The sequence below is a fragment of the Heptranchias perlo genome, unplaced genomic scaffold (assembly GCF_035084215.1).
Source record: "Heptranchias perlo isolate sHepPer1 unplaced genomic scaffold, sHepPer1.hap1 HAP1_SCAFFOLD_129, whole genome shotgun sequence".
NCBI lineage: Eukaryota > Metazoa > Chordata > Chondrichthyes > Hexanchiformes > Hexanchidae > Heptranchias > Heptranchias perlo.
Genome location: NW_027138527.1, coordinates 1,178,554 through 1,250,642, shown reverse-complemented (window position 1 = coordinate 1,250,642; position 72,089 = coordinate 1,178,554). Strand labels below are relative to the sequence as shown.

At 42.0% G+C, this 72,089-nt stretch overlaps 2 protein-coding genes across 3 annotated transcripts; both read right to left on the bottom strand.

Moving 5' to 3' along the window:
• Nucleotides 1-42,793: 42,793 nt before the first annotated feature.
• Nucleotides 42,794-47,357, bottom strand: LOC137308335 (NACHT, LRR and PYD domains-containing protein 3-like). Its single transcript, XM_067977134.1, has 5 exons — nt 47,311-47,357; nt 45,981-46,067; nt 45,653-45,823; nt 45,209-45,376; nt 42,794-45,036 (listed from the first exon to the last, which is right to left on the bottom strand). The coding sequence occupies exons 1-5, from the start codon at nt 47,355-47,357 to the stop codon at nt 44,949-44,951; spliced, it is 561 nt and encodes a 186-aa protein (XP_067833235.1). The 3' UTR covers nt 42,794-44,948.
• Nucleotides 45,991-69,113, bottom strand: LOC137308336 (NACHT, LRR and PYD domains-containing protein 12-like). 2 transcript variants are annotated; one of them, XM_067977135.1, is made up of 7 exons: nt 69,015-69,113; nt 57,605-57,700; nt 55,074-55,240; nt 54,586-54,757; nt 54,415-54,480; nt 47,546-49,314; nt 45,991-46,067 (listed from the first exon to the last, which is right to left on the bottom strand). In XM_067977135.1, exons 2-6 carry the CDS (start codon nt 57,666-57,668, stop codon nt 48,464-48,466), a joined length of 1,320 nt encoding a protein of 439 aa, XP_067833236.1. In that variant the 5' UTR covers nt 57,669-57,700; nt 69,015-69,113; the 3' UTR covers nt 45,991-46,067; nt 47,546-48,463. The 2 variants fall into 2 exon arrangements, with proteins under 2 accessions (XP_067833236.1, XP_067833237.1); XM_067977136.1 differs by lacking the exons at nt 54,415-54,480; nt 54,586-54,757 and having other exon boundaries at nt 47,546-49,303.
• Nucleotides 69,114-72,089: the final 2,976 nt, after the last annotated feature.

Here is a 72,089-nt window from a genome sequence, read left to right as displayed (position 1 = left end):
TTACCCTTGTTTGTTGATATGTTCATGATAACAATCAAACTGGGGAATGAATTTACAGTTGATCGTTATTATAGTCATGATAACCAATACACTGGGGAATGAATTTACAGTTGTTTGTTAATATAGTCATGATACCCAATACACTGGGGAAGGAATTTACATTTGTTTGTTAAGATACTCATTATAACCAATGCACTGCGAAATGAATTCGTAATTGATTGTTAAATTGGACATGATAACCAATACACTGGGGAATGAATTTGCAGTTGTTTGTTAATATAGTCATGAAAACTAAAACACTGGGGAATGAATTTACAGTTGTTTGTTAATGCAGTCATGATAACCAATACACTGGGCAATGATTTTTCAGTTGATTGATAAGATAGTCATGATAACTAAAACACCGGGGAATGAAATAACAGATGTTTGTTAACGTAGTCAATGATAACCAATACACTGGGGAATTAATTTAAAGTTGTTTGTTAACATAGTCATGATAACTAAAACACTGGGGAATGAATTTACAGTTGTTTGTTAATGTAGTCATGATGACCAATTCACCGGGGAATGAATTTACAGTTGTTTGTTAATAACTTCATGATAACCAATGCACTGGGGGATGAATTTAATGTAGTTTTTTAAAATAGTCATCATAACCAATGCACTGGGGAATTAATTTAATGTTGTTTTTTTAATATAGTCCTGAGAACCAATACACTGGGGAATGAAATAACAGCTATTTGTTAATATAGTCATGATATCTAATACATGGAAAATGAATTTACAGATGATTGTTAAATTGGACATGATAACCATTGCACTGCGGAATAAATTTACTGTAGTTTGTTAAATTGGACATGATAACTAATAAACTGGGCAATGAATTTACAGCTGATTGTTAAATTGGACATTCTAACCAAAATACTGGACAATGAATTTACAGTTGTTTGTTAATATAGTCATGAGAACCAATACACTGGGGAATGAATTCAGAGTTGAATGTTAAATTGAACATGATTACCAATACATTGGGGAATGAATTTACAGTTCTTTGTTAATATAGTCATGATAAGCAATACAATGTGGAATGAATTTGCAGTTGTTTGTTAAGAGAGCCATGATAAGCAATACAGTGGAGAATGCATTTACAGTGGTTTGGTAATGCAGTCATGATAACCATTACACTGGCGAATGAATTTAAAGTTGTTTGTTGATATAGTATTGATAACCAATAAACTGGGGAAATAATTTGCAGCTGTTTGTTAATATAGTCGTGATAACTAATACACTGGGAATGAATTTACAGTTGATTGTCAAATTGGACGTGACAACCATTGCACTGGGGAATGAATTTACAGTTGTTTTTTTAATATAGTCATGATAACCAATACGCTGGGGAATGAATTTACATTTTATCGTTAATATAGTCATGATAACCAATACACGGGAGAATGAATTTACTGTTGATTTTTAAATTGGACATGATAACCATTACACTGGGGAATTAATCTACAGTTGTTTGTTAAATTGGACATGATAACTAATACACTGGGGAATGAATTTACGTTTGTTTGTCATGAAAACCAATTCACTGGGGAGTGCATATACCGCTGTTTCTTTCGATAGTCATGATAACAAACACACTGGCGAATGAATGTACAGTTGTTTATTGATGTATTCATGATAGCCAATAGACTGGGTGATGCATTCATAGTTGATTGTAGAATTGGATATGATAACCAATCGACTGAGAATGTATTTACAGCTCTTTGTTAAGACAGTGATGATAACTAATACACTGAGGAATGAATTTTCATTTGTTTGTTAATGTAGTCATGCTAACCAATACACTGGGGAATGAATTTACAGTTGGGTTTTAATGTAGTCATGATAACGAATACACTGTGGAATGAATTCACTGTTGATTGTGAAAGTGGACATGATAACTGATACACTGAGGAATGAATTTACTTTTGATTGTTAATATAGTTCTGATAAGCAATACACTGGGGAATGAATTTACAGTTGTTTGTTCATACAATCATGACAACCAATGCACTGGGGAATGGATTAAAGTTGGGTTTTAATGTAATCATGATAACGAATACACTGTGGAATGAATTCACAGTTGATTGTTAAAGCGGACATGATAACCAATACAATGGGAATGAAATTACACTTGATTGTTAAATTGGACATGCTAACCATTACAATGGGGAATGAATTTACAGTTGTTTGTCAATCTTGTCATGATAACCAATCCACTGGTAATGAATTCAAAATTGATTGTTGAATTGGACATGATAACCATACATTGGGGAATGAATTTACAGTTGTTTGTAAATATAGTCATGATAACCAATACACTGGGGAATGAATTTACATTTTATCGATAAGATAGTCATGATAACCAATACACGGGTGAATGAATTTACTGTTGATTTTTAAATTGGACATGATAACCATTACACTGGGGAATGAATATACAGTTGTTTGTTCATATAGTCATGATAACCAACACACTGGGGAATGAATATAAAGTTCTTTGTTAAATTGGACATGATAACCATTAAAATGGGGAATGAATTTACACTTGTTTGTTGATGAAGTCATGATCACCAATACACTGGGGAATAAATTTGCATTTGTTTGTTAATATCGTCATGATAACCAATACAATGTGAATGAATTTACAGTTGTTTGTTAAAATAGTCTTGATAACCAATACACTGGGGAATGGATTTACCGTTGTTTGTTGACATAGTCATGAAGACAAACACACTGGGGGATGAATTTATACTGGATCATTCACATTGTCAAGATAACCAATACACGGTTGAATGAATTTCGAGTTGATTGTTAAATTGAGCATGATAACTATTACACTGGGGAATGAATTTAAATTGTTTGGTAATATCGTCATGATAACGAATGCACTGGGGAATGAATTGAACGTTGTTTTTTAATATAGTCATGATAACCAATACACTGGGGAATGAATTTAATGTTGTTTTTTTAATATAGTCTTGATAACCAATACACTGGGGAATGAATTAACATCTATTTGTTAATATAGTCATAATAACCAATACACTGGGGAATTAATTTTCAGTTGGTTGTTCAAATCGTCATGATATCTAATACACTGGGGAATGAATTTACAGTTGTTTGCTCATATTGTCATGGTATCTAATACATTGGAAAATGAATTTATAGATGATTGTTAAATTGGACCTGATAACCATTGCACTGCGGAATAAATTTACTGTAGTCTGTTAAATTGGACATGATAACTAATAAACTGGGGAATGAATTTACAGTTGTTTGTTAATATAGTCATGATAACCAACACACTGGGGAATGAATTTACAGTTGTTTGTTCATTTTGTCATGATAACCAACACATTGGGGAATGAATTTGCAGTTGTTTGTTAATATAGCCATGATAAGCAATACAGTGGAGAATGTATTTACAGTGATTTGTTGATGCAGTCATGATAACCATTACACTGGCGAATGAATTTAAAGTTGTTTGTTGATATAGTCATGATAACCAATACACAGGGGAATGAATTTGCAGCTGTTTGTTAATATAGTCATGATAACAAATGCACAACGGAATGAATTTACAGATGTTTATTAATATAGTCGTGATAACTCATACACTGGGGAATCAATTTAGAGTTGCTTATTGTTGTACTGATGTTAACCAATAGACTGGGGAATGAATTTTCAATTAATTATTTCGTTGGACATGATAACCAATACACTGGGGAATGAATTTACAGCTGTTTGTTCATAGAGTCATGATAACCAATACACTGGGGAATGGATTTACATTTGTTTTTTAATATCGTCATGATAACCAATACACTGGGGAATGGATTTACCGTTGATTGTTGATAACGTCATGACAACAAACACACTGGGGAATGAATTTACACTTGATCATTAATATGGTCAAGATAACCAATACACGGGTGAATGAATTCCGAGTTGATTGTTAAATTGAGCATGATTACTATTACACCAGGGAATGAATTTACATTTGTTTGTTAATATTGCCATGATAACGAAAGCACTGGGGAATGAATTTACCGTTGTTTGTTGCTGTACTCATGATAACCAAAACACTGGTGATCGAATTTTATATTGTTTGTTAATATAGTCATGATAACCACTGCGGAATTAATTAACACTAGCATGTTAATGATGTCCTGATAACCAATACAGTCGGGAATGAATTTACAGTTGTTTGTTAATATAGTCATTATCACCAGTGCACTGGGGAATGAATTTACAGCTGTTTGTTAATATAGTCATGATAACCAATACAGTGGGGAATAATTTTACAGTTGTGTGTTGATATAGTCGTTAAAATCAATACATGGGTAATGGATTTACAGTTGATTGTTAATATAGTCAAGATTGACAATAACGTGGAGAATGAATTTTCATTTGTTTGTTCATGTAGTCAATGATAACCAATACACTGGGGAATGAATTTACAGTTGTTTGTTCAGATAGTCAATGATAACCAATACATTGGGAATGAATTTACAGTTGTTTGTTCATATAGTCAATGACAACAAACACATTGGGTAATGAATTTACAGTTGATCATCAAAAAAGACATGATAACCAATACAAGGGTGAATGAATTTCGAGTTGATTGTTAAATTGAGCATGATAACTATTACACTGGGGAATGAATTTTCAGTTGTTTGTTGAGAAGATCATGACAACAAACACACTGTTGAATGAATTTACAATTGTTTATTAATATAGTCAGTCATGATAACCAATACACTGGGGAATGAATTTACATTTGTTTGTTAAATTGGACATGATAACCAATACACTGGGGAGTGAATTTAATATTGTTTGTTAATATAGTCATCATAACTAATACACTGCGGAATGAATTTACACTTGCATGTTGAAGAAGGCATGATATGCAATGCACTGGGGAATGAATTCACAGTTGCTTGTTGATATAGTCATGATAACTAAAACACTGGTGAATGAATTTACAGTTGTTTGTTGCTGTACTCATAATAACCAAAACACTGGTGAACGAATTTTATATTGTTTGTTAATATAGTCATGATAACCAATACACTGGGGAATGAATTTACAGCTGTTTGTTGAGATAATCATGATAAACGATACAGTGGGGAAAACATTTACAGTTGTTTGTAGATATAGTCATGATAACTAATACACTTGGAATGAATTTAGATTTGTTTGTTAACATAGTCATGATAACATATACACTGGGTAATAAATTCAGAGTTCATTGTTAAATTGGACATGATAGCTAATAAACTGGGGAATGATTTTACAGCTGTTTGTTCATCCAGTCATGATAACCAATACACTGTGAATGAATTTACAGTTGTTTGTTAACATAGTCATGATAACTAAAACACTGGGGAATGGATTTACAGTTGTTTGTTAATATAGTCATGAAGACAAACACACTGGGGAATGAATTTACACTGGATCAATCACATAGTCAAGATAACCAATACAAGGTTGAATGAATTTCGAGTTGATTGTTAAATTGAGCATGATAACTATTACACTGGGGAATGAATTTAAATTGTTTGGTAATATCGTCATGATAACGAATGCACTGGGGAATGAATTTAACGTTGTTTTTTTGAATATAGTCATGATAACCAATACACTGGGGAATGAATATACATCAATTTGTTAATATAGTCATAATAACCAATACACTGGGGAATGAATTTACAGTTGTTTGTTCATATCGTCATGGTATCTAATACACTGGAAAATGAATTTACAGATGATTGTTAAATTGGACATGATAACCATTGCACTGCGGAATAAATTTACTGTAGTTTGTTAAATTGGACATGATAACGAATAAACTGGGCAATGAATTTACAGCTGATTGTTAAATTGGACATTCTAACCAAAACACTGGGGAATGAATTTACAGTTGTTTATTAATATAGTCATGAGAACCAATACACTGCGGAATGAATTTACAGTTCTTTGTTAATATCGTCATGAAAACCAACACACTGGGGAATGAATTTACAATTGTTTGTTCATTTTGTCATGATAACCAACACACTGCGGAATGAATTTGCAGTTGTTTGTTCATATCGCCATGATAAGCAATACAGTGGTGAATGTATTTACAGTGGTTTGTTGATGCAGTCGTGATAACCATTGCACTGGCGAATGAATTTAACGTTGTTTGTTGATATAATCATGATAACCAATAGACAGGGGAATGAATTTGCAGCTGTTTGTTTATATAGTCATGATAACAAATACACAACGGAATGAATTTACAGTTGTTTGTTAATATAGTCGTGATAACTAATACACTGGGAATGAATTTACAGTTGATTGTTAAATTGCACGTGATAACCATTGCACTGTGGAAAGAATTTACAGTTTGTTGTTAACATAGTCATGATAAAGAATACACTGGGGAATGAATTCACAGTTGTTTGTTAATTTAGTCATGATAACCAATACAATGGAATATGAATTTACAGTTGTTTGTTAATATTGTCATGATAACTAATACACTGTGGAATGAATTCACAATTTTTTGTTGATGAAGTCATGCTAACCAATACACTGGGAATGAATTTACAATCGTTTGTTGATATTGCATGTAACCAATGCACGGTGAATGAATTTGCAGTTGTTTGTTAATATATTCATGATAACTAATACACTGGGGAATCAATTTACATTTGTTTATTGTTGCACTGATGTTAACCAATACACTGGGGAATGAATTTTCAGTTAATTGTTAAATTGGACATGATAACCAATACACTGCCGAATGAATTTACAGCTGTTTGTTCATATCGTCATGATAACCAATACACTGGGGAATGGATTTACCGTTGATTGTTGACAGAGTCATGACAACAAACACACTTGGGAATGAATTTACACTTGATCATTAATATGGTCAAGATAACCAATACACGGGTGAATGAATTCCGAGTTGGTTGCTAAATTGAGCATGATTACTATTACACCAGGGAATGAATTTACATTTGTTTGTTAATATTGTCATGATAACGAAAGCACTGGGGAATGAATTTACCGTTGTTTGTTGCTGTACTCATGATAAACAAAACACTGGTGAACGAATTTTATATTGTTTTTTAATATAGTCATGATAACCAATACACTGCGGAATGAATTTACAGCTGTTTGTTGAGATAGTCATGATAAACGATACAGTGCGAATAAATTTATCGTTGTTTGTAGATATAGTCATGACATACAATACACTGGGGAATGAATTTACAGTTGTTTGTTGATATGGTCATGATAACCAATACACTGGGGAATGAATTTACATTTCTCTGTGAACATAGTCATGATAACCACAAAACTGGGTAATGAATTCATAGTTGATTGTTAAATTGGACTTGATAACCAATACATTTGGGAATGAATTTAAAACTGTTTGTTAATGTAGTCATTATAACGAATATACTGCGGAATTAATTTACACTTGTTTGTTGATGTACTCATGATAACCAATGCACTGGGGAATCAATTTTATATTGTTTGTTCATGTTGTCATGATAACCAATACACTAGGAAATGAATTTACGTTTGCTTTTTAATATAGTCATGATAACTAATATACTGGGAATGAATTTTCAATTGATTGTTAAGTTGGACATGATAACCAATGAAATGTGGAATGAATTTACAGTTGTTTATTAATATAGTCATGATAACCAATACACTTGGAATGAATTTACATTAGTTTGTTAAAATGGTCATGACAACCAATACACTGGGGAATGAAATTTATATTGTTTGTTCATGTTGTCATGATAACCAATACACTAGGAAATGAATTTACGTTTGCTTGTTAATATAGTCATGATAACTAATATACTGGGAATGAATTTTCAATTGATTGTTAAGTTGGACATGATAACCAATGCAATGTGGAATGAATTTACAGTTGTTTATTAATATAGTCATGATAACCAATACACTTGGAATGAATTTACATTAGTTTGTTCAAATAGTCATGACAACCAATACACTGGGTAATGAATTCATAGTTGATTGTTACATTGGACATGATTAACAAAACACTGGGGAATGAATTAACAGTAGTTTGTTGATATAGTCATGATAACCAATACATTGGGAATTTAATTTGCAGCTGTTTGTTAAGATAGTCATGATAACTAATACACTGGGAATGAATTTCCAGTTGATTGTTAAATTGGACGTGATAACCATGACACTGGGGAAAGAATTTACAGTTTGTTATTAATATAGTCATGATAACCAATACACTGGGGAATGAATTTAAAGTTGTTTGTTAAATTGGACGTGATAACCATTACAAAGGGGAATGAATTTACAGTTGTTTGTTCATATAGTCATGATAACCAATACACTGGGGAATGAATTTGAAGTTGTTTGTTAAATTGCACATGATAACCAATACACTGGTGAATTAATTTAAAATTGTTTGTTAATATAGTCATTCGAACTAATACACTGCGGAATTAATTTACACTAGCATGTTGATGAAGTCCTGATAACCAATACACTGGGGAATGAATTTACCGTTGGTTGTTGATATAGTCATGAAAACCAATAAACTTGGTAATGAATTTGCAGTTGTTAGTTCCAATCGTCAATGATAACCAATACACTGTGGAATGAATTTACAGTTGTTTGTTAAAATAGTCATGATAACCAATACACTGGGGGATGAATTTACAGCTGTTTGTTAAAATAGTCATGATAACCAATACACTGGGCAATGAATTTATATTTGTTTGTTAATGTAGTCATGATAACCTATACAATGGGGAATGAATTTAAAGTTGTTTGTTAATGTAGTCATTATTACCAATACACTGGGGAATGAACTTAGAGTTGTTTGTTGATTTAGTCATGATAACAAAACACTCCGAAATGAATTTGCAGTTATTTGTCAATGCAGTCATGATAACCGATACACTGGTAATGAATTCCTCATTGATTGTTAAATTGGACATGATAACCAATGCACTGGGGAATGCATTTACAGTTGTTTGTTGATATAGTCATGATAACCAAAGCACTGGGCAATGAAGTTGCAGTTGTTTGTTCATATAGTCATGTTAACCAATGAACGGGTGAATGAATTTACAGTTGATTGTTAATTTGAGCGTGATTTCAATTACACTGGGAAAAGAATTCACAGTTGTTTGTTGATATTTTCATGATTATCAATACACAGGGGATTGAATTTACAGTTGTTTGTTGAATTGGACATGATAACTAATACACTGGGGAATGAATTTGCAGTTGTTTGTCAATAAAGTCATGATAACCAATACAATGGGGAATGGATTTACAGTTGTTTTTCAATATAGTCATGACAAGCAATACACTGGGGAATTAATTTTTGATTGGGTTTAAATGTAGTCATGATAATGAATACACTGTGGAATGAATTCACATTTGATTGTTGAAGTGGACATGATAACTGATGCACTGGGGAATGAATTTACTTTTGATTGTCAATATTGTCCTCATAACCAATACACTGGGGAATGAATTTACAGTTGTGTGTTAAATTGGACATGATAACCAATACACTGGGGAATGAATTTACGTTCGTTTGTCATGATAACCAATTCACTGGGGACTGCATCAACCGCTGTTTCTTTAGATAGTCATGATAACAAACACACTGGCGAATGAATGTACAGTTGTTTATTGATGTATTCATGACAGCCAATAGACTGGGTGATGCATTCATAGTTGATTGTGGAAATGGATATGATAACCAATCCACTGAGAATGTAATTACAGCTCTTTGTTAAGATAGTGATGATAACCAATACACTGGGGAATGAATTTACAGTTGTTTGTTCATATAGTCAATGAGAACCAATGCACTGAGGAATGAATTTGCAGTTGTTTGTTGATATAGTCATGACAACCAATACACTGGGGAATGGATTAAAGTTGGGTTTTAATGTATTCATGATAACGAATACACTGTGGAATGAATTCACAGTTGATTGTTAAAGTGGACATGATAACAATTACAATGGGAATGAAATTACACTTGATTGTTAAATTGGACATGCTAACCATTACAATGGGGAATGAATTTACAGTTGTTTGTAAACATAGTAATGATAACCAATACACTGGGGAATGAATTTACAGTTGTTTGTCAACCTTGTCATGATAACCAATCCACTGGTAATGAATTCAAAATTGATTGTTGAATTGGACATGATATTCTTACACTGGGGAATGAATTTGCATTTTTTTGTCAATAGAGTCGTGATAACCAATACACTGGCGAATGAATTTACAGTTGATTTTTAAAGTGGACTGAAAACTGTTGCACTGGGGAATGAATTGAGAGGTGTTTCTCAATCTTGTCATGATAACCAATACACTGGTAAAGACATCAAAAATGATTGTTAAATTGGACATGATACCAAATACACCGGGGGAATGAATTTACTGATGTTTGTTAAATTGGACATGATAACTAATACACTGGGGAATGAATTTACGGTTGTTTGCTAATGTAGTCATGATAACCAATTCACTGGGGAGTGCATTTACTGCTGTTTCTTTAGATAATCATGATAACAAACACACTGGGGAATGAATGTACAGTTGTTTATTGACATATTCATGATAGCCAAAAGACTGGGTAATGAATTCATAGTTGATTGTTGAATTGGACATGATAACATATACACTGAGAATGTATTTACAGCTCTTTGTTAAGATAGTGATGATAACTAATACACTGGGGAATGAATTTACATTTGTTTGTTAATGTAGTCATGCTAACCAATACACTGGGGAATGAATTTACAGTTGTGTGTTAAAATAATCATTATAACTATAATGCTGGAGAATGCATTTACAGTTGTTTGTTAATATAGTCATGATAACCAACACACTGGAGAATTAATTTACAGTTATGTTTTAACATAGTCCTGATAACCAATACACTGGGGAATGAATTTACAGTTGATTGTTAAAGTGGACATGAAAACTGTTGCACTGGGGAATGAATTGACAGGTGTTTCTCAATCTTGTCATGATAACCAATACACTGGTAAAGACATAAAAAATGATTGTTAAATTGGACATGATACCAAATACACCGGGGGAATGAATTTACTGTTGTTTGTTAAATTGCACATGATAACTAATACACTGAGGAATGAATTTACGGTTGTTTGTAAATGTAGTCATGATAACCAATTCACTGGGGAGTGCATTTACTGCTGTTTCTTTAGATAGTCATGATAACAAACACACTGGGGAATGAATGTACAGTTGTTTATTGACATATTCATGATAGCCAAAAGACTGGGTAATGAATTCATAGTTGATTGTTGAATTGGACATGATAACATATACACTGAGAATGTATTTACAGCTCTTTGTTAAGATAGTGATGATAACTAATACACTGGGGAATGAATTTACATTTGTTTGTTAATGTAGTCATGCTAACCAATACACTGGGGAATGAATTTACAGTTGTGTGTTAAGATAATCATTATAACTATAATACTGGAGAATGCATTTACAGTTGTTTGTTAGTATAGTCATGATAACCAACACACGGGGGAATTAATTTACAGTTATGTTTTAACATGGTCCTGATAACCAATACACTGGGGAATGAATTTACAGTTGATTGTTAATATAGTCAAGATAAGAGACACGCTGCTGAATGAATTTACAGTGATTTGTCAATATAGTCATGATAACCAATACACTGGGTAAAGAATTTACAGTTGTGTTTTAATGTAGTCATGATAACGAATACACTGTGGAATGAATTCACAGTTGATTGTTAAAGTGGACATGATAACCAATACACTGGGGAATGAATTTACAGTTGTTTGTTCAATTGGACATGATAACTAATTCACTGGGGAAAGAATTTACGTTTGTTTGTCATGATAACCAATACACTGGGGAATGAATTTACAGTTGATTGTTAAAGTGGACATGATAACCAATACACTGGGGAATGAATGTACAGTTGTTTGTTCAATTGGACATGATAACTAATTCACTGGGGAAAGAATTTACGTTTGTTTGTTATGATAACCAATTCACTGGGGAATGCATATACCGCTGTTTCTTTAGATAGTCATGATAACAAACACACTGGCGAATGAATGTACAGTTGTTTATTGATGTATTCATGATAGCCAATAGATTTGGTGATGCATTCATAGTTGATTGTAGAATTGGATATGATAACCAATCCACTGAGAATGTATATACAGCTCTTTGTTAAGATAGTGATGATAACTAATACACTGGGGAATGAATTTTCATTTGTTTGTTAATGTAGTCATGCTAACCAATACATTGGGAATGAATTCACAGTTGGGTTTTAATGCAGTCATGATAACGAATACACTGTGGAATCAATTCACAGTTGATTGTTAAAGTGGACATGATAACTGATACATTGGGGAATGAATTTACTTTTGATTGTTAATATAGTTCTGATAACCAATATACTGGGGAATTAATTTACAGTTGTTTGTTCATATAGTCAATGAGAACCAATACACTGGGGAATGTATTTACAGTTGTTTGTTGATATAATCATGACAACCAATGCACTGGGGAATGGATTAAAGTTGGGTTTTAATGTAGTCATGATAACGAATACACTGTGGAATGAATTCACAGTTGATTGTTAAAGTGGACATGATAACCAATACAATGGGAATGAAATTACACTTGATTGTTAAATTGGACATGCTAACCGCTACAATAGGGAATGAATTTACAGTTGATTGTAAATATAGTCAAGATAACCAATACACTGGGGAATGAATTTACAGTTGTTTGTCAATCTTGTCATGATAACCAATCCACTGGTAATGAATTCAAAATTGATTGTTGAATTGGACAAGGTAACCATACATTGGGGAATGAATTTACAGTTGTTTGTAAATATAGTCATGATAACCAATACACTGGGTAATGAATTTACAGTTGTTTGTTATTATAGTCATGATAACCAATACACTGGGGAATGAATTTACAGCTGTTTGTTAATATAGTCATGATAATTAATACACTGGGGAATGAATTTCCAGTTGTTTGTCAATCTTGTCATGATAACCAATCCACTGGTAATGAATTCAAAATTGATTGTTGAATTGGACATGATAACCATACATTGGTGAATGAATTTACAGTTGTTTGTTATTATAGTCATGATAACCAATACACTGGGGAATGAATTTACAGCTGTTTGTTAATATAATCATGATAACCATTACACTGGGGAATGAATTCACAGCTGTTTGTTATTTTAGTCATGATATCTAATACAATGATGGAAATAATTTACAGTTGATCGTTAATATAGTCATGATAACTAATACACTGGGGAATTCATTTACATTTGTTTGTTGATGTAGTCATGCTAACCAATACACTGGGGAATGAATTTACAGTTGTGTGTTAAGATAATCATTATAACTATAATACTGGAGAATGCATTTACAGTTGTTTGTTAATATAGTCATGCTAACCAACACACGGGGGAATTAATTTACAGTTATGTTTTAACATAGTCCTGATAACCAATACACTGGGGAATGAATTTACAGTTGATTGTTAAAGTGGACATGATAACCGATACACTGGGGAATGAATTTACAGTTGTTTGTTCAATTGGACATGATAACTAATTCACTGGGGAAAGAATTTACGTTTGTTTGTCATGATAACCAATACACTGGGGAATGAATTTACATTTGTTTGTTTATATCGTCATGATAACCAATACACTGTGAATGAATTTACAGTTGTTTGTTAACATAGTCATGATAATCAATACACTAGGGAATGGATTTACCGTTGTTTGTTGACATAGTCATGAAGACAAACACACTGGGGTATTAATTTACACTGGATCATTCACATAGTCAAGATAACCAATACACGGTTGAATGAATTTCGAGTTGATTGTTAAATTGAGCATGATAACTATTACACTGGCGAATGAATTTAAAGTTGTTTGGTAATATCGTCATGATAACCAAAAAACTGGAGAATGAATTAACAGCTATTTGTTAATATGGTCATAATAACCAATACACTGGGGAATGAATTTACAGTTGTTTGTTCATATCGTCATGGTATCTAATACACTGGAAAATGAATTTACAGATGATTGTTAAATTGGACATGATAACCATTGCACTGAGGAATGAATTTACTGTAGTTTGTTAAATTGGACATGATAACTAATAAACTGGGCAATGAATTTACAGCTGATTGTTAAATTGGACATTCTAACCAAAACACTGGGGAATAAATTTACAGTTGTTTGTTAATATAGTCATGATAACCAACACACTGGGGACTGAATTTACAGTTGTGTTGTAACATAGTCCTGATAGCCCATACACTGGGGAATGAATTTACAGTTGATTGTTAATATAGTCAAGATAAGAGACACGCTGCTGAATGAATTTACATTTTTTGTCAATGTAGTCATGCTAACCAATACACTGGGTAATGAATTCACAGTTGTTTGTTGATATCGTCATGATATCCATTACACTGGGGAATAAATTTACAGTTGTTTGTTAATATAGTCATGAAAACCAATAGAGTGGGGAATGAATTTACCTTTGTTTGTTAATATATTCATCATAACCAATACACTGGGTAAAGAATTTACAGTTGTTTGTTGATATAGTCTTGATAACAAACACAGTGGGGAATGAATTTACAGTTGTTTGTTAAAATAGTCATGATAACCAATACGCTAGTAATGATTTCATAGTTAATTGTTCATTTGGACATGATAACCATTTGACTGGGGAACGAATTTACAGCTGTATGTTAATATAGTCTTGATAACCAATACACTGGGGAATGAATCTTCTGTTGTTTGTTAAAAATTCCTGATTACCAATCAGCTGAGGAATGAATTTACAGTTGTTTGTTAAATTGGACATGTTAACCAACACACTGGGGAATGAAATTACAGTTGTTTGTTGATATAGTCATCAAAAGCCGTACACTGGGTAATGAATTTACAGTTAAAGTGGACATGATAACTAATACACTGGGAATTAATTTACATTTGATTGTGAATATAGTCATGATAATCATTGCACTGGGGAATGAATTTACATTTATTTGTTAACAGAGTCATGATAACCAATACACTGGGGAATGAATTTACAGTTGTTTGTTAATATCGTCATGATAACCAATACATGGGAGAATGCATTTACAGTTGTTTGTTAATGTTGTCATGATAACCAATACACTGGCGAATGAATTTCAAGTTGTTTGTTAGCATAGTCATGATAACCAATACACTGGGGAATGAATTTACAGCTCTTTGTTAACATTGTCCTGATAACCAATACACTGGGGAATGAATTTACAGTTGATTGTTAAAGTGGACATGATAACCGATACACTGGGGAATGAATTTACAGTTGTTTGTTCAATTGGACATGATAACTAATTCACTGGGGAAAGAATTTACGTTTGTTTGTCATGATAACCAATACACTGGGGAATGAATTTACAGTTGATTGTTCTGATAACCAATATACTGGGGAATTAATTTACAGTTGTTTGTTCATATAGTCAATGAGAACCAATACACTGGGGAATGTATTTACAGTTGTTTGTTGATATAATCATGACAACCAATGCACTGGGGAATGGATAAAGTTGGGTTTTAATGTAGTCATGATAACGAATACACTGTGGAATGAATTCACAGTTGATTGTTAAAGTGGACATGACAACCAATACAATGGGAATGAAATTACACTTGATTGTTAAATTGGACATGCTAACCGCTACAATGGGGAATGAATTTACAGTTGATTGTAAATATAGTCAAGATAACCAATACACTGGGGAATGAATTTACAGTTGTTTGTCAATCTTGTCATGATAACCAATCCACTGATAATGAATTCAAAATTGATTGTTGAATTGGACAAGGTAACCATACATTGGGGAATGAATTTACAGTTGTTTGTAAATATAGTCATGATAACCAATACACTGGGTAATGAATTTACAGTTGTTTGTTATTATAGTCATGATAACCAATACACTGGGGAATGAATTTACAGCTGTTTGTTAATACAATCATGATAACCATTACACTGGGGAATGAATTCACAACTGTTTGTTATTTTAGTCATGATATCTAATACAATGATGGAGATAATTTACAGTTGATCGTTAATATAGTCATGATAACCAATACACTGGGGAATGAATTTACATTTTATCATTAATATAGTCATGATAACCAATACACGGGCGAATGAATTTACTGTAGATTTTTAAATTGGACATGATAACCATTACACTGGGGAATGAATTTACATTTGTTTGTTCATATAGTCATGATAACCAACACACTGGGGAATAATTATAAAGTTGTTTGTTAAATTGGACATGATAACCATTAAAATGGGGAATGAATTTACAGTTGTTTGTTAATATAGTCATCAAAACCAATACACTGGGGAATGAATTTACACTTGTTTGTTGATGAAGTCATGATCACCAATACACTGGGGAATGAATTTACATTTGTTTGTTTATATCGTCATGATAACCAATACACTGTGAATGAATTTACAGTTGTTTGTTAACATAGTCATGATAATCAATACACTAGGGAATGGATTTACCGTTGTTTGTTGACATAGTCATGAAGACAAACACACTGGGGAATTAATTTACACTGGATCATTCACATAGTCAAGATAACCAATACACGGTTGAATGAATTTCGAGTTGATTGTTAAATTGAGCATGATAACTATTACACTGGCGAATGAATTTAAAGTTGTTTGGTAATATCGTCATGATAACCAAAAAACTGGAGAATGAATTAACAGCTATTTGTTAATATGGTCATAATAACCAATACACTAGGGAATGAATTTACAGTTGTTTGTTCATATCGTCATGGTATCTAATACACTGGAAAATGAATTTACAGATGATTGTGAAATTGGACATGATAACCATTGCACTGAGGAATGAATTTACTGTAGTTTGTTAAATTGGACATGATAACTAATAAACTGGGCAATGAATTTACAGCTGATTGTTAAATTGGACATTCTAACCAAAACACTGGGGAATAAATTTACAGTTGTTTGTTAATATAGTCATGATAACCAACACACTGGGGACTGAATTTACAGTTGTGTTGTAACATAGTCCTGATAGCCCATACACTGGGGAATGAATTGACAGTTGATTGTTAATATAGTCAAGATAAGAGACACGCTGCTGAATGAATTTACATTTTTTTGTCAATGTAGTCATGCTAACCAATACACTGGGTAATGAATTCACAGTTGTTTGTTGATATCGTCATGATATCCATTACACTGGGGAATAAATTTACAGTTGTTTGTTAATATAGTCATGAAAACCAATAGAGTGGGGAATGAATTTACCTTTGTTTGTTAATATATTCATCATAACCAATACACTGGGTAAAGAATTTACAGTTGTTTGTTGATATAGTCTTGATAACAAACACAGTGGGGAATGAATTTACAGTTGTTTGTTAAAATAGTCATGATAACCAATACGCTAGTAATGATTTCATAGTTAATTGTTCATTTGGACATGATAACCATTTGACTGGGGAACGAATTTACAGCTGTTTGTTAATATAGTCTTGATAACCAATACACTGGGGAATGAATCTTCTGTTGTTTGTTAAAAATTCCTGATTACCAATCAGCTGAGGAATGAATTTACAGTTGTTTGTTAAATTGGACATGTTAACCAACACACTGGGGAATGAAATTACAGTTGTTTGTTGATATAGTCATCAAAAGCCGTACACTGGGTAATGAATTTACAGTTAAAGTGGACATGATAACTAATACACTGGGAATTAATTTACATTTGATTGTGAATATAGTCATGATAATCATTGCACTGGGGAATGAATTTACATTTATTTGTTAACAGAGTCATGATAACCAATACACTGGGGAATGAATTTACAGTTGTTTGTTAATATCGTCATGATAACCAATACATGGGAGAATGCATTTACAGTTGTTTGTTAATGTTGTCATGATAACCAATACACTGGCGAATGAATTTCAAGTTGTTTGTTAGCATAGTCATGATAACCAATACACTGGGGAATGAATTTACAGCTCTTTGTTAATATAGTCATGATAACCAATACACCGGGGAATGAATTTACAGTTGTTTGTTAAATTGGACCTGATTACCAATACAATGGGGAGTGAATTTACATTTGATCGTAAATATAGTCATAATGAACATTGCACGGGTGAATCCATTTACAGTTGATTGTTGAATTGGACTTGATAACCATTACACTGGGGAATGAATTTACCGTTGGTTGTTTATACAGTCATGATAACCATTAGACTGGGGAATGAATTTACAGTTGTTTGTTAAGTTGGACATGATAAGCAATACACTGGGGAATGGATTTACACTAGATTGTTAATTTGGATATGTTCACCACAACAATGGGGAATGAATTTACTGTTGTTTGTTTATATCGTCATTATAACCAATACACTGGGGAATGAATTTACAGCAGTTTGTTAATATAGTCATGATAACCAATGCACTGGGGAATAAATTTGCAATTGTTTGTTAATATTGTCATTGTAGCCAATACACTGGTGAATAGATTTACAGTTGTTTGTTAATATAGTCATGATAACCAATACACTGGTGAATGAATTTACATTTATTTGTTAATATAGTCATGATAACTATTACACTGGGAATTGAATTTAAAGTTGTTTGTTCATGTAATCATGATAACCAATGCACTGTGGGATGAATTTACAGCTGTTTGTTAATGTAGTCATGATAACCAATACACCGGGGAATGAATTTACAGTTGTTTGTTGATATAGTTATGATAACTAATACACTGGGAATGAATTTAAATTTGATTGTTAATGTTGTCATGATAACAAATACACTGGATAAAGTATTCACAGCTGTTTGTTAATATCGTCACTGATAACCAATACACCGGGGAATGAATTTACTGTTGTTTGTTGATCTTGGCATGATAACCAATACACAGGGGAATGAATTTACTTATGTTTGTTAATATAATCATGATAACCAATACACTGGAGAATGCATTTAGAGTTGTTCGTTGTTATAGTCACAATAATCACACTGGGCAATGAATTTACAGTTGTTTATTGAGACAGTCATGATAGCCAATGCACTGGGGAATGAATTTACAGTTGTTTGTTGATATAATCATGATAACCAAAAACTGGAGAATGCATTTCCAGTTGTTTGTTAATTTATTCATGAGAACCAATACACTGGCGAATGAATTTAAAGTAGTTTGTTATTGAAGTCATGATAACCAATGCACTGTGGAATGAATTTACAGCTGTTTGTTAATATATTCATGATAACTAATACACTGGGAATGAATTTACGGTTGATTGTTAAATTAGACGTGATAAGCAATACACTGGGGAATGAATTTACACGTGATTGTTAAATTGGATGTGCAACCATTACACTGGGGATTGAATTTACAGTTGTTTGTTAATGTAATCATGATAACCAATGCACTGTGGAATGAATTTACAGCTGTTTGTTATTATAGTCATGATAACAAATACACCAGGGAATGAATTTACAGTTGTTTGTTAATGTAGTTATGATAACTAATACGCTGGGAATGAATTTTCGTTTGTTTGTTCATATAGTCACTGATAACCAATACACTAGGGAATGAATTTACAGTTGTTTGTTGATACAGTCATGATAACCAATACACTGGGGAATCAATTTACTCTTGTTTGTTGATGTAGTCATGATAACCAATATAGTGGCGAATGAATTTAAATGTGTTTGTTAATATTGTCATGATAACCAATACACTGGATAAAGAATTTACAGCTGTTTGTTCATATAGTCAGGATAACCAATTAACTGGAGAATGAATTTTCGTTTGTTAGTTCATATCGTCACTGAAAGCCAATACACTGGACAATGAATTTACAGTTGTTTGTTGATATAGGCATGATAACCAATACACTGGGGCATGAATTTCCTGTTGTTTGTTCATATTGTCAATGAGAACCAATACACTGGGGAATGAATTTACATTTGTTTGTTGATATAGTCATGATAACCAATACACTGGGGAATGAATTTATAGTTGGTTGTTCATATAGTCAATGAGAACCAATACACTGGAGAATGAATTTCCCGTTGTTTGTTGATTTCGGCATGATAACCAATACACTGGGGAATGAATTTACAGTTGTTTGTTGATATAGTCATGATAACCAATACACTGGGGAATGAATTTCCCGTTGTTTGTTGATTTCGGCATGATAACCAATACACTGGGGAATGAATTTACAGTTGTTTATTAGTATACTCATGGTAACTGATACACGGTGGAAACATTGCTGTTAATTGTTAAATTGTACATGGTAACAGATATATAAAAACATAAGAAATAGGAGCAGGGGTTGGATGCACCCCTCGAGCCTACTGCACCAAACAATTGGATCAGGGCTGATCTTCGACCTCAACTCCAATTTCCCGCCCGATCCCCTTATCCATTGATTCCCTTCGAATTCAAAATCAAACGATCTCAGCCTTGAATATATTCAATGACTCAGCATCCACAGCCCGATGGGGTAGAAAATTCCAAATATTCACCAACCTCTGATTGAAGAAATTCCTCCTCATCTCAGTATTAAATGGCCAGCCCCTTATCCTCAGCTTCTGGCACTCTTCAGCTAGGGAAGCCACCTCTCAGCATCTGCCCTGTCAAGCCCCCTCAGAACCTTATAAGTTTAAAGGAGATCACCTCTCTTTGTCAGAACTCCAGAGAGTATAGACCCATTCTACTCAATTTCTCCTCGGAGGACAGCCCTGTTATCCCAGGAATCAAGATAATGAACTTCCGTTGCACTGCCTCTAAGGCAAGTGTATCCTTTCTTATATAAGGAGAACAAAACTGGACACAGTACTCCAGGCGAGGTGTCATGAAAGCACTGTAGAATTCTAGTAAGATTTCCTTGCTCTTGTACTTTAACCCCCTTGTCATACAGGATAGAATGCCAATCGCCTTTCGAATTGCTTGTTGTGCCTGCATGCTAATGTAATTACCCCCAACCTTATGAACCATGTTTCTTGTACCAGGAAACAAAAATCCCTCTGAACACCAACATTTATTTTTTCTCACCATTTAAAGAATATTCAATTTTTCTATTCTTCCAATCAAAGTGAATAATCTCACATTTCCCCACATTATACTCCAACTGCACCCTTCCTGAACATTTCTTTAAATGATCGCCATTGCTTATCTACCATCACATCTTTTAATCCAATTCGCCCATCATAACTATGTGATTGGCTTTGATTAGGTTTAAGACTCTAGTTTTGGACTCAAGTCACTCCCGAACTCAATGTGAAATTCTATGATGTTATGATCACTCTTCCCCAGAGGACCCCTTACTGTGCGATTATTAATTAACCCTGTGTCATTATACAAGACAAGATCTTAAATAGCCTGTTCCATGGTTGGTTCCATCGAGCATCGTTCTCGGAAACTCTCTCGAATGCATTCCACGAACTCGTCCTCTAAACTATTTTTGCCAATTTGATTTGCCCAGTCTCTATGAAGATTAAAGTCTCCCACAATTATTGCTGTCCCATTGTTACAAGCCCCTCTTATTTTTTCATTCAAATCTTTCCAACAGTATAACCACTAGGAGGGGGCCTATAAACTACCCTCACTGTGTTTTCTGACCCTTGTTACTTTTTATTTACACCCATACTGATTCTGCTTTCTGATCTTCCAAGACAAGATCGTTCCTCACTACTGTCTTTATCCCAGCCTTTATTTTCAGGGCTACCCCCGATCCTTTTACATTTTGTCTCTCTTCCAAAAATCATCTACCCTGGAATACTTTGTTCCCACCCTTGGCCACCTTGCAACCACGTCGAAGTAATGATGACTAAATCAAACCCATTTGTCGCTATTTGTGCCATTAATTTGTCTATCTTGTTACAAATACTTCATGCATTTCGATGAACCACCTTTAATTTTAACTTTTTACTCTTTTTCCCTGATTTGACCTTATTCACTGATGCACTATTACCATTAAACTCTCTGTCCCTCCCTCACACACTCTATCTTTACCCAAATCATGACATTGCTCTATGGCCTTGACTTTTCGCCATGAATAGAAGCCCCTGTCTCCCACACCACTCTTTGAGCCACGCTTTTAACTCTCTGATCTGTTTGACCCGATGCCAATTTGCTTGTGGCTCAGGTAGCAATCCAGAGCTGATTAGCTTTGAGGTTCTGCTTATTAATTTGGAACCGAGCTCCTCAAATTCCCTCAGCAGAACCTCATTCGTTGACCTACCTATGTCGTTGGTTCCCATGTGGACCTCGTCAACTGGATCCTCCCATCATGCTCCAAGAGCTGGGTGTTTTCAGTGTACATGTGGAATCTAACGTTGTGTTTTCGAATGATGTCGCCGAGCGGCAGCATGTAGATGAGAAATAGGAGGGGGCCAAGGATAGACCCTTGGGCGACTCCAGAGGTAACGGTGCGAGTGTGCGAAGAGAAGCCATTGCAGGTGATTCTCTGTCTATGACTGGATAGATAAGAATGGAACCAGGCGAGCGCAGTCCCACCCAGCTGGACGACAGAGGAGAGGCGTTGGAGGTAGGTTGTGTGGTCAATAGTGTAAAAGGCTGCTGACAGGTCGAGAAGGATGAGGAGGGATAGTTTACCACGGTCACAGTCACATAGGATGTCATGTGTGAATTTGATAAGGTGCGTTTTAGTACTGTTCCAGTACCGTTTCAGAAAGAGAAAAAATGACTGGTACAAACTCAGGCCGGCAGATTGATCGGGCCTGATATGCAGATTGGAGGATCTGCCCGTTAGTTTTGAGAAACCTTTATTCAATAGATAAAATAAAAGTGCAAAAGACAAGACTGAAGCATTTGCAGCCATCTTCAGCCAGAAGTACCGAGTGGATGATCCATCTCGGCCTCCCTACGATATCCCCACCATCCGAGAAGCCAGTCTTCAGACAATTTGATTCACTCCACGTGAGATCAAGAAACGGCTGAATGCAATGGATACAACAAAGGCGACAACATTCCGGCTGTAGTGCTGAAGACATGTGCTACAGAACTAGCCGCACCTCTCGTCAAACTGTTCCAGTACAGCAACAACACTGAGATCTACCCGACAATGTGGAAAATTGCCCAGATATGTCCTGACCACAAAAAGCAGGACAAATCCAATCCGGCCGATTACCGCCCCATCAATCCACTCTCAATCATCAGCAAAGTGATGGAAGGTGTCGTCGACAGTGCTATCAAGCGGCACTGACTCACCAATAACCTGCTCACCGATGCTCAGTTTGGGTTCCGCCAGGACCACTTGGCTCCAGACCTCATTACAGCCTTGGTACAAACATGAACAAAAGAGCTGAATTCCAGAGGTGAGGTGAGAGTGAATACCGTTGACATCAAGGCAGCATTTGAGCGAGTGTGGCACAAGGAGCCCTCGTAAAATTGAAGTCAATGGGAATCATGGGGAAAACTCTCCAGTGGCTGGAGTCGTACCTAGCACAAAGGGAGATGGTAGTGGTTGTTGGATGCCAATCAACTCAGCCCCAGGGCATTGCTGCAGGAGTTCCTCAGGGCAGTGTCCGAGGCCCAACCATCTTCAGCTGCTTCATCAATGACTTTCCCTCCATCATGACGTCACAAATGGGGATGTTCGCTGATGATTGCAAAGTGTTCAGTTCCATTCGCAACCCCTCAGAAAATGAAGCAGTCCGTGCCCGAACGCAGCAAGACCTGGATAACATCAAGGTTTGGGCTGATAAGTGACAAATGGCAAGTAACGGACAAGTGCCAGGCAAAGACCATCTCCAACAAGAGAGAGGATAAACACCTCCGCTTGAAATTCAACTGCATTACCATCGCCCAATCCACCACCATCAACATACTGGGGATCACCATTGATCACAAACTTAACTGAACCAGCCGCATAGATACTGTGGCAACAAGAGCAGGTCAAAGGCTGTGTATTCTGCTGCGAGTGACTCACCTACTGACTCTCCAAAGCCTTTCCACCAACTACAAGGCACAAGGCAGGAGTGTGATGGAATACTCTCCACTTGCCTGGATGAGTGCAGCTCCAACAACACTCAAGAAGCTCGACACCATCCAGGACAAAGCAGCCCGCTTGATTGGCACCACATCCATCACCCGAAACATTCATTCCCTTCACCATCGGCGCACCGTGGCTGCAGTGTGTTCAATCCACAGGATGCACCGCAGCAACTCGCCAAGGCTTCTTCGACAGCACCTCCCAAACCCACGACCTCGACCACCTGGAAGGACAAGAGCAGCAGGCACTTGGAGAAAACACCACCTGCACGTTCCCCTTCAAGTCACACACCATCCTGACTTGGAAATATATCGCCGTTCCTTCATCGTCGCTGGGTCAAAATCCTGGAACTCCCTTCCTAACAGCACTGTGGGAGAACCTTCACCACACGGATTGCAGCGGTTCAACAAGCCAGGTCAGCACCAACTTCTAAAGGGCAATTAGGGATGGGCAATGAATGCTAGCCTTGCCAACGACACCCACATCCTATGAACGAATAAAAAAAACAGTTATGAAACATAACAACGAGATATGCACCTGTGTTTTATCTGTGCAATTTCTGATCTCCATTCAGACCTTTATCTGTGTTTCACTTTATATTTCCTGTCCTCTGTACAGTGTGTTTCTTTCCCAGTGACGAGTGGTACTCTGTAATAAATGTCCCAGTGCTGTGTTGACAACAAATGGTGGCCCTGAATAAACACAAAATTGAGACATATACCTATAAAAAATCAGTGCCTTCACATTTGAACAAAATACCTCTCTCAATGTGTCTCTCCTTCTCTGTACTTTACGGCCCATGTATGGAACAGTGACAGCTCCTGGACATGTACAGCACACAGTGGGTAAAAGGGAACCATTCACTCCCGCCCTGAACTGAAAACAAAATGTCTGCCAGCAAGGCCTACTGAGGGGCAAGGCGGCCATCTTACTGAGTGGCAAGGCGGCCATCATACTGAGGGGCAAGGCAGCCATCTTACTGTGGGGCAAGCTGGCTATCTTGCTGAGGGGCAACACGGCCACCTTACTGAGGGGCAAGGCGGCCATCATACTGTGGGGCAAGGCGGCCATCATACTGTGGGGCAAGGCAGCCATCATACTGTGGGGCAAGCTGGCAATCATACTGAGGGGCAAGGCGGCCATCAAACTGAGGGACAAGCTGGCTATTTTGCAGAGGGGCGAAGGCCATAAAAATGCAAACATTTCTCGAGGTATAGAATTGAAAAGCAGAGATATTATGTTGAACTTGTACAAGAGCATGGTTAGACCAGTAAACTGTAATTAAATCAGATAATGCTGGACACACACAACAGGTCAGGCAGCATCTGTGGAGAGAGAAACAGTGTTAACATTTCAGGTCTGTGAACAGTTCTGGTCTCCATATTATAAAAACGATACACGGTCACTGGAGAAGGTGCAAAAAATGATTCACTAGAATGATACCAGAACTGAGAGGTTATAAATATCAGGAAAGACTGAACAGGCTGGATATTTTTATTCTAGAGAAGAGAAGGCTGAGGATTGCCCTAATAGAGGTCTTTCCAATTAGGAAGGGGTTTGATATGTTAGAGGTCGGGAAGATGTTTCCACTTGTGGGGCGTCCAAAACTTGGGGCCATCAATATAAAATAGTCACTAACAAACCCAATAAGGAATTCAGGAGAAACTTTTTAACCATGAGAGTGGATGGAATTTTGGAACTTGCTCCTACCTGGAGTAGTTGAGGCGGATAGTAGAGATGTATTTAAGGGGAAGCTGGATAAGTACACGAGGGAGAGAGGAACAGAAGGATATTCTGAAAGAGTTAGATGAAGTCAGGAGGAGGCTCGTGTGGAGCATATACACCGGAATGGAACAGGTGGGCCGAATGGCCTGTTTTTGTTTAAGATTTACGTCTCGTCTTTTCTATTCCCATGGAAATAATCTTGTTTTTTCAAGTCTTTCCAGATAGGTTTCCCTTCCCTGGCCTCATTCGAGTGAATCTACATTGTGCGCTCCCTATGGCTTTAATGTTGTTTCTATAATGGGACACCGAAACTGCTCTGGAACTATGTCGTTTAACCGAATAGAATAACGAATAAATCTTCATCATAATCATCAGTCCCAGAGAGCAGTAAAACTGGTTATAATCAAAGAGTAAAAAGACAAATAACTAATAAATCTTCATCCTAGTCAGTGTTGCTGGTCTCCTATTAGATAGAGCACTCCCTAAAGGATCCCTCACGGCTGTACAAACCGATTTCAATGCGATGCCTGAACATAAACCAAGTTATGTTGTTCGAACAAAACGGTGTCCACGAGCAGTTTCCAATGTTAATTTATGTGAGCAAGTCTGTCTCTGATATAAATCTCTTTCTGGGACAAGAATATGATCCAAGAAACTACTTTTACTCATACAGTGGACAACTAATGAACACATTCCAATGAAAGTTAACAACAACTTGCATTCCCAGACCGCCTTTAATGGAATAAACATTCCCAATTGGATTCACGGAGAAGTAAAATTAATAAGAAGATATCAGGAGGACTGGCGAAAACCTTGGTCAAAGAGTGGGTTTAGGGAGGATGTAAAAGGAGGAGAAGAAAATGGAGAATCGGAGGGGATATGATTGGTTTTCAAGAGTAGAATTTCGACGACCCCTGACCAAGGAAGGAAATAGTAGGAAGGACGGCAAAAGCTTGGAGCAAGAGATGGGTTTCATGGAAGGTCTGAAAGAAGGAAAGAACTTACTTTTATCTTGCGCCGTTCTTGACCTCGGGACGTCCCTAAACAGTCAATGAAGTACATTGTTAAGAGTAGTCGCTGTGTTAATGTAGGAAACGTGGCAGCCAATTTGCGCACAGCAAGCTCCCACACACTGCAATGAGATAAATGGCCAGAAAGTCGGTTTTATAAACATTGGTTGAAGGGTAAATATTGGCCAGGACACTGGAAGGAACTCCCCTGCTCTTTTTCGAATATTGCTCTAGGATCTTTTACATCTGCCTGAGAGGGCAGATGGGCCCTCGGCTTAAAGTATCCAACCGTCGGCACCTTCGACAGTACAGCGCTCCCAGAGTACTGCCCGTCCGACAGTACTGCGCTCTTTTAGCACTGACCATCCAGCAGTGCGCCAGTCCCTCAGTACCGACTCTCCGACAGTGCAGCACTCCCTCACTGCCGACCCTCAGACAGTACTGTGCTGCCTCAATATTGACCCTCCGACAATACAGCACTCCCTCAGTACTGACCCTCCGAGAGCAATGTGCTCCCTCAGTACTGACCCTCCGAGAGTAAGGTGCTCCCTCAGCAGTGACCCTCCGATAGTCGAGAGCTCCCTCAGGACTGCACTGCAGTGTCAGCCGGGATTATATGTTCAAGTCTCTGGAATTAGACTTCAATGCACAGACTTCTATCTGACAGGTGAGACTGCTACCACTGAGCCACGTCTGACACGTAAAAGGAGGAATGGAGATGGAGGGGCTGAGGGATGGCATTCAGGAGCGTGGATCTGGCTGAAGGCACGACTGTCAGAAGTGGGACAAATGGACTGCAGATGCACAAGCGGCCAGAGGTGGAGGAGCAGAATGTTGGGGAGGGGCTGTCGGAACTGGTAGTTTATAGAGATAGGGAGGGGTGAGACCCTGAGAGATTCAAGTGTGAGAAAGAGTAAAAATAAACTAAAGGCTGAGGAGATTGGAATCCAAAGCAAGTCAGTAAGGGCTTGAGTGATTGGTGAGTGACTCACCAATCAAAAAACCAGGGGTGAGGATGGAATCCCTGGCAAGGATGTGGAGATTGTGGGGCCAAAGATCATGACTTCCCAATTTTTAACTGGAGGAACTGGTGACTCATCTAAAATCGAATGTGGACCTGACAACACAAAGTTATTGGAAGGGTCAAGAGAGGCGGGGGTTTCGTCAGCGTCCATCTGAAAGCTGGTCCGTGTCTGCGGACTGTGTCACCAAAGGGCAGCATGTGGATGAGGAAGAGGAGGGAGTCAAGGATTGAACCTTTAGAAACATCAGAGATAACGGTGATAGGGTGGGAAGAGAAGCTTCTTCTGGCTCTGATCAGATAGGTGAGTGGAACCAAGTGAGGGAAGTCCCAGCAAAAGAGGCCAGTTTCCGATGAATGAGATGGTGACGGGTGGGTTGTCTGTAGGTATGGAGATGGGGAGGGTTTTAAACCCAAGGATGAGAATTTTAAATTTAATGAATATGTAACTGGGAGCCAGTGAGGGTGAGTGAGGCCGAGCAGGACCTGGTGCTGGTTGGACACGGACATGATTTTTGGACGAGCTCACGTTTATGGAAGGTGGAGGTTGGGTGGCCGGTCAGGAGTGCATTGGAGGAATGGAGTCTGGAGGGGACAGAGATATTAATGAGGGTTTCAATGGCAATGGGCTGAGGAAGGAATGGAGGCGGGTGAGGGAATCACGGCGCCTTTGTGATGGAGGTCAAATCGGGTCACGATCTCAGCTCGGTGTTACATGGAGCCAATTTTACTGGAGCCGTTAACCAATGTAGAATAAACGGATAAACATCCGCAGTAAAATAGCGGAGAGAGGAATGTCAATGGGACACGTTCAGTGTCCGTCCCCTCATATCACCCACAGTCATTTCTAGGCTGCAATCCTCAACCTGCCCTTTAACTGTCCTCGTATCAGAGACTCACAATTCATATTTTAACTGGGAAACTGCAATAACAGAGTGAAACGGGTCTGCTCGTGTCCCTGGATTCAGTGCACACTGCGGAGACATCTGTCTAAATTATAAATGAAACACCAGGAGTGAACATGGTCAATATAGTTCTATAAAAGCTGTAAATGAAGCCGTTTATTATTGTTCGATCAGTCCTGTATGAGAACAGATTTAAACTTTATTCCTGAGAGAGGTCTGATTGAGTAATAACCTGGACTTTGAGATGTTTGTGTTTTATTCACCACATTATTTACAGCGGAGTCAAAGCTGCTGATCTAATGTGTTTGTTAAACTGACTGTTACTAATAGCAATGGTCAGGAGTATAACCGTGTCAGTGGAGACTTATCCCCTGTATAAATCAGGGCTTGTTGGAATGGATCAGCTCAGAGTGCCTGCTGGAGCTGTGGTTTCCTGGTCAACAGAAGTCAGTGCTTCTCACAGAAATGGGATATCCAGTAATATTTCTGGTACAAGACATTTATTTTCCTGTTCTTGCAGCGGTTGGAGTTCCAGGTAAGCCGTTATCCCAGCTGTTAATGACGTAAATCAGTGTTGACTCCGCTGCTGTATTGGCACATGATTTTTTCTCCTACCATGTTTAACACAGCGACCTGTTCTGTTCTATGGGTTGAATGATGGAATATGTTAAGTCTCTGCTCTTTCGGTCTTGTAGGAGCTGCAGTATATCCATTATTACCCTTTTATATCCAACCCTGGCATTGTGACTGGATTATTCTCTGTGCTGAATGTATTGGAATCATGTGTCTGGGCTAAGAGTTGGTATCAGACCATCAGGAGATGATAACAGTTTCTTGTTGTGGAAGTAATCTGTCCTGGAATAAGTTTTCATCAATGTGTTTTCAGTGATTGATAATGAGACAGCTCACGGTCTCAGTGTTACAAGGAGGCAGCGCAGTGTCGTCACTCCCCAATAATATGCTTCAGTTTAACTCGGATTTCAATGTATTTATTGGTGATCACTGTTATGAAATATTATTTCATTATGTGTGTATCTGACGCCGCTTCAGATGCATGGCTACTGAACTGAGTTTGCTGCTGATTCTTTCACATCTCCTTCTCTGCTTCACTGTGGATGAATTCACTGACTGTCAATGGACTTCATTGTAAAATGAAATGTTTGGTTCTTATGTTGTCTAAATTTGCACTGTATCTGTTGGAATCAGGAGCTCTTCTATGTATCTGCAGATTATAAGTGTGATATTGGCGTTTGTTAATTGAACAATCCCGCCATCTATCCCTTTACTTTATAATTACAGGAGAAGGAATCTCAATTATTGTGAGATCTGTCTGGGAAAGGCATTCGATTCTGTTTATTCCATTTGTTGCAGATTAAGTGAACAGTGTAGGTGAACAGGTGGAGATTCGGATGATCTGTGGAAACATTGAACTATTCCACAGCGGCTTCACTATTGAACAAAACGACACTGAGAATAAGATCGGTGGAACACGGGGTTGGTGAACAGAATGCAGGCACAGGATGATAGGATTTAATCGGATATGAAAATGGACTTGAGAAAGAGAATAGATTGAGTGATAGAGAGGGCGACTGAGAGGGAAAGCGAGAGGCTGTGGTGTGAATAATTCATCAGAATGAACTGCTGAAACTTGCAGTAAAATTAAATATTGAAAAATGTGATTTGAAGGTGTCATTATGATGTGGTCAGATGGGTGAGTTTTTATTGTGGGACTCGCTCCTCATGTTTATATCCCTGTCAGGTCCTCAGTCTGTTTTTGTGAATGTTCCTTGTTTTCCAACTTAGTACCAAATATAATTGAAATTTACTTCAAGAGTAGAATTAGCAATTTATTGATCGTGATGAATTATGAAGATGCAGTGTTTTCAAAGCGAGGCTGAATTCAATGAACAACAAGTTTGATATAATTAATACCCAACAAAGGTTGCCTGACACCAATAACCACAGAAATGAACTGTTGAATGCATTAGTTGGATTGTGTTATTGGGACCTATAGATTAGATTTCCTCTCACACTCTGCTGCCTTCTCTCCCTGTGAATCCCAGCCTCTCCTCCCACTGCATTGAATCCTCTGTCTCCTCATCCCTTACTTCAGTTCGTGCAAGTTCCAAAATTATCTGCTCCTGACTCCCCTCCAGCTCTGACATGTCCTTTTCCTTGTCTACCTCCCAATCTGTCTCACTGGGACGGTCCTCAGCCGCCTTTCCAGTTTAGTGCCAGCCCCTGTCAGCTCTCTTAAACCAGAACAACAAACTAGATGTACCTACCTCTGACACCTCACCTTCCCGACACTTCCCTGTCTTTCCCGTCAGTCTGGAGCCCAAATCCGGCTTTAATCCGCTGGATTCCCAGTGTGTAAAACCCCTTCTCCCTTCCCCACCGGCACTGCGCCCCCCACTCAGCCCTTCCAGTGGATCCGGTGCTCACTTTATTCACTTTCTGTATCCATCTCCCAATTCATTATTGATCATTGTGTTTAAAAACATCTCTCTGCCCGAAAGCGCTGCCCAGGTCAATCAATCACTTTCCACCCTTCGATGCAGCAACAAAGCTGGAAATTTTACCCCAGATCCTCTCAAACTGCTGCTTTGGCGCCAGCTTTGAACAGTAATTTCTCAGCTTCCTTTTCTCTCTCTTACAGTTAACTTGGTGGCGATTGTGATCCTGTCCCGAGGAAAGTGCGGTCTCTCCAAATGTATCAGCGTCTACCTGATGGGAATGGCAGTGGCAGATCTCATGGTCGTTATCATTGGTGTGATATTGAATTGGATTGGTGCGATTTATTTCCAAGGTTCATTCTTGTTCATTACTCCCGTGTGTAGTTCTATTATCTCCTTGAGTGATGCAACCACGGTTGTTTCTGTCTGGTTCACAGTCGCTTTCACCTTTGATCGATTTGTGGCCATTTGTTGTGAGAAGCTGAATACTAAGTATTGCACCGAGAGAACGGTGGCTGTGGTTCTGGGAACAGTGAGTGTGCTGGGCTGTTCACAGAGTGTCCCCTTGTACTTTGCATATGAACCTGACGATATAATTGATAATGTTCCCTGGGGTTGTGAAATTAAACCGAGCTTCCGTACTTCCCCAGCATGGGCCGCATTTGACATGTTTAACCTCATTTTAACCCCTTGTGTCCCGTTCTGTCTGATTTTGCTGTTCAATGTTCTGACGGTCAGGCGTATTTTAGTGTCCAGTCGAGTCCGCAGCGGACTCCGGGGCCGCAGTAATGGAGAGAATCAGAATGATCCAGAGATGGAGAACCGAAAGAAATCCATCATTTTACTCTTCAGTATATCGGGCAGTTTTATACTGTTGTGGATGACACAGGCTGCATTCAACATTTATCTACGAATTGCAGACATTCGGTCTTATTATTCCTACTCTGACCCTGGGTATATCACGCTACAGATATCAAGGATGCTGCAGCTTCTCAGTTCCTGCACAAACACGTGTATTTATGTCCTGACCCAGACTAAATTCAGAGAGGAGCTGAAGAACGCGGTGAAATACCCATTCAATCTAATTGTTAAATTAGTGAAATCATAGAAAGAGCTGAAGGGTTTCAAGCACCAGAACTAAATCTCATTTCATTCTCCATCCCCTACACTTCCCAGGGGACGGAAAGTACATTTTATATTAGCAGCACAGGGCCCTGAAATGATCTCAAATCTGATTCTGAGATTATATTTTATTGATAATCTAACCGATTGAGGCAGGGTTTGCTTTGCAGACAACACGTGAATTGTTGTTCAAAATGACGGCACTAAAGAGCTCAGCTGGACTTTAATTAACTGACCGCAAGACCAAATGGACAAAGCTCGAAATCAAAGTCACTTCTGTGGACCTGATCAGGATGTGTGTACTTCACATAAATGGTGAGAGAGAGGGAGAGAGGAAGGGAGCGAGGGAGGGAGACAGAGACAGAGAGAGAGAGGGAGGGGGAGAACGGGAGACATCGAGAGTGTGAGAAAGAGGGAGTGAGGGAGCGAGAAAGAGGGAGAGAAAGGGCGAGGCAATTAGAGAGAGACAGGGACAGAGAGAGGGAGACAGAGAGAATGAGAGAGGCAGAGTCAGAGACAAAGAGAGAGTTGGAGAGAGACAGAGAAAGAGAGACAGAGAAAGAGAGACAAAGGGGAAGAGAGAGGGAAAGGGCGAGAGAGGGTGGGAGAGAGAGAATGAGAGAAAGAAGGAGAGGCAGAGAGACAGAGAGGGAGATATAGAGAGAGGGAAGCGAGGGAAAGAGAGAGACAGAGAGAGAGAGAGAGACAGAGAGAGAGTGGCACAGAGAGAGACAGAGATAGAGACAGAGAGAGAGACCAGGAGAAAGACAAAAGAGAGAGGCAGGGAAAGAGAGACACAGAGAGAATGAGAGACAGAGAGGGCAGAGAAAGGGGGATAAACAGATAGAGAGGCAGAGGGAGAGAGACGAGAGCCAGAGAGAGGGACAGACAGAGAGAGAACAGAAGGACAAAATAAATGTACCAATTAGAAAAGTGCAGAAATAAAGAAGGGCAGAGAGAGTTACTCAGAGACGGAGAGAAATAAAGAGTAAGTTATTAAGACAAGAGAGAAAAATAAAGAGAGAAAGAAAGCATATATACATATATATATATATATATATATATATATATATACTTTCTTTCTCTATATATAATGAGAGAGAGAGACACTGCCAAATAATTACAAAGGAGAGGAGAGGTTAATAGACAGAAGAAATCAATTCAAAATAACTAGAGACTGAGGGAGATTCAGAGCAGTCGAGTGTCAGACATAAAACGACAAAGAGAAAGAGAACAAGAGGAACAGAACGCAGGGAGAAAATAGAAAACAGGAGAGAGGAGGAGAAATACAAATATTAAAACAGAGACTGAGAGAGATGGAATGAAATACAGAAACAGATGCAAAGAAGAGTTCGAGAAGTCAAATAGAAACAGAGAGAAAGAAGTAGACAGAAGTCGATCTGGAGAGAGTGAGAAGCAAACAGAATGAAATAAAGACAGATGGAAAGGGAAGGAGGAAGAGACAGATAGAGAGAAGGAAAAGGGAAAAGTAGATCCACAGAGAGAAACAAAGAGAGAGGTGATGCCAGGAGGCTGCACAATAAAGTCACTCAGCCTTGTGTACCTGACCCTGACCGTTACTGACTGCAGGAGTTTCCCAACTGCTCTGTGTAGTAAAAAATCATCTGATAAACGAAAGCCTGAGACGAAATCGGCTTCAGCATGTCTGAAGGAAAAGAACGATTAAAAGGAGGAAGGGCTGTTAGAAGGATTGTTAATGACACCTTGTGAAAGACCACACAGCAGAGGATAGATCACCATAGCAATAAGAACGATTCCAGGAGGGCTAGAGATGGTTTGAACTCCTGCCGGCTTGACTTGGTTACGTTGTGGACACTGAGAGAAAACAAGTGAAGTGTCAATCAATCATGGGTTGTATTTGTAGGAAACTATTTTTGATAAGCTAACGCCCCAGCGGTGTGATTCTATGTTATAAAGAAGCTGGTGAGTGGGGAGAGACGCAGATCCACCACTGCTGCTCCAAACTCACCTTTCGCTTCCTGGCAGCACGCCCTCACCTGGAATCTTCCTGACTGCTCGCTACCTCCCAGCTGGATGCCTCGATGCTGGTTTACAGATTGCCTGTGAAGCAGATGACCTGGATACAAGACTAAGACGGGCTACACGACACGGTATCCACCAAAACGCCTGGAATCTTCCAGGCAAGCTTGAGTCAACCATAAGGATTGAACTTTCGTTATCAGCTTAGTGGAAGATAGACATTGGATTTCCAAACGGTTATGCATTTTGGGAATTCAGAATGTGTTGTTTTATTGGTGTTAAAGCAATTCTAAATCGGGTATAATCCCAAGATATTGATTAAATTCAAATGTAAAATTTTCTAGTGCATTAAGAATAATAAATGATTGTTTTGTTCATAAAGCCATGGTTTGTGCCTGCAGTTTCTTTAGGAGAAAGAGCCCATTATTTAAACATAAATTTTAACCTTTTGGAGATAAAAAGGCACTGTCCCAAATTAAAGTGTAAAATCACTTTGCACCTTTTTATTCCTCCATCTGTACCATGTGTAACTTTCCCAGTGAGCTGCTGTATTCTGTAATAAATCACAATGTACTCTTACCCCTTCTGCTGTCTTACTAAACTGGGCAGAGTCCCGCAGCACTCTCCTGTTCTGTTACTGTTACAAATACTGTTATTGTTTCAGATTAAAGAAAAATATGAATAATGGAGAAATGAACCAAATCCTAGATCAGAACTGCATTCAGGTTGAGTCCAATTTTACTCTGATTTATTTGATAGAAGCTAGAATTACAAACGCTATTCAAAATGGTTCATTTGACTTTTCCTCCGAATGTCTGGTCTCTCCTTCTCCAGACGCATTACGTCCAAATAACCAAATGTTAATCCATTTTTTTGCAGATGTTCACATTTTGGTACTTGATTTCCTCACTGCACCGCTGTCTTTGTGTTAAACACCAGCTAGTGCCAGTCTCACTCCGTTTGTATCTTTAACTATAGTTCAACAGTGATTTAACAGAAACAGCAAATGAACCCTCTCCGTGTCTCACAACACAGCTCGCTTCATCTTGCCCCTCAGTAAGATGGCTGCCTTATTGGTTTCAGGATCAAGGCGCCCAATTTGTTTAAGCTTCATGGCGGTCAATTTGTTCAATATGACCATCTTGTCCCCCAGTAATTTGGCCGCTTTGCCCCTCAGTGAAATGGCAGACTTGCCCCTCAGTTAAATGGCCGCCATTCCCCTCAGTTAAATGGCCGCCTTGCCCCTCAGTTAAATGGCAGACTTGCCCCCCAGTAATTTGGCCGCCTTGCCCCTCAGTTAAATGGCAGACTTGCCCCTCAGGAAGATGTCCAGCTTGCCCCTCAGTAAGATGACTGCCTTACTGGTGTCCATTTTGTTTCAGGATCATGACATTGAAGCTGTTGTTCATAGATTTAAGGTTTCATGGTAACTATGGCACAAGAGGAGGCCTTTCGCCCCACTGTGCCTGTGCCAGCTCTTTGAAAGGGCTGTCCAATTCGTCCCATTTCCCCCTTTGCTTTTTCCCCACATCCTTTATGGAGGCTTTGTAATAGTAGTTGTATTATGCAAATACATATATATGTAATAATGCAAATTGATGTTGTAGTCGTTGCTGTAAGACATACAAGTTGTTGTCGATAAAGATTGTCTCTCAATCTTTTACTGCTTAGATTCTTCTCCTTTATAAACTGGGCTTTGTTTCTGTGTAATTGAATGTTGCTGAGAGATTGTCCCTGTAACGGATGAGGGATCATGCTTTGTGTTCGGTTTTTTAAAAAACTTTTTAATGAATTAGTTTGAACTCTTTGGCTGATTGCAAAAAGCCACAAACTGTAAGTTGACTACAAACTGCAGGCTTTCTCTCCAAAGGGCACTGACCGAGGCCTTCACCACAGGCTGCACCCAATGAGACTCACGTGAGTTTTGTCTGGGTCACTGTGGGATCATTGAGTGCACTGTGGGGTCAAAGGTTGCTGTGGGTTCACTGGGACACTGCAGGTCCACTGGGATATTTTGGGATCACTGCGACACTGTGGGATCCGTGGGACACTGTGGAATCATTGGGTTAACGTGGGAGCTCTGGGACACTGGCGACCACTTTGTTTAAGATGACCGCCTTAATGGTCGCCATTTCGTTTCAGCTTCATGGTGTTACAGGAGGAATTTAATTACCCATTCTATGTAATATGTTATATGTATATATATTTATATATATATATATTATATATATATATATATAACACGTTATTTCATAAGCACAAGTTGTTGTATATAAAGAAAGTCTCTCCAACGTTTACACAAATGCAGTTTGGATATTGGTACCTCTGGGTGCACCGTGGAATCATTGGGTGCACGGTGGGGACACTGGGGGCACTTTGAGAGAACTGGGATACTTTGGCATCACTGAGACATTTTGGATCACTGCGGCAATATCACTGGGTGCACTGTGGGATCACTGGGTCAGGCTGCGTTCACTGTGGGATCACTGGGTGCATTGTGGATCATTGCGACACTGTGCATGACTGAGGCACTATCACAAATGCACTGTGGTATCAATGGGTCACTCTGCAAGCACTGGGATCACTGTGGGCACTTTAGATCACTGGGATCACTGTGGGCACTTTAGATCACTGGGATCACTGTGGGCACTTTAGATCACTGGGACACTGTGGATCAATGGGGCACTATCACTGGGTGCACTGTGGGATCACTTGGTCACTGTGGGAACACTGTGGGATATTTAATTACCCAGGTGGGCCGAATGGCCTGTTTCGGTGACGTGCTGAATTCTATGTAATATTAATATAAAGATATATTGTATTGTATTTTATATAAAGAAGTGGCTGTTGTAAAACAGAAATAGTAGTCGGGCCGAATGGACACTGTACTGTGCTGTACTGTACATTCGATGTTAAATATATATACATGTAATATTTGATTATATATTGTATTATATTTTCTACTCCAGAAGTTGTTGTCAAATAAGAAATTCAGGGGAACTTCTTTACCCAGATGGGCCGAATGGCCTATTTCTGTGCCGTGCTGTATTTTATGTAAAATATATATAAAGATATGTCCGGGGTTAAATTGGATATCCCCCGAATCCGGGCGCGGGGGTCGATTAACCCCCGAGTGATTAACCTGAACCCGGTCGTTGAGATGCAGACAGTCCGTGAGATTGGTGCTGCCTGGTGATTTACCTGATTCCTGCGAGCAGTCAGGCCTGGCTGCGCTGTTGAGCGGCTTCTCACCAGCAGAGGGGGGGGCCCCGATTTGATTCAGATCTATACCTCCGGGGTCATTTCTTCTTGTGCAGTTTTGATTTTCAGCTTCTTTTGAATTAAACAGATGATTGCTTAAAATGACTGGCTCCCAGTCACTGTTTTGAAGGCATTTATCAGCCTGTCTTTTTCAAACTGGTGAGTCTGTTTGGAATCTCTGAGAATGTTCATCAAGTCGACAGCTTCCATAGTTTGTGAGAAAAAGACAACAAAGAAGCAGGATGTTCGAAAGTTCGGTCACAGTTTCGTATAGTATTTGTGAATTATTTATTATTTTATTTTCCAATCAGGATCTGGTTGAGCTTTACAGTAAAACTGTTGTCTTACTGCTGCTATTTGTTTATTCTCTTACTGTTTCATCAATTTGTTTGGCAGTTAAAGTCTAAAACAAGGTCTAGTCTAGTGTGAATCTGTCACCCTCTGAAGAGCAGGCACTATTAGGCACTGGATGGAACGAGTGGGCTGAGATAATCTGAAGGGGTTTCACTGTTCATTATCTGGAGCCCTTCAAATGTTACATTGATATCAGGACAAGTAGAAACACTGAGACATTGGGAGTGAAGCCTCACCTAACAGAGGAGCTGCTTTTTCAAGCTTAGAAATACAGCTGATTTTAAATCAGCAAAATTTCACTTCATTAAAGTAGACAAAAAGGCAACCATCTCTGAACTGTCTCCACGATCTGAAAAACACGGACATTTTACTGATCGGGGAATAATGATCTTGTTCAAAAAGTACAAAATAAAAATCAGTTGTAATCTTTTTAATATAACGACCTGATATAAAGCATTCTCCAACCAAACAAAAGCACGAAGCATTCCCAGGACATTCAGAGATTATGTGAGTGGGCAAAACTGTGGCAAAATGAGTTCAATGTGGGGAAATGTGAGGTCATCCACTTCGGATCTAAGAAAGATAGATCAGAGAGTTTTCTCAATGATGAGGAGCTCGGAACTGTGGAGGAGCAGAGAGATGTAGGGGTCCAAGCACAGAAATCATTAAAAGCTGGTGGACAGTTTAAAAAATGATTAAAAGGCTCATACAATGTCGGCCTTTATTTCTCGAGGGCTGCAATATAAAGGGGTGGAAGTTATGTTACAGCTGTACAGAGCTCTGGTTAGAGCCCATCTGGAGGAGTGCATTCAGTTCTGGGCACTGCACCTCAGGAAGGATATATTGCCCTTGGAAGGGCTGCAGCTCAGATTCACCAGAATGAAATCGGGGCTAAAAGGGTTAAGTTATGAGGACTGGTTGCATGGACTAGCCTCGTGTTACCCTGAATATAGGAGATTAAGGGGTGATCTAATTGAGGTGTTTAAGATGATTAAATGAGTTGATAGGGTAGATAAAGTGAAACTACTTCGCCTGGTGGGGAATCCAGAACAAGGGGGCATAACTTTAAAATTTGAGCTCGGCCGTCGAGGGCTGATGTCAGGAAACACTTCTTCACACAAAGGGTAGTGGAAATCTGGAACTCTCTCCCACAAAAGTCTGTTGTGGCTGGGAGTCAATTCGAAATTTCAAAACGGAGATTGATATATTTTAGTTAGGCAAGGTTATTAAGGATTCTGGAAACAAGGCGGTAAATGGAGTTAATATACAGATCATCCATGATCTAAAGATGGCTGTGTTCTTGCCGCCAATTTATCCAAGACGGTGGCCATTCTTACTGCCATTTTGTCAAAGATGGCATGGTGGCAGTTGTGTAAATACAAGTTGCTGTTGCAGGAGTAGTTGTTGTGGTGGTGGTCTAAATATAAAGACTGTCATTTGGGATTTCTCCGGGGTGACTGGGTGCACACCGGTGTCATTGTCGGGTCACTGGGACAATCTGAGGTCGCCGTGGGATTATTGGGGACACTCTGCGCGGCACTTGCTGGCTGGTTGTAAATACATATATATAGTATATATCTTATAAATAGAAGCTGCTGTTGTTGTCGCAGTAGTTATAGCGGTGGTCTAAATATAAAGACTGCCACTCTGGGATTCCTAGTTGCACTCTTTATCACGCTGGGGTGAGTGGGTGCACTTCGGGATCCCTGGGTGTATTCTAGCATCACTCTGGGGTGACTGGCTGCACTCTGAGTGCCTGGGTGCAGTCTGGGTTCACTCTGGGGTGACTGGATGTTCCCTGGAGCGACTGGGTGCACCCTGGCATCCCGGGATGCACTCTGGAATCATTGTGGTTTGACTGGGTGCACTCTGGATTCATTGTGGTTTGACTGGGTGCACTCTGGAATCATTGTGGTTTGACTGGGTGCACTCTGGAATCATTGTGGTTTGACTGGGTGCACTCTGGATTCATTGTGGTTTGACTGGGTGCACTCTGGATAGATTGTGGTTTGACTGGGTGCACTCTGGAATCATTGTGGTTTGACTGGGTGCACTCTGGAATCATTGTGGTTTGACTGGGTGCACTCTGGATTCATTGTGGTTTGACTGGGTGCACTCTGGATTCATTGTGGTTTGACTGGGTGCACTCTGGAATCATTGTGGTTTGACTGGGTGCACTCTGGAATCATTGTGGTTTGACTGGGTGCACTCTGGATTCATTGTGGTTTGACTGGGTGCACTCTGGAATCATTGTGGTTTGACTGGGTGCAATCTGGAATCATTGTGGTTTGACTGGGTGCACTCTGGATTTATTGTGGTTTGACTGGGTGCACTCTGGAATCATTGTGGTTTGACTGGGTGCACTCTGGAATCATTGTGGTTTGACTGGGTGCACTCTGGATTCATTGTGGTTTGACTGGGTGCACTCTGGATTCATTGTGGTTTGACTGGGTGCACTCTGGAATCATTGTGGTTTGACTGGGTGCACTCTGGAATCATTGTGGTTTGACTGGGTGCACTCTGGATTCATTGTGGTTTGACTGGGTGCACTCTGGAATCATTGTGGTTTGACTGGGTGCACTCTGGAATCATTGTGGTTTGACTGGGTGCACTCTGGAATCATTGTGGTTTGACTGGGTGGACTCTGGAATCATTGTGGTTTGACTGGGTGCACTCTGGATTCATTGTGGTTTGACTGGGTGCACTCTGGATTCATTGTGGTTTGACTGGGTGCACTCTGGATTCATTGTGGTTTGACTGGGTGCACTCTGGATTCATTGTGGTTTGACTGGGTGCACTCTGGATTCATTGTGGTTTGACTGGGTGCACTCTGGATTCATTGTGGTTTGACTGGGTGCACTCTGGATTCATTGTGGTTTGACTGGGTGCACTCTGGATTCATTGTGGTTTGACTGGGTGCACTCTGGATTCATTGTGGTTTGACTGGGTGCACTCTGGATTCATTGTGGTTTGACTGGGTGCACTCTGGATTCATTGTGGTTTGACTGGGTGCACTCTGGAATCATTGTGGTTTGACTGGGTGCACTCTGGATTCATTGTGGTTTGACTGGGTGCACTCTGGATTCATTGTGTGATCACTGAACATTCTGTGCGCAATTGTTGCCGCCATTTTGTACAAGATGGCCGCCGGACCTACCCCCACTTCGTCCAAAATGCCGCCATTTTGGACGTGTGTAAATAGATATATATTATAAATACTAGTTGTTGCTGTTGTAGTTGTTGTTGTGGTGCTGGTCTAAATATGAAGACTGCCACTCTGCGATCCCTCCGGGGTGATTGGGTACACTCTGGGATCCCGGGTGCAATCTGGAAAACACTGGGGTGATTGGGTTCACTCTGCAGATACTGTGATATCACTGGGGACACTCTGCGCGATACTTGCCCACATTTTGTCCAAGGTGGCCGCCGTACTTCACGCAATTTTGTGCAAGATGACCGCCGTACTTGCCCCCACTTTGTCCAAGATTGCCGCCGTGCAGGCCATGTGTAAATGCATATATATATATGTATATATATTTTGTGAATAGAAGTTATTGTTGTTGTAGTTGCAGTTATTGTGGTGTTGTCCTAAATATAAAGAGTGCTAATCTGGATTACTCTGGGGTGACCATTGCCTCCCTAAGAGGGGACCGGCCGAGGCCTCCTCCCGGAAAGGGAACAGACCGAGCCCTCCCCCAGAGGGGACCGACCGAGGCCTCCTCCACAGCTGCACCCAAACAGGGCCCAGGTGAGTTCGGTCTGTTGATTGCCCTGGGGTTTCATTTCCTCTCTGGGCCCTGGTTTTGGGGCCTCGGTTTAACATTTTCCTGTTCGATTGTGACCGTTGTGATTTAACCAGGTTAAAGCCTGGGGTTAAAGTAGCCCGGCCTGCAATGTTATACAAACACGTTAACCCAGTGTGAGACAAAGAGGGGCCGAGAGGAGATTAACGTCGGAAACGTGAACCCCTGTACGGGCTTCGAGGGTTTGTTATAATCTCAAAATGATGCTTGTGTTTCGGAGAGATGGGACAACTTTGATGGGAAGGAGCGGCCATTTGAGCTGTTTTGATGGAGTAAACAAGGAGAAACTGTTTCCAGTGGCAGGGGGTCGGTAACCAGAGGACACAGATTCAAAATAATTGTCAAAAATGCCAGAGGTGACATGAAGAAGGATTATTTTTACGCAGTGAGTTGTTATGATCTGGAATTTATTGCCTGAAAGTGTGTTGGATGCAGATTCAATGGTAACTTTCAAAAGGAAATTGGATAAATACTTGAAAAGGAACAAATTGTTCGGTTTGGGGAAAGGAATGGGACCAGCTGCAAAGCGGCTGCACAGGCACGAAGGGCCGAATGGACTGCTTCAGTGAAATATCATTCTTGATATTGCTGGCTCGTTCTTGGCGGCCATTTTCCAAAAGTTGCATGGCAGTCATTTTGAATTGCATTGCGGCCATTTTACGTCGCATGTCGGTCGGCCATTTTGTGGAGTCCCAGCTGAGCTCCCCCACCCCGCGCAAGACCCACCCGGTTAATAGACCGACCGGTCACATCTGTGGTACCAGTTGGAGGATGTGTGATGCAGTTTCCAGGAACCTTCATTCAATATTTCAAAATACGAAAACCAGTAATTTTATTTTTAAATAATGAGGAGACCAGGCCGGAGCTGAAGCAAACGGTGGAGTTTTATTAACACAGCACACGGACAACAACTTAAATTTACATAGCGCCTTTATAGTAGTAAAATATCCCAAGGTGCTTCACAGGAGCAATCAGACATAAGTTGACACTGAGCCACATTAGGAAATATTAGGACAGGTGGTCAAAAGCTTGGTCAAAGAGGGGGTTCTTAAGGAGCATAGTAAAGGAGGAGAGAGAGGCGGAGAGGTGGAAAGGTTTAGGGAGTGAATTCCAGAGCTTAGGGCCTCGGCAGCTGAAGGCACAGTGCACAGGGATACGTTCCAGATTCTGACTCGTCACTGGGAGAGGCACCCAGAAGTACCGAATCCAAATATCAGTGTCCGACTGCAGCCCAGACTGAGCCCCATCCTGGGTCCTTCCTGTCTGTACATTGACCCAGTGTCCCACTGTAGCCCAGACTGAGCCCCATCCTGGGACCTTCCTGTCTGTACATTGACCCAGTGTCCCACTGCAGCCCAGAATGAGCCCCACCCTGGGCCCTTCCTGTCTGTACATTGACCCAGTGTCCCACTGCAGCCCAGACTGAGCCCCACCCTGGGCCCTTCCTGTCTGTACATTGACCCAGTGTCCCACTGCAACCCAGAATGAGCCCTATCCTGGACCCTTCCTGTCTGTACATTGTCCCAGTGTCCCACTGCAGCCCAGACTGAGCCCCACTCTGGGCCCTTCCTGTCTCTACATTGACCCAGTGTCCCACTGCAGCCCAGACTGAGTTCCATCCTGGGCCCTTCCTGTCTGTACATTGACCGAGTGTCCCACTGCAGCACAGACTGAGCCCCACTCTGGGCCCTTCCTGTCTGTACATTGACCCAATGTCCCACTGCAGCCCAGAATGAGCCCCACCCTGGGCCCTTCTTGTCTGTACATTGACCCAGTGTCTCACTGCAGCCCAGAATGAACCCTATCCTGGACCGTTCCTGTCTGTACATTGACCCAGTGTCCCACTGTAGCCCAGACTGAGCCCCACTCTTGGCCCTTCCTGTCTGTAGATTGACCCAGTGTCCCACTGCAGCCCAGACTGAGCCCCACCCTGGGCCCTTCCTGTCTGTACATTGATCCAGTGTCCCACTGCAGCCCAGACTGAGCCCCACTCTGGGCCCTTCCTGTCTGTAGATTGACCCAGTGTCCCACTGCAGCCCAGACTGAGCCCCACCCTGGGCCCTTCCTGTCTGTACATTGATCCAGTGTCCCACTGCAGCCCAGACTGAGCCCCACTCTGGGCCCTTCCTGTCTGTACATTGACCCAGTGTCCCACTGCAGCCCAGACTGAGTCCCACCCTGGGCCCTTCCTGTCTGTCCATTGACCCAGTGTCCCACTGCAGCCCAGAATGAACCCTATCCTGTACCCTTCCTGTCTGTACATTGACCCAGTGTCCCACTGCAGCCCAGACTGAGCCCCACCCTGGGCCCTTCCTGTCTGTACATTGACCAAGTGTCCCACTGCAGCCCAGACTGAGCCCCACCCTGGGCCCTTCCTGTCTGTACATTGACCCAGTCTCCCACTGCAGCCCAGACTGAGCCCCACCCTGGGCCCTTCCTGTCTGTACATTGACCCAGTGTCCCACTGCAGCCCAGACTGAGCCCCACCCTGGGCCCTTCCTGTCTGTACATTGACCCAGTGTCCCACTGCAGCCCAGACTGAGCCCCACCCTGGGCCCTTCCTGTCTGTACATTGACCAAGTGTCCCACTGCAGCCCAGACTGAGCCCCACCCTGGGCCCTTCCTGTCTGTACATTGACCCAGTCTCCCACTGCAGCCCAGACTGAGCCCCACCCTGGGCCCTTCCTGTCTGTACATTGACCCAGTGTCCCACTGCAGCCCAGACTGAGCCCCACCCTGGGCCCTTCCGGTCTGTACATTGACCCAATGCCCCATTGGGGACCATCCAGCCCCGGATATCCGGCAGAATCAGCGCTGGGGGACCGGGTGACTGAGTCTCGTGACCCTGTCGCTGGGCCTCTGACGTCACAATGGGAGACGACGCTCGCTCAGCTCGAGCTGGAAACCGTTAAAGGGCCGTTCGGATTTAAACCTGGAGCGCGGCCGATTAAAGGGGAGGGACAGAGAATCGGCCAAAAATGTTAATTTCATGAGACCAGAAATGGTTGGAAATTGAAATGTTCAGACTCCCACACTCAGTCCGGGTCTGGATTCCCGCAGTGACTCCACGTGTCTCTTTCCATTTGAACTGAACCGATTCCCCATCAACCTGAAACAGATTAAAGATTAAACAGGAAATAAACAGATTGAACAACAGTGTAAATAACAGGGAGACTGGGGTTAATATTTCAATAATAATTACAGACAAATATTACCCATAAGAGGGACTGAATCCCAGTGATATTTTATTTATTACATTAAACATTAACACAAACACTCACCAGATCCGCTTCAGACTCCTGCGGGTCAGTATGAGGGAGCGGAGAGCGGGGACAGATCGGTCTGTGAAGGAGTTTAATCCCAGGTTCAGATCCGTCAGTGACCGGTTTGTACTGAGAGCAGAGACGAGATCCTCGGTACAAGAATCTGTGAGACCGACATCATCCAGACTGGGGATCGGAGAGAGAGAGAAATAACAAGAATCAGGGTAAATCCCCAGTGTTGATTAATAACAATATTACTGATACTAATAAAATTGTACAGTCCTTATTAATAACACTGTTACTGATATTAATAAACACTGTAAATTATTATTAGTAACACTATTACTGACACTAATAATATGTACAGTATTTATTAATAACACTATTACTTGTACTAATAATAAAGTGCAGTGTCAGACATTCAGTTATTATAAACACATTCTTACACAGTCTGATACTTACTGCAGTTTCTGTATTTTACAGTCCGGGTTCCTCAGAGCCGCAGACAATAGTTTCACTCCTGAATCTCCCAGTTTATTCTTACCCAGATTCAGCTCCGTCAGTGACCGGTTTGTACTGAGAGCGGTGGAGAGATAATCGGTACAAGAATCTGTGAGATCGTTATCCCATAACCTGTAGATCAGAGAGAGAGAGAGAGACAAGCAGAGATAACAGGAATGAGAGTAAATTCCCAGTATTTATTTGTATTATGATTGCTTATACTGACTTTAATATACGGTGGGAGACATCCGGTTATTATAAACACAATCTCACACAGTCTGGTACTTACCCCAGTTCCTGTATTTTACAGTCCGGGTTTCCCAGAGCCGCAGACACAAGTTTCACTCCTGAATCTCCCAGTTCATTCCTCCCCAGTCTAAACACAAACAGACAGAGAGTGAGAAACAAACTGAATCCAATCCCCGATCTGATACAATTTCTCTGATATTACAGGAAACAATTGAAAAATCTTCAGGAAATTAATAACCAGATTTCCCTGTCACTGACAATGAATCTCACTCTGTCCAACGCCCCATATATTCACGGACTGTCAGTAAATGTATTTATTAAATAAAGTGCTGTCTGTGTGAAGCCTTTTAATGTCCCTCAGTCCGGTCTCATTCCCTGATGATCAGAATTACCCTCCTGGACGGTCCCTTCATGTTTGGGGAAACGTGTCTCATTTCTGCTGCTTCTTAAAGCCCAGATTTAATGGGAATGTGATGATTTTCCGCGAATTAAATGATAAAGCGGTGATTTCTTGTACATTATGCAGTATTATATTAATCTGTACAATATCTCGGAGTGAGTTATATTGTGAAACGGCGCTCATGGCTGCTGTAAAATCCGTCCCACAGGATTTCATGTGACAAGGAGAATTTATTCTGTCCCGTTACAAGTTTTAAATGTCCCTGTACTCCTAGTTTATAGGGGAGGGGAGGCTCTCTCTTTATTCCCACTAAAATGGCTCCACATTTATTTTAGGTTTAACGGGCCCGACAGTTTATGGGGAATTTTCTGAAGTTCCCTCCCCGAGCTGGACCTCACACACAGGGGGCAGATTATGGGAAATTCCCTGGTTCACTGCCCCTTGGTTAACCCAGGAGCCTCCCGCTGTGTGTGAGGCCCCACCGCTGGCCGGTGTATGTCTATACTCCTGGGCGAATACCCCACAACCCGTTCGATTTCAACCTTTCGACCAGCAGATTTTAGTTCCCAAATCCCACTGAATTTTCGGCCTGGATTAATGAGCGAGGGGCCTGAATCCACGACCGTCTGACTCAGAGGCACGTGTGCTGCCAGCTGGGTGAAGAGATGGTGGATGTATTGGAGAGTGTGAAGGGCTATGTCATTGATGAGTTAACATGACGGACCGACGTCCTGCCGGGAAAGCTCAGCTCGCCCACTGACGGTTGACTGCCCGAAATCTGTGTTTTGCTCTTTATTACTGAATGTTTGGTGTTTCTGCTTCCCTCTCCTACACATGTTGACAGTCCGGTGACCGTCACTCGCCCCCATACCTCGGTAAGTGGGTGGGATGACGCGACACACAGACTGCTGCAGCTATAAATATCATTTATTGCAATTCAATTATCACTCTTTCAGTGACCTGTATTTACTGATCGGATAAAGACTGTAAAATCCTAACGTGTTCATCAGAATCCATTTTAGATTCTTCAATCCTTAGGGAATTACTAACCGATGCTATTATCATTTGTCATATTTGTGTTGAATTTGCTTCTCCCTGGTTCAACTGAACTGTTTGTTTCCCTTCATTGCGGAGCAACAATACAATCCGTGACTGTTTCAAAATTGGCCCAACAGTTAGAGACAAATGAACAGTTAACTGAACACCTGGCATTTGTGCAGTACGGATCTCAGCCGCTGGAGTCCTTCACACAGAATGAAGCAGTTCTCCAGATCGAGGTGTTTTATTGTATCACAGAGTCCAATGACATGAGACAGCACCGCACAGTCAATCGGGGTCAGTCGCAATGCTTTCCATGAAGTTAGATGTCCAAATTTAAGTATTTCCACAGATCCCACTGTGACCCGAGCCAGTGTTTGATTTTGAGACTCAAACAGGTAGTGGAATGTGTTCAGGAGGTCCCTTTTACCGGTTTCATTCTCTGTGTCTCCAAATTTATTCGTTATGTTTCCAATCTGTCCTTCAACCTTCGCCTTCACCCAGTCAATCACTCCACAGATTGTTTGATGAAGAAATGGACCCAGAAACTCCTCCAGGGGCCGAGCTGACCGTGAGGAGGAGAGACCAACAAAAAAACGGAGAAATATCTCAAATCTCCCATCGTCCTTGCTGAAGGCTTCACTGAGGAGTTTCCGGATGTCCCCTGGATCTGGAGTCAGGAATTGTGCGAGTGCAGCTACAAACTCTTGGATGGTGAGGTGCGGGAATGTGTAAACCACACTCTGGGTAGAATCATCTCTCTCCAAAAGTTCCATCATGAACCCAGACAGGAACTGGGAAGGTTGCAGATTGTACTTGATCAAATCTCCATTTCTAAACACAATCTTCTTCTTGGAGACTCCTGTGAAGGCCATCTCACCGATCTTCAGAAACACATCACGGGGGGATTCAATCTCTCGGCCATGGTTTTTCAGAATGTTGTAAATATAGTAGGAATATAGTTGGGTGATGGTCCTGGGAACTCGCTGCTGTTTTCTGTCTCTTTGTGTGAAGAAGGGACCCAGTGACAGACCGAGGATCCAGCAGTAGGAAGGGTTGTAACACATGGTGTACAGGAGCTCGTTCTACTCCACATGTTTGAAAACAGCTGCTGCCACCGCCTGATCTTCAAAAAACTTGTTGAAATATTCCTTCCGTTCTTCACCAACAAATCCCAGGATTTCAGCCCAGACACTGATCTCAGCCTTTTCCAATAAATGTAATGCAGTGGGGTGGCTGGTCACTAGCACTGAACATCCTGGGAGCAGCTTGTGCTGTATTAAACTGTACACAATGTCAGACACTTCACACTGGTCTTCAGGATCTGTGCAGATGTAATCAGCCTCTGTATTTATCCGATTGTTATCAAAATCGATACTCTCCTTGAATTCATCTAAACCATCGAATATAAACAGTAATCTCTCTGGGTTCTTCCAGAGCTCTCCCAGAATATTCCCAAAGTAAGGATACAGATCCAGTATCAGATTCCTCAGGTTTATTCGACAGTTAATAGCGTTCAAATCCCGGAATTTAAAACTGAAAACAAATTGAAAGTGTGGGTATATTTTCCCAGTCGCCCAGTCATAAACAATCTTTTGTACCATTGTTGTTTTTCCAATCCCCGCGACTCCGCTCACTGCTGCTGAACTCCCAGATTTGGATTTTCTCTGGGAAAAACTGCTGTGGAACAGTTGATCAGTTCGGATTTTTTCCAGTTCTCTCCGGAGATGTTTCTCTCTCCACTCTTCATGGTCTCGGCCTCTTGCCAGCAGTTCATGTTCTACAAGTGTCCGATCTCGAACAGTAGAAATGACCGTTAGCTCAGTGTATAGAGTGACCAGCTGGAAAATCTTAACCTTCTCCTTTATTAGGATCGTGTTCACTCTCAGTGTTTCAGTTTGGACCCGGAGTGTTTCCTTGTGTTTCTGTTGAACATCTTCAATTCGAACAGACAGAAAGTGGTTCCCAATGTTAGTTACTTTGACATAAAAACAAATCCTCAATATCACTTTACTATTCAGTAAAATGTTGCGAGATTGAATTCACAGCTTCAATGGAGGTGCGAGCAGGAAATTAAACTCAGTTACTGAAATCCTCGCTTGAAAGTGAATCACGGCGGAGAAAAGTTTGAAATCCTCACTTGATTCTAATATTTACTGAACATGGAGATTTCGATGAAGGTGATATTTTCCCTCTGATGATTAATACTATCAGCCCTGCCCTGTACTATGGACATCTCATTACAAATCCAAACGTGATTCTGGTATACGAAACTTGAAGTTCTAGTGGAATAATTTATGAAACTGTCAGTGGTGCTGACCCTCTGCGGAAATGGGAAATAGGTTATAGTGTGCATTGGGAGAGGGACAGACTGTGAATGGGCATAAGTTCCACTGTTATAGTATCAGACCTCAGGCAGGTTATCTGGGGTATTTTGTGTACTGGGAGAGGGACAGACTGTGAATGGACAGAAGTTCCACTGTTATTCTATCAGACCTCGGGCAGGTTATCTGGGATATTGTGGGCACTGGGAGAGAAACAGACTGTGAATGGGCATAAGTTCCACTGTTATTCTATCAGACCTCGGGCAGGTTATCTGGGATATTGTGGGCACTGGGAGAGAAACAGACTGTGAATGGACAGAAGTCCCACTGTTAGTGTATCAGGTCCTGGACAGGTTACCTGGGGTATTGTGGGCACTTGTAGTCACTGGAGGAATATTATTGCAAGTGTGAAGCCACGGAGAGGAATAAGACGATGACAGAAGTTAAACTGCTATTGATTCAGGACTGGTGCAGGTTATCTGGGGTGTTGTGTGTATTGGGAGAAGGTTAGATTGAATAGGCAGGAGTTAAGTTGCTGTTGATTCAGGACTGGTGCAGGTTATCTGGGGTGTTGTGTGTATTGGGAGAAGATTAGATTGAATAGGCAGGAGTTAAGTTGCTGTTGATTCAGGACTGGTGCAGGTTATCTGGGGTGTTGTGTGTATTGGGAGAAGGTTAGATTGAATAGGCAGGAGTTAAGTTGCTGTTGATTCAGGACTGGTGCAGGTTATCTGGGGTGTTGTGTGTATTGGGAGAAGATTAGATTGAATAGGCAGGAGTTAAGTTGCTGTTGATTCAGGACTGGTGCAGGTTATCTGGGGTGTTGTGTGTATTGGGAGAAGGTTAGATTGAATAGGCAGGAGTTAAGTTGCTGTTGATTCAGGACTGGGGCAGGTTATCTGGGGTGTTGTGTGTATTGGGAGAAGGTTAGATTGAATAGGCAGGAGTTAAGTTGCTATTGATTCAGGACTCGGGCAGGTTATCTGGGGTGTTGTGTGTATTGGGAGAAGGTTAGATTGAATAGGCAGGAGTTAAGTTGCTATTGATTCAGGACTGGTGCAGGTTATCTGGGGTGTTGTGTGTATTGGGAGATGGTTAGATTGAATAGACAGGAGTTAAGTTGCTGTTGATTCAGGACTGGTGCTGGTTATCTGGAGTGTTGTGTGTATTGGGAGAAGGTTAGATTGAATAGACAGGAGTTAAGTTGCTGTTGATTCAGGACTGGGGCAGGTTATCTGGGGTGTTGTGTGTATTGGGAGAAGGTTAGATTGAATAGGCAGGAGTTAAGTTGCTATTGATTCAGGACTGGTGCAGGTTATCTGGGGTGTTGTGTGTATTGGGAGAAGGTTAGATTGAATAGGCAGGAGTTAAGTTGCTGTTGATTCAGGACTGGTGCAGGTTATCTGGGGTGTTGTGTGTATTGGGAGAAGGTTAGATTGAATAGGCAGGAGTTAAGTTGCTATTGATTCAGGACTGGTGCAGGTTATCTGGGGTGTTGTGTGTATTGGGAGAAGATTAGATTGAATAGGCAGGAGTTAAGTTGCTATTGATTCAGGACTGGTGCAGGTTATCTGGGGTGTTGTGTGTATTGGGAGAAGGTTAGATTGAATAGGCAGGAGTTAAGTTGCTGTTGATTCAGGACTCGGGCAGGTTATCTGGGGTATTACATACATTTCTATAATCACTTTTTCACAGGTAATGATTACTGCCATTCTGTCGGTACAGAGGGGAATCAGAATGATGATGTAAGGTACTCGGACTTTAGGTTGAGGGAGTGGTGAGAGGGTTTGGTGTATTTTGTTTGTGCAAGCGAATTCAGGATTGAAATGTTTCAATGGAATTCCCAACATTAGTAAGAACATAAGAAATAGAAGCAGGTGTAGGCCATACGGCCCCTCGAGCCTCCGCCGCCATTCATTAAGGTCATGGCTGATCTCCCTCAAATCCACTTGCCCACCCTGTCCACATATACATTGATTCCCTTAGTGTCCAAAAATCTATCGATCTCAGTCTTGAATATACTAAATGGAAACAGGAAACAGGCTCACAATCAACAAAATAATTAATAACGGGGAAGGGAAATCAGGGTAATTTTCTCACCCAAGGGTCCAGAGAGCCTGGCAAGGACATTAAAGGGGCAGTGTAAGTGGGGTCAAGAGGCAATTGAACGTGTTTCTGTGGGTACACTGAGAGATGGGGTAGGTCGGGTCATCTCTCGAACAGGGACAAGCATCTTTGGGCCAAATGGCCTTTTCCTGTCTCTAATCATTCTCCTGTTATATTGTGTTTCAGAAATTGCGAACATTTTTTCAGCCGTTTTACACCAACAACAAATGTGCTTTTATAACAGTCCTGTCATATCACCGATTAGAATTAAAAATACTACTGCCCACATCACTCAGTTTAATGTTAGAGCAGAAAAGATTCACAGTTCATTTCAACTGTTTTCCCAGTAATTATACTCCGTTGTTTTATTTTGGTCTGAATTTCATACAATGCAGGTTTGGGAAATTACATTGGATCGAAACACCTCTGAGTAAAAGGGCTATTTTTTGAGCAGAATAAGGTTCTCTCTTTCACTACCATTAGGAGGCTAGCCCATAACTTCCGAATTACCCTGAACATTGCCTTTCCCTCACATTTCTCCACGGATTAATGATCGATTGTGTGAACATCTGTACATCTTCTCAGATCAGATCGAACACTTTGACGTCTGTGAAATGATAAAATTTTTAACATTTTGCATTTCTCACCTCTTTCCCCACAGGTGATTGTGAGCAGATTTCTAGTGGCGCAGATAAACCGTGACGTCTGGCTCAAAGCACTGCTCATTAATTGTGAGCCCAAAGCATCTGTGGGGCACATTGGAGTTGTGTGTGGGGATTCATAGTATATCAGGATCCTGCCAGGTGTGTGTGGGGATTCACAGTATATCAGGATCCTGCCAGGTGTGTATGGGGATTCACAGTATATCAGGATCCTGCCAGGTGTGTATGGGGATTCACAGTAAATCAGGATCCTGCCAGGTGTGTATGGGGATTCACAGTATATCAGGATCCTGCCAGGTGTGTATGGAGATTCAGAGTATATCAGGATCCTGCCAGGTGTGTATGGGGATTCACAGTATATCAGGATCCTGCCAGGTGTGTATGGGGATTCACAGTATATCAGGATCCTGCCAGGTGTGTATGGGGATTCACAGTGTATCAGGATCCTGCCAGGTGTGTATGGGGATTCACAGTATATCAGGATCCTGGCAGGTGTGTATGGGGATTCGCAGTGTATCAGGATCCTGCCAGGTGTGTGTGGGGATTCACAGTATATCAGGATCCTGCCAGGTGTGTATGGGGATTCACAGTATATCAGGACCCTGCCAGGTGTGTATGGGGATTCACAGTGTATCAGGATCCTGCCAGGTGTGTATGGGGATTCACAGTATATCAGGATCCTGCCAGGTGTGTATGGGGATTCACAGTATATCAGGATCCTGGCAGGTGTGTATGGGGATTCGCAGTGTATCAGGATCCTGCCAGGTGTGTGTGGGGATTCACAGTATATCAGGATCCTGCCAGGTGTGTATGGGGATTCACAGTATATCAGGATCCTGCCAGGTGTGTGTGGGGATTCACAGTGTATCAGGATCCTGCCAGGTGTGTATGGGGATTCACAGTGTATCAGGATCCTGCCAGATGTGTATGGGTATTCACAGTGTATCGGGATCCTGCCAGATGTGTATGGGGATTCACAGTGTATCAGGATCCTGCCAGGTGTGTATGGGGATTCACAGTATCAGGACCCTGCCAGGTGTGTATGGGGATTCACAGTGTATCAGGATCCTGCCAGATGTGTATGGGGATTCAGTGTATCGGGATCCTGCCAGATGTGTATGGGGATTCACAATGTATCAGGATCCTGACAGATGTGTATGGGGATTCACAGTGTATCAGGACCCTGCCAGGTGTGTATGGGGATTCACAGTGTATCAGGATCCTGCCAGATGTGTATGGGGATTCACAATGTATCAGGATCCTGCCAGATGTGTATGGGGATTCACAGTGTATCAGGACCCTGCCAGGTGTGTATGGGGATTCACAGTGTATCAGGATCCTTCCAGATGTGTATTGGGGATTCACAGTGTATCGGGATCCTGCCAGATGTGTATGGGGATTCACAATGTATCAGGATCCTGCCAGGTGTGTATGGGGATTCACAGTGTATCAGGATCCTGCCAGGTGTGTATGGGGATTCACAATGTATCAGGATCCTGCCAGGTGTGTTTGGGGATTCAGTGTATCAGGATCCTGCCAGGTGTGTATGGGGATTCACAGTGTATCAGGATCCTGCCAGATGTGTATGGGGATTCACAGTGTATCAGGATCCTGCCAGGTGTGTATGGGGATTCAGTGTATCAGGATCCTGCCAGGTGTGTATGGGGATTTAACAAGTGATAGCGATCAGCAGCCTGATAAAGTGAAAAAATGCAAACTCCGCATATTTACAGGATGTGTCAAAAATCTTGTCAATTGTAACTTGAATCTACGCAGAATAGTTGAGTATTGATGTCGAATCCAAACGAGGTTAATTTCTGTTCCCTCCACCTTTTGAACTTATGATTCCCAGATTGTGACAATCTCTAAACAAATGACTACAGTCAAACATTCTGATTCTCAGAAGTGAAATAAACGGTTTAAAATCTCCACTTCATGACTTACCTTTCAGGTGACTGGGTATTTCAGATAAACCTCGTCCGATGTTCATATAATCAAATGGATCAGGACCTGTTTAAATCAATGAGCTTTCATGAAATCTGATCTGTGTAATATTATAGTAAATTCTGTTGTGTTTCAATCCGAAATTGAATTCAGTGTCTGATTTTACTGTACCAAGTTCCTGCATCTCTTTCAGTATTTTGTCCAACTTTGGTACCGCATGGTGCATTTTCACAAAGGATTCCCACATCACCCTTCGGGCCCGAGAGCCTTTCTCCATCACCAGATTTAGGACAAGTTTGGAACTGTCCGCCCTGTTTCCCTTCTCCACGAGATCAACGACTTTCTGTAAAGAATAATAATTAATATATTGGTCCCTCCTTTTCGCATTTCCACAGAAACTGTTTCCCTTTTGTTTTCAGTCCACACAAGAGTTATACCCGAACCGTTCCCCTGTCCTTTGTACAGACACCGACCAATCCACTGGGTATTTTCAACTCTTCGTATCATTGTATCAGATTCACTGTATTTTCAGTTTGACCCATTTCTTTCTTATTTGGCCTGTTTCTGTTCTTTAAAATTCTGTGTTTCCACGATCTGATATCCTGTTAATTCTGTGATGTTTAAATAATCCAAACTCATTCTGTGTCCCTCCCACTTACCCGATGTTCCTGCCCACTGAAATGTGTCTCGTATGTTAACAAGGAGCTGACTCCGTCCACCCCTCCTTCAATAGCCTGTTCTAGTCTGTCCCGGTAGAATTTCGTCAACTGGAACAGCAGGTAATCGTCGCACTTTGTCAGGAACTCAGTGATTGCAGTGTTCGGATCTGTGAACAAAAATGGAGAAAACTAAACACATTATCGACTTTCTATCCAGGCAGCTACATTTCCTCTTATACCAAACGGCTGAAGCCTCCTGTGGACACATTATCAAACACCTTCTGAAAACTCATATACACCGCCTGTGCTACATTCCATCGACCGATCAAGTCACCTCACAACAAAGCTGTATTAAATTTGTCAAATACGACTTGTCTGCAGCGAATCAGTTCCAGCCTCCCCTGATCATCCCCTGTATCTCTAAATGTTCACTAATTCGACCTGGAATTACAGATTCAAGGAGTTTGCCCACTGCTGATGGAGACTAATTGGTCTCCAGTTACCCGTTGACCCTCTCTCCCTATTTTATCAGAGACATTACTTGGGCTCCTTCAGTCCACCTGGATATTTTTAATAACAAATGAGGATTGAGAAATTATGATCAGAGTCTCTCCTATCTCCTCTCTGAATTCCTTTAACAGCCTCGGGTGTGTTATCTCTGGGACCAATGATTTATCCACCTCGGCGATGTTTCTCTGATTCAAATCCTCTCTACAGTTATCTCTAACTCTGGGCCCACATCCTCCTCTCGTACACCAACATTTTCACTTCCATTTTTAGAAACTAAAGGAAAGATTTCTCCCAGTTCCCCCTCTATTTCACCTCCACTGCTTGTTGGCCTGCAAAACCCACTGAAAATTGTGCCATTTCCCTTCCTATTGCTTAACTGCGTTCATACGGATTCTCTCTTAACATCACTCCGTGGAACATCCTTAAGTTTGAAACCTCTCCTTCTCTCTCTTCTCCTTTAAGATGCTCCTTAAAACCTGCCTCTTTACCCAAGCTTTTGGTCACCTGTCCTAATATCTCCTTATTTGACTCGGTGTCAAATTTTGTTTGATAATCACACCCTGTATCGTTTTACTACATTGAAGGCGCTATATAAATACAAGTTGTTTTTGTTCTCGTTCTGTCTTAGAACCTTTTATTAATACTGGCGTCCAGAGCTATTTTTCTCTCCCCTCAAAATGTTTTAATCAGAAACATTTCGCTCTGAGCCCTCTGAAAACTCAGGCCCTGTCTTACAGATACTAGATCACATCTCTTACACTTCTGACTTTCCGAATATGTTTCGAATGATTTGTATATTCCCAGACATAACACACAATCCCAACTCCGATTTTTTGGAATGTTGACCCGTTTCCGTTTATTTGCTTTTCTTTTTAATACCAAGTGACTTTATCTCTCTCTTTCAAAACCATCTTCCTTTTTTCCTGCTGATAACTTTTCAATATTTCATACATCTTCTGTTCTGCTCCAACAGTTTTATTAATTCCACTCTCTAGTCTCAGACCTGGATATTTCCCATCCTCCAGTCATATCTGCTGAAACACTCCCACGGCTCCATTCATCCAGTCTGTGAAACCATTGTTGGTCGGTTCAGACCGTGACCGTCCCTTTCCTTCTCCCTGAACTCACTCTATCCCCAAGACCGTGAACCCTTCCCTCCTGCTCCATTCACCCAGTCTGTAAAACCATTGTTGGTCGGTTCAGACCGTGACCATCCCTTCCCTTCTCCCTGAACTCACTCTCGTCCCCAAGACCGTGAACCCTTCCCTCCTGCTCCATTCACCCAGTCTGTAAAACCATTGTTGGCCGGTTCAGACCGTGACTGTCCCTTCCCTTCTCCCTGAACTCACTCTAGTCCCCAGGACCGTGAACCCTTCCCTCCTGCTCCAGCCCTGCAGCCACACCTGCCTCATATTTCGCTCAAGTGGCCTCATGTAAAACAATCCGGAGATCACCACCTGGAGGCCTTGTTTTATAGTCTAGAGCCTCAGTCTTAATATTCCCTCTATAAACGTATCCCTATCCGTGTTATTGGTTCCGACCATGACTATTCAGCGCTCTCCTTTCCTTCAGAGATGGTCCCACCTGTTCCAGGATGTTCTTCCCTCTGACACCAGGGCAGCAACTTACTATTCGGGACCAGCTCTGGGCTATACCCTGACTATAAAATCTCACACCACTATCACTACTATTTCTGTGACCCACCGACCTCTCACCCCCAGCCCCACTCGGGGTGTCCCCCTGCTCCCCGGTCTCTCACTGTTACTCAGGAAGACGATCCTCTGAGTCACTGTCTCTATCCACCTTACAGTCCCCAACACCAGGTAACAATTGGACAGTTCCAGTACTCAGGAGATCCCTCCACCTGTGACTGCACTGTCCCTCTAGATGGTCACTCACTTCCCTCTATCTACACAGTATCTGTGCTGTTACCTCTTCCTGTGTGAGCTGCAGGTTCTTGCTCGTGATCTGGACCCTTTGTCAGGACAGAAATTATATTTTGATGAATTTTCTGAACCTACCTGTGTCTATTCTCATTCTTTTTGAAGATGTTGGACCTTCTCCCCTGTTTGAACCTTCAGCCATGGTGGTGACAGACGTTCCCAGATTCTGATGCTCTGTAATAAATATAATATTAATAAGAGTGTCAGACAGAAATATTAAAATGAGTAGGAGAGCGTTGCCTTCTTAAATATGAAACCAAGTCCCTCCTCCTCCCCCCCAACCCCATCAGTACAAGAGCCGTTATTTCTGGGATCGAGCATTTCTCAAGTGTTATGATCAATGCTCCACATCAGGTGTGAAACAGACAGCTGCCCAGTGAAATCCAGTGAGTCCCGCTGATCTCCACAACCCAGTTCCCGTCGGCCAAGACTCTGCACTGGGAGCGCCCATTGGTACAATTTACTCACACAGTACCAGCTTACAACCTGAGGTAGTGAACATTCTGGAAGGAAATATGAAGCAGGATCATCACTGATGAATTAAATAGCCCTTCACCCAGTTTTACATTCTGGTGCTATTGTATTATTGTATTCACAGAAGTGTTTAATATTTTGGATTTGTTCCGTATTCCTAGTACATCCTCTATACAAGATAGATAGATAGATTATCTATATCTATCTATCGATACAAGATAGATAGATAGATAGATATTATATTTATTACAGAACATCAGAATCTGGGAACGTCTGTCACCACCATGGCTGAAGGTTCAAACAGGGGAGAAGGTCCAACATCTTCAAAAAGAATGAATGGACACAGATTATGTATCTATCTATCTATACAAGATAGATAGATAGATAGATAAATAGATAGGGCCTCTGTATATCAGTGAGTTTGTGAGAGGATGCCTCTGTATAGATAGATATATATATATATATATATATATATAGATGGATAGATTATCTAACTATATATCTATCTAAGATCGATATATAGACAGATAGAAAGATAGATAGAGCTGGGTTTAATTCCTCTGGTCGCTGTGGGCAGCGATATTGTCCGTGTGTTCATGGAGATGTGTCCTGGTTGGTGCTTCTATTAGAATATATTTACCACATCACTCATGTTGTCAGCACATGACAACTGAGCACTGTAGGAGGTGAGGAGATTTACCACTGTTCTAATATTAACACTAATGAGCACTGTAGGAGGTGAGGAGATTTACCACTGTTCTAATATTAACACTAATGAGCACTGTCGGAGGTGAGGAGATTTACCACTGTTCTAATATTAACACTGATGAGCACTGTAGGAGGTGAGGAGATTTACCACTGTTCTAATATTAACACTAATGAGCACTGTAGGAGGTGAGGAGATTTACCACTGTTCTAATATTAACACTAATGAGCACTGTCGGAGGTGAGGAGATTTACCACTGTTCTAATATTAACACTAATGAGCACTGTCGGAGGTGAGGAGATTTACCACTGTTCTAATATTAACACTAATGAGCATTGTAGGAGGTGAGGAGATTTACCACTGTTCTAATATTAGGACGAGTGAACACTGTAGGAGGTGAGGAGATTTACCACTGTTCTAATATTAATACTAATGAGCACTGTAGGAGGTGAGGAGATTTACCACTGTTCTAATATTAACACTAATGTGCACTGTCGGAGGTGAGGAGATTTACCACTGTTCTAATATTAACACTAATGAGCACTGTCGGAGGTGAGGAGATTTACCACTGTTCTAATATTAACACTGATGAGCACTGTAGGAGGTGAGGAGATTTACCACTGTTCTAATATTAACACTAATGAGCACTGTAGGAGGTGAGGAGATTTACCACTGTTCTAATATTAACACTAATGAGCACTGTCGGAGGTGAGGAGATTTACCACTGTTCTAATATTAACACTAATGAGCATTGTAGGAGGTGAGGAGATTTACCACTGTTCTAATATTAATACTAATGAGCACTGTAGGAGGTGAGGAGATTTACCACTGTTCTAATATTAACATTAATGTATGATGTTATGAATCATGTAACTTTAAACATTTAGGTGATGCACAGTATTTATCTGCAGAATGTCGCCAGGGGTCTCACAATCTCAATAAACACCATAAATATTCAAGTGGTAGATTTCACTGCTGTTATCCAATCACCTGTGTGTGTCTCACGAACGTGCTTCCAATCAAACTATCAGTCAGTGTCCTTTCTTTTCCCCACTGTGGAAATGTAAGAGTGAATAAGTTTCGGATCAGTAATTTCTCCAAACTATATATGAATTATGTGTGAGAGAGAGGATGCCACTGTATATCAGTGAGTGTGTGAGCGAGAGAGGATGCCTCTGTATATCAGTGAATGTGTGAGAGAGAGGATGCCTCTGTATCGCAGTGAGTGTGTGTGTGAGAGAGAGGATGCCTCTGTATCGCAGTGAGTGTGTGTGTGAGAGAGAGGATGCCTCTGTATCGCAGTGAGTGTGTGTGTGAGAGAGAGGATGCCTCTGTATCGCAGTGAGTGTGTGTGTGAGAGAGGACGCCTCTGTATATCAGTGAGTGTGTGAGAGAGAGAGGATGCCTCTGTATATCAGTGAGTGTGTGAGAGAGAGGATGCCTCTGTATATCAGTGAGTGTGTGAGAGAGAGGATGCCTCTGCATATCAGTGAGTGCGTGAGAGAGAGAGGATGCCTCTGTATATCAGTGAGTGTGTGAGAGAGAGAGGATGCCTCTGTATATCAGTGAGTGTGTGAGAGAGAGGATGCCTCTGTATATCAGTGAGTTTGTGAGAGGGAGGATGCCTCTGTATATCAGTGAGTGTGTGAGAGAGAGGATGCCTCTGTATCGCAGTGAGTGTGTGAGAGAGAGGATGCCTCTGTATCGCAGTGAGTGTGTGAGAGAGAGGATGCCTCTGTATCTAAAGGATTGATTAAGAAAGGGAAGTTAGATTATGAAAAGAAATTAGCAAAAAATATAAAAACAGATAGCAAGAGTTTCTATAGTTATATAAAAAGCAAAAGGGTGGCTAAGGCAAACATAGGTCCCTTCGAGGATGAGACCGGGAAATTAATGGTGGGAAACATGGAGATGGCAAAAATGCTGAACAAATATTTTGTTTCAGTCTTTACAGTAGAATATCCCAACACTGGACAAACAGGGGACTCTCGGGGGGGAGGAGCTAAATACGATTAAAATCACTCAAGAGATGGTACTCAGTAAAATAATGGGACTCAAGGCGGATAAATCCCCTGGACCTGATGGCTTCCATCCTCGGGTCTTGAGGGAAGTGGCAGTAGGGATTGTGGATGCTTTGGTGATAGTTTTCCAAAATTCCCTGGACTCAGGAGAGGTCCCGGCAGATTGGAAAACTGCTAATGTAACACCATTATTTAAAAAGGGTAGTAGGCAGAAGGCTAGAAATTATAGGCCAGTTAGCTTAACATCTGTGGTGGGTAAAATTTTGGAGTCTATTATTAAGGAGACAGTAACGGAACATTTAGATAAGCATAATTTAATAGGACAAAGTCAGCATGGCTTTATGAAGGGGAAGTCATGTCTGACAAATTTGCTTGAGTTCTTCGAGGATATAACGTATAGGGTGGATGAAGGGGAACCAGTGGACGTAGTGTATTTAGACTTCCAGAAGGCATTCGACAAGGTGCCACATAAAAGATTATTACTTAAGATAAAAAATCACGGGATTGGGGGTAATATTCTGGCATGGGTGGAGGATTGGTTATCAAACAGGAAGCAGAGAGTTGGGATAAATGGTTCATTTTCGGACTGGCAACCAGTAACCAGTGGTGTTCCACAGGGGTCGGTGCTGGGTCCCCAACTCTTTACAATCTATATTAACGATTTGGAGGAGGGGACCGAGTGCAACATATCAAAATTTGCAGATGATACAAAGATGGGAGGGAAAGTAGAGAGTGAGGAGGACATAAAAAACCTGCAAGGGGATATAGACAGGCTGGGTGAGTGGGCGGAGATTTGGCAGATGCAATATAATATTGGAAAATGTGAGGTTATGCACTTTGGCAGGAAAAATCAGAGAGCAAGTTATTTTCTTAATGGCGAGAGACTGGAAAGTACTGCAGTACAAAGGGATCTGGGGGTCCTAGTGCAAGAAAATCAAATAGTTGGTATGCAGGTGCAGCAGGTGATCAAGAAAGCCAACGGAATGTTGGCTTTTATTGCTAGGGGGATAGAATATAAAAACAAGGAGGTATTGCTGCAGTTATATAAGGTATTGGTGAGACCGCACCTGGAATACTGCATACAGTTTTGGTCTCCATACTTAAGAAAAGACATACTTGCTCTCGAGGCAGTACAAAGAAGGTTCACTCGGTTAATCCCGGGGATGAGGGGGCGGACATATGAGGAGAGGTTGAGTAGATTGGGACTCTACTCATTGGAGTTCAGAAGAATGAGAGGCGATCTTATTGAAACATATAAGATTGTGAAGGGTCTTGATCGGGTGGATGCAGTAAGGATGTTCCCAAAGATGGGTGAAACTAGAACTAGGGGGCATAATCTTAGAATAAGGGGCTGCTCTTTCAAAACTGAGATGAGGAGAAACTTCTTCACTCCGAGGGTGGTAGGTCTGTGGAATTTGCTGCCCCAGGAAGCTGTGGAAGCTACATCATTAGATAAATTTAAAACAGAAATAGACAGTTTCCTAGAAGTAAAGGGAATTAGGGGTTATGGGGAGCGGGCAGGAAATTGGACATGAAGCTGAGTTCGGATCGGTCAATGCCCTGTGGGTGGCGGAGAGGGCCCAGGGGCTATGTGGCCGGGTCCTGCTCCGACTTCTTGTGTTCTTTAGATTTGTGGTTGGGATCAGATCAGCCATGATCTTATTGAATGGCGGAGCAGGCTCGAGGGGCCGATTGGCCTACTCCTGCTCCAATTTCTTATGTTCTTATGTATCGCAGTGAGTGTGTGTGTGAGAGAGAGGAAGCCTCTGTATCGCAGTGAGTGTGTGTGTGAGAGAGAGGATGCCTCTGCATCGCAGTGAGTGTGTGTGTGAGAGAGAGGATGCCTCTGTATCGCAGTGAGTGTGTGTGTGAGAGAGAGGATGCCTCTGTATCGCAGTGAGTGTGGGAGAGAGAGGATGCCTCTGTATATCAGTAAGTGCGTGAGAGAGAATGCCTCTGAATATCAGTGAGTGCGTGAGAGAGAGAGGATGCCTCTGTATATCAGTGAGTTTGAGAGAGAGAGGATGCCTCTGTATCGCAGTGAGTGTGTGAGAGAGAGGATGCCTCTGTATCGCAGTGAGTGTGTGTGTGAGAGAGAGGAAGCCTCTGTATCGCAGTGAGTGTGTGTGTGAGAGAGAGGATGCCTCTGCATCGCAGTGAGTGTGTGTGTGAGAGAGAGGACGCCTCTGTATCGCAGTGAGTGTGTGTGTGAGAGAGAGGATGCCTCTGTATCGCAGTGAGTGTGGGAGAGAGAGGATGCCTCTGTATATCAGTAAGTGCGTGAGAGAGGATGTCTCTGAATCGCAGTGAGTGTGTGTGTGAGAGAGAGGATGCCTCTGTATCGCAGTGAGTGTGTGTGTGTGAGAGAGGATGCCTCTGTATCGCAGTGAGTGTGTGTGTGAGAGAGAGGAAGCCTCTGTATCGCAGTGAGTGTGTGTGAGAGAGAGGATGCCTCTGTATCGCAGTGAGTGTGGGAGAGAGAGGATGCCTCTGTATATCAGTAAGTGTGTGAGAGAGAGGATGTCTCTGTATATCAGCAAGTGTGTGAGAGAGAGAGGATGCCTCTGTATATCAGTGAGTTTGTGAGAGGATGCCTTTGTATATCAGTGAGTGGGTGAGAGAGAGGATGCCTCTGTATATCAGTAAGTGCGTGAGAGAGAGAGGATGCCTCTGTATATCAGTGAGTGTGTGAGAGAGAGGATGCCTCCGTATATCAGTGAGTGTGTGAGAGAGAGGATGTCTCTGTATATCAGTGAGTGCGTGAGAGAGAGAGGATGCCTCTGTATATCAGTGAGTTTGTGAGAGGATGCCTCTGTATATCAGTGAGTGTGTGAGAGAGAGGATGCCTCTGTATATCAGTAAGTGCGTGAGAGAGGATGCCTCTGTATATCAGTGAGTGTGTGTGAGAGAGAGGATGCCTCTGTATATCAGTAAGTGCGTGAGAGAGGATGCCTCTGTATATCAGTGAGTGTGTGAGAGAGAGGATGCCTCTGTATATCAGTGAGTGTGAGAGAGAGGATGCCTCTGTATATCAGTAAGTGCGTGAGAGAGAGGATGCCTCTGTATCGCAGTGAGTGTGTGAGAGAGAGGATGCCTCTGCATCACAGTGAGTGTGTGTGTGAGAGAGAGGATGCCTCTGTATCGCAGTGAGTGTGTGTGTGAGAGAGAGGATGCCTCTGTATCGCAGTGAGTGTGTGTGTGAGAGAGAGGATGCCTCTGTATCGCAGTGAGTGTGTGTGTGAGAGAGAGGATGCCTCTGTGTCGCAGTGAATGTGTGTGTGTGAGAGAGAGGATGCCTCTGTATCGCAGTGAGTGTGTGTGTGAGAGAGAGGATGCCTCTGTATCGCAGTGAGTGTGTGTGTGTGAGAGAGAGGATGCCTCTGTATCGCAGTGAGTGTGTGTGTGAGAGAGAGGATGCCTCTGTATCGCAGTGAGTGTGTGTGTGAGAGAGAGGATGCCTCTGTATCGCAGTGAGTGTGTGTGTGAGAGAGAGGATGCCTCTGTATCGCAGTGAGTGTGTGTGTGTGTGTGTGTGTGTGTGTGTGTGAGAGAGGATGCCTCTGTATATCAGTGAGTGTGTGAGAATGAGAGGATGCCTCCGTATATCAGTGAGTGTGGGAGAGAGAGAGGATGCCTCTGTATATCAGTGAGTGTGTGAGAGAGAGAGGATGCCTCTGTATATCAGTGAGTTTGTGAGAGGGAGGATGCCTCTGTATATCAGTGAGTGTGTGAGAGAGAGGATGCCTCTGTATCGCAGTGAGTGTGTGTGAGAGAGAGGATGCCTCTGCATCGCAGTGAGTGTGTGTGTGAGAGAGAGGATGCCTCTGCATCGCAGTGAGTGTGTGTGTGTGAGAGAGGATGCCTCTGTATCGCAGTGAGTGTGTGTGTGAGACAGAGGATGCCTCTGTATCGCAGTGAGTGTGTGTGTGAGAGAGAGGATGCCTCTGTATCGCAGTGAGTGTGGGAGAGAGAGGATGCCTCTGTATATCAGTGTGTGTGTGAGAGAGAGGATGCATCTGTATCGCAGTGAGTGTGTGTGTGAGAGAGAGGATGCCTCTGTATCGCAGTGAGTGTGGGAGAGAGAGGATGCCTCTGTATATCAGTGAGTGTGAGAGAGAGAGGATGTCTCTGTATATCAGTAAGTGTGTGAGAGAGAGAGGATGCCTCTGTATATCAGTGAGTTTGTGCGAGGATGCCTCTGTATATCAGTGAGTGTGTGAGAGAGAGGATGCCTCTGTATATCAGTAAGTGCGTGAGAGAGGATGCCTCTGTATATCAGTGAGTGTGTGAGAGAGAGGATGTCTCTGTATATCAGTGAGTGCGTGAGAGAGAGGATGTCTCTGTATATCTGAGTGCGTGAGAGAGAGGATGTCTCTGTATATCAGTGAGTGTGTGAGAGAGAGGATGCCTCTGTATATCAGTGAGTTTGTGAGAGGATGCCTCTGTATATCAGTGAGTGTGTGAGAGAGAGAGGATGCCTCTGTATATCAGTGAGTTTGTGAGAGGATGTCTCTGTATATCAGTGAGTGTGTGAGAGAGAGGATGCCTCTGTATATCAGTGAGTGTGTGAGAGAGAGGATGTCTCTGTATATCAGTGAGTGCGTGAGAGAGAGAGGATGCCTCTGTATATCAGTGAGTTTGTGAGAGGATGCATCTGTATATCAGTGAGTGTGTGAGAGAGAGGATGACTCTGTATATCAGTAAGTGCGTGAGAGAGGATGCCTCTGTATATCAGTGAGTGTGTGAGAGAGAGGATGCCTCTGTATATCAGTAAGTGCGTGAGAGAGAGAGGATGCCTCTGTATATCAGTGAGTGTGTGAGAGAGAGGATGCCTCTGTATATCAGTGAGTGTGTGAGAGAGAGAGGATGCCTCTGTATATCAGTGAGTGTGTGAGAGAGAGGATGTCTCTGTATATCAGTGAGTGTGTGAGAGAGAGGATGTCTCTGTATATCAGTGAGTGCGTGAGAGAGAGGATGTCTCTGTATATCAGTGAGTGCGTGAGAGAGAGGATGTCTCTGTATATCAGTGAGTGCGTGAGAGAGAGAGGATGCCTCTGTATATCAGTGAGTTTGTGAGAGGATGCCTCTGTATATCAGTGAGTGTGTGAGAGAGAGGATGCCTCTGTATATCAGTAAGTGCGTGAGAGAGGATGCATCTGTATATCAGTGAGTGTGTGAGAGAGAGGATGCCTCTGTATATCAGTAAGTGCGTGAGAGAGGATGCCTCTGTATATCAGTGAGTGTGTGAGAGAGAGGATGCCTCTGTATATCAGTAAGTGCGTGAGAGAGAGAGGATGCCTCTGTATATCAGTGAGTGTGTGAGAGAGAGGATGCCTCTGTATATCAGTGAGTGTGTGAGAGAGAGAGGATGCCTCTGTATATCAGTGAGTGTGTGAGAGAGAGGATGTCTCTGTATATCAGTGAGTGTGTGAGAGAGAGGATGCCTCTGTATATCAGTGAGTGCGTGAGAGAGAGGATGTCTCTGTATATCAGTGAGTGCGTGAGAGAGAGAGGATGCCTCTGTATATCAGTGAGTTTGTGAGAGGATGCCTCTGTATATCAGTGAGTGTGTGAGAGAGAGGATGCCTCTGTATATCAGTAAGTGCGTGAGAGAGGATGCATCTGTATATCAGTGAGTGTGTGAGAGAGAGGATGCCTCTGTATATCAGTAAGTGCGTGAGAGAGAGAGGATGCCTCTGTATATCAGTGAGTTTGTGAGAGGATGCCTCTGTATATCAGTGAGTGTGTGAGAGAGAGGATGCCTCTGTATATCAGTAAGTGCGTGAGAGAGGATGCATCTGTATATCAGTGAGTGTGTGAGAGAGAGGATGCCTCTGTATATCAGTAAGTGCGTGAGAGAGGATGCATCTGTATATCAGTGAGTGTGTGAGAGAGAGGATGCCTCTGTATATCAGGAAGTGCGTGAGAGAGAGAGGATGCCTCTGTATATCAGTGAGTTTGTGAGAGGATGCCTCTGTATATCAGTGAGTGTGTGAGAGAGAGGATGCCTCTGTATATCAGTAAGTGCGTGAGAGAGGATGCATCTGTATATCAGTGAGTGTGTGAGAGAGAGGATGCCTCTGTATATCAGTAAGTGCGTGAGAGAGGATGCCTCTGTATATCAGTGAGTTTGTGAGAGGATGCCTCTGTATATCAGTGAGTGTGTGAGAGAGAGGATGCCTCTGTATATCAGTAAGTGCGTGAGAGAGAGAGGATGCCTCTGTATATCAGTGAGTTTGTGAGAGGATGCCTCTGTATATCAGTGAGTGACTGAGTATCCGTGTGTATTTTGTGTTGGGGACAAGCGGCAGGATGATGAAACCCAACCTTTAACCATCAACAACTTGTAAAATCCAACACAGACTGGGACTGAACAAGTTAAATTGCCAGAAGACACGTGTCCATATCACAGGTTGGATCAGACTCAGCAAGTGGTGTCTGGGGGCAAAGGATCAGAAAACACCTCCTCAGATCGAGCCAAAGTTTGAGGAAGTGAGTTCCCACAAAACGGAACTGTTCACTGTGTTTCATCAGTATCTCTCAGTTCACCAAAAACAGAGACCCCCCTCAGTTCATCAAATAGAGAAACTCCCCCTCAGTTCACCAAATACCGAAACCCCCCCCGTCAGTTCACCAAATACCGAAACCCCCCCCTCAGTTCACCAAATACCGAAACCCCCCCCCTCAGTTCACCAAATACCGAAACCCCCTCCCGTCAGTTCACCAAATACCGAAACCCCCCCGTCAGTTCACCAAATACCGAAACGCCCAGTCAGTTCACCAAATACCGAAACGCCCAGTCAGTTCACCAAATAGAGACCCCCCCCTCAGTTCATCAAATACTGAGACCCCCCCTCAGTTCATCAAATACTGAGACCCCCCCCTCAGTTCATCAAATACTGAGACCCCCCCCTCAGTTCATCAAATACTGAGACCCCCCCCTCAGTTCATCAAATACTGAGACCCCCCCTCAGTTCATCAAATACTGAGACCCCCCCCTCAGTTCATCAAATACTGAGACCCCCCCCTCAGTTCATCAAATACTGAGACCCCCCCCCTCAGTTCATCAAATACTGAGACCCCCCCTCAGTTCATCAAATACTGAGACCCCCCCTCAGTTCATCAAATACTGAGACCCCCCCCTCAGTTCATCAAATACTGAGACCCCCCCCCTCAGTTCATCAAATACTGAGACCCCCCCCTCAGTTCATCAAATACTGAGACCCCCCCCTCAGTTCATCAAATACTGAGACCCCCCCCTCAGTTCATCAAATACTGAGACCCCCCCCCTCAGTTCATCAAATACTGAGACCCCCCCCTCAGTTCATCAAATACTGAGACCCCCCCTCAGTTCATCAAATACTGAGACCCCCCCCTCAGTTCATCAAATACTGAGACTCCCCCCTCAGTTCATCAAATACTGAGACCCCCCCCTCAGTTCATCAAATACTGAGACCCCCCCCTCAGTTCATCAAATACTGAGACCCCCCCTCAGTTCATCAAATACTGAGACCCCCCCCCCTCAGTTCATCAAATACTGAGACCCCCCCCTCAGTTCATCAAATACTGAGACCCCCCCTCAGTTCATCAAATACTGAGACCCCCCCCCCCAGTTCATCAAATACTGAGACCCCCCCCCCTCAGTTCATCAAATACTGAGACCCCCCCTCAGTTCATCAAATACTGAGACCCCCCCCCCAGTTCATCAAATACTGAGACCACCCCCCTCAGTTCATCAAATACTGAGACCCCCCCCCCAGTTCATCAAATACTGAGACTCCCCCCTCAGTTCATCAAATACTGAGACCCCCCCTCAGTTCATCAAATACTGAGACCCCCCCCCCCAGTTCATCAAATACTGAGACTCCCCCCTCAGTTCATCAAATACTGAGACCCCCCCTCAGTTCATCAAATACTGAGACCCCCCCCCCAGTTCATCAAATACTGAGACCCCCCCCCTCAGTTCATCAAATACTGAGACCCCCCCTCAGTTCCTCCTTCTCTCTGATTGTTTTTCCCGGGAGTTTATTCAATCCCCGGGGCCGGGTGTTTTGATTAAAGGAGCTCCGGCTCTCAGTCCCGGGACCCGGGCTGATCTAATCTCCGATCCACAGATCTCCCCGCGCCCCGCCATCTCCGGAGGGAGGGGGGAGATCACCGAGACCGATCGCAGGCTCCCCTCACCCACCCGCCCGCCCGCCCCTCCATCCATCCACAGGGCGGCGGCTCGGGCCGTCCGCGGGGGGTGAAGGGTCCCTCGGAGCGGCCCCCAGTCCCGCACACTCACCCTCTGTCTCTCTCTCTCTCCATTTCACTCGCTACCCCTCCGCCGCCATTTTCCCTCCAAACCACCTTCTTCTCCGCCGACTTCGCGCCATCCGGGGTTGGGCGGGTCGGGGCATGCGCACTGCGGACATTCACCGTCAATTAACGCCCTCTTCCCAGAGTCCGCCCCTGCGATTGGATCGGAACCCGCTGATTGACATCCCTGCTGACCAATCGGAGCTCGGCCCCCGCCCCAAGCTCGACTCACTGACCGCGAGGCGGGGGGCGGACGGCGGCTATGGTCACGTGGCGGCTGATTTGAAAACTGCGCGGCCGTTAAACCGAATCAGCGCGGGCCGGGAGCGCGCGTGACGTCAGTAACCAGGCAACAGGGCGTGTGTGACGTCAGAAATCGTCAATCTGCGGACCGACATGTGATCCGAGCTCAAGACGGCGATGTCATGTGACCATTGTCAGTAATGAGACTCCCCAGAGTGTGATGAACTGTGTTTATCAGATCTGATCTGTCATTGTATTATTCGGATTGTACTATTTGTACCTTCACAAATTTTATGAATAAAGTACATTTTTGAAATTAAAAAATTCCCCATATGCACAGTAACCGTGAGTTCAGCTTCAGGAATAAAAACAGAAAATACTGGAAATATTCAGTCAACCAGCATCTGTGGACACTCAGGGAATCAAGGGATATGGGGATAGGGCGGGAAAGTGGGAGCTGATGTAGAAGATCAGCCATGATCATATTGAATGGAGGAGCAGGATCGAGTGGCCGTATGGCCTACTCCTGCTTCTATTTCTTATGCCCTTAAAAACCCCCTCAGGCAGAATGTAAAATTCAAATTGATGTAATGTACCTGTAATTAATCTGTAATGTACCTGTAATGAATCTGTAATCAATCACCTGTATTGAGTGTAATGCAATGAGGCACCCTAGACTGTCATAAACTGTAATTATGTACAATGTGTTCTAGTATTTGATGTAACCTGCAAATTGTATAATCTAAACATTTGCCTGAGGAAGGAGAAAATCTCCGAAAGCTTGTGAATTTAAAATAAAATTGCTGGACTATAACTTGGTGTTGTAAAATTGTTTACAATTGTCAACCCCAGTCCATCACCGGCATCTCCACATCAATCTGTATTGTGTACGTTTGGATTGTGATATGACAACTGCAAATTTTATGAAAAAAACAAGGTTAACGTTTGAGGTCGATGATATTTCGTCAGAACTGGAAGAATTGAAAAGATTTAACAGTTTTTAAGCAACTTCAGAGCCAGGCAAAATAGGGGAGGAAAGAACAAAAGGCAAGGTCTGAGATTGAGTGGGAGGGCAGGAGTGATTAAATGACAAGAGGGATGATGATGATGATTCAAGGCAAGGAGGGTGGTGGTGGACGAGTAAAGAAACAAGAGATGAGCTGGAAATGGCCAGAGCCATTCAGGAATGCTCCGTTCCATCCGGCGAATGGGGGGCACTCTTTCCTTTTATGGGTGATATGCAAATGAGGCAGTGAATACTGTTGAATCTGCAAAAACGATCATATTTAACCAAAGAAATGAAGGAAAAACAACGATTCTTACATTTCCAGTAAACATTCCTTATAAAAATGGAAAATGAACGTTTAAAATTCTTATTTGCCCTAATGTGAAAGAGTGTTGACTGCCGTTGGATGCAAATTTGCAACACCATTCGAGCATACTTACCTGGCAGGGGAGAGACCTTGATCAGGAAGGAGGATTTCCCTCTAAGCGGACATTTTGACGTCACCTTCAAGACCGTCGCTGGATACCAGAAGCTTCTTCAAGGAGAAGGGCAGCGTCGGACTGCTGGCCATGCTCGCTGCGGAGCCGCTCTTCACCCTCCCAACGCAGAGGAATCGCAAGCTGATTGTACACATGGACAACCCACACGTCCCGCTCGCCGATGTGCTGACGTTCCTCGCCAGATACGTCGACGGGCCACACAACAGCGTCGACGTCACCGACCAGTTTGGGATCTGGACCAGCAAGAGGGAGGTCACGGCAACGTTGAGACTGGACGCACACGGCAACATCGTCCACCCTCCCTCCAGCTTCGCCATCGGAGGAAGTCGAGGATACATCACGTACGTGGGGCAGCCCAGAGTCTGTCGCACCTGCGGCAAATCCGGCCATTTAGCGAACACCTGCACTGCAACCGTCTGCAAGAACTGCAAGCAGGAAGGACACCAGATTAAGGACTGCAAGGAGAGCAAGCGCTGCAACCTGTGCGGGCTGGAAGGCCATCTCTACAGGGTCTGCCCCGAACGCAACCTCAGCTACGCCCAGGCGGCCAAGAACAACACAGCGGAGGAGGAGGAGGGGGCAACAAGCAAGGATGCCCCAAAGAAGGCCAAGAGTCAGTGCCCGGCCGCGACCTCCTCCGAAAGCTTGTGGGATTAAAAATAAATTTGTTGGACTATAACTTGGTGTTGTAAAATTGTTTACAATCTGAGCTATCACCTCGAAGGACTTGCTGGCCGATTAACAATGGTGTTCGTCGTTCTTTTCTGTAAAATACCTAGTAACCCTTAGATATTAAAGCATTTCCAGGACTGGGCGGTGAGATGCAGCCACCGCAAAAGCTCGATGGGGAAAGGCCACAGTTTAGGAGACTCTCGCCATCGTAGGCCGAGGGACTGGAAACCAAAAAAAACTCCTTGTAATGACTGTAATTGCTGTAATGTAACTGTAATCTATACTGATTGCAAGTGCAATGAGGCACCCTGCAGTGTCATGAACTGTATTTATCATGTATGACCTGTAGTTGTATTGTGATAGTTGCATTGTTCTGTTTACCTTTACAATTTTTATGAATAAAGTATATTTTTGAAATATATAAATAAAAACATTGCCAGAACTTTCAAACAAACACCAAGACATAGCTTGGCTGGTGGTGAGAAGGGCCCTTCCTTTCAGATCCTTCTTGCACTCCCGGTCTCTCAGCGCCACTGCACATTGTCCCCGAGGAGGCTGCGGTGCAGACCAAACCGTCACCCATCTCATTCTGGAATGCGCCTTTGCAAAGAAGGCCTGGAGAGAGATGCAGTGGTATCTG

Coding starts and splice junctions, on each gene's coding strand:
- LOC137308336 (XM_067977135.1), bottom strand. CDS start 57,668: ATGGCTGAAGGTTCAAACAGGGGAGAAGGTCCAACATCTTCAAAAAGA. Junction 55,241..57,604: donor AAGAATGAGAATAGACACAG/GTAGGTTCAGAA, acceptor TTTTGTTCACAG/ATCCGAACACTGCAATCACT. Junction 54,481..54,585: donor GAAAGAGATGCAGGAACTTG/GTACAGTAAAAT, acceptor TGATTTAAACAG/GTCCTGATCCATTTGATTAT.
- LOC137308335 (XM_067977134.1), bottom strand. CDS start 47,357: ATGGATTCTGATGAACACGTTAGGATTTTACAGTCTTTATCCGATCA. Junction 45,824..45,980: donor TGTAAAATACAGGAACTGGG/GTAAGTACCAGA, acceptor TCTGATCTACAG/GTTATGGGATAACGATCTCA. Junction 45,037..45,208: donor AGGAGTCTGAAGCGGATCTG/GTGAGTGTTTGT, acceptor AATCTGTTTCAG/GTTGATGGGGAATCGGTTCA.